Source organism: Vulpes lagopus, chromosome 1, assembly GCF_018345385.1.
Source record: "Vulpes lagopus strain Blue_001 chromosome 1, ASM1834538v1, whole genome shotgun sequence".
Taxonomy (NCBI): Eukaryota; Metazoa; Chordata; class Mammalia; order Carnivora; family Canidae; genus Vulpes; species Vulpes lagopus.
The window spans coordinates 72034081-72102774 of NC_054824.1; the positions used below are offsets into that span (position 1 = coordinate 72034081).

The 68694-nt window shown below is 46.0% G+C and overlaps 5 protein-coding genes, 2 non-coding genes and 3 pseudogenes across 12 annotated transcripts in view; 7 read left to right on the forward strand and 3 right to left on the reverse strand.

Moving 5' to 3' along the window:
- Positions 1–1197: 1197 nt before the first annotated feature.
- NFKBIL1 (NFKB inhibitor like 1) lies at positions 1198–9181 on the reverse strand. The gene is made up of 4 exons (XM_041722719.1): positions 9015–9181; positions 8389–8665; positions 2183–2404; positions 1198–2005 (listed from the first exon to the last, which is right to left on the reverse strand). Exons 1-4 carry the CDS (start codon positions 9069–9071, stop codon positions 1419–1421), a joined length of 1143 nt encoding a protein of 380 aa, XP_041578653.1. The 5' UTR covers positions 9072–9181; the 3' UTR covers positions 1198–1418.
- Positions 9182–9300: 119 nt separating this feature from the next.
- On the forward strand, positions 9301–12132 carry ATP6V1G2 (ATPase H+ transporting V1 subunit G2). 2 transcript variants are annotated; one of them, XM_041722734.1, is made up of 3 exons: positions 9301–9419; positions 10399–10499; positions 11004–12132. In XM_041722734.1, the coding sequence occupies exons 2-3, from the start codon at positions 10440–10442 to the stop codon at positions 11175–11177; spliced, it is 234 nt and encodes a 77-aa protein (XP_041578668.1). In that variant the 5' UTR covers positions 9301–9419; positions 10399–10439; the 3' UTR covers positions 11178–12132. The 2 variants fall into 2 exon arrangements, with proteins under 2 accessions (XP_041578668.1, XP_041578664.1); XM_041722730.1 differs by lacking the exon at positions 9301–9419 and adding an exon at positions 9465–10217.
- Positions 12133–13417: 1285 nt separating this feature from the next.
- Positions 13418–25729, forward strand: DDX39B (DExD-box helicase 39B). 3 transcript variants are annotated; one of them, XM_041762412.1, is made up of 12 exons: positions 13418–13615; positions 13715–13906; positions 15196–15440; positions 16240–16367; positions 16663–16755; positions 20055–20238; positions 21286–21404; positions 23665–23796; positions 24545–24654; positions 24754–24898; positions 25036–25183; positions 25506–25729. In XM_041762412.1, exons 3-12 carry the CDS (start codon positions 15230–15232, stop codon positions 25520–25522), a joined length of 1287 nt encoding a protein of 428 aa, XP_041618346.1. In that variant the 5' UTR covers positions 13418–13615; positions 13715–13906; positions 15196–15229; the 3' UTR covers positions 25523–25729. The 3 variants fall into 3 exon arrangements, with proteins under 3 accessions (XP_041618346.1, XP_041618339.1, XP_041618332.1); XM_041762405.1 differs by having other exon boundaries at positions 13422–13615; positions 15147–15440; XM_041762398.1 differs by having other exon boundaries at positions 13423–13615; positions 15093–15440.
- LOC121475218 lies at positions 14613–14687 on the forward strand. Its single transcript, XR_005983674.1, has one exon. It is a non-coding gene; the product is annotated as a small nucleolar RNA SNORD83 (small nucleolar RNA).
- Positions 20290–20366, forward strand: LOC121475223. Its single transcript, XR_005983676.1, has one exon. It is a non-coding gene; the product is annotated as a small nucleolar RNA SNORD83 (small nucleolar RNA).
- Positions 25730–25739: 10 nt separating the features above from the next.
- MCCD1 (mitochondrial coiled-coil domain 1) lies at positions 25740–27004 on the reverse strand. Its single transcript, XM_041762417.1, has 2 exons — positions 26773–27004; positions 25740–26272 (listed from the first exon to the last, which is right to left on the reverse strand). The coding sequence occupies exons 1-2, from the start codon at positions 26935–26937 to the stop codon at positions 26087–26089; spliced, it is 351 nt and encodes a 116-aa protein (XP_041618351.1). The 5' UTR covers positions 26938–27004; the 3' UTR covers positions 25740–26086.
- A 9890-nt stretch (positions 27005–36894) lies between these two features.
- On the forward strand, positions 36895–38374 carry LOC121486892 (annotated as a pseudogene).
- An 18483-nt stretch (positions 38375–56857) lies between these two features.
- LOC121489395 lies at positions 56858–58380 on the forward strand (annotated as a pseudogene).
- LOC121489403 lies at positions 58380–58974 on the forward strand (annotated as a pseudogene).
- A 6500-nt stretch (positions 58975–65474) lies between these two features.
- The window catches only part of LOC121489381 (DLA class I histocompatibility antigen, A9/A9 alpha chain-like), a 3688-nt gene continuing 468 nt past the window's right edge, over positions 65475–68694 (reverse strand). Inside the window, exons 2-8 of one of the 3 annotated variants that reach the window (XM_041752404.1) lie at positions 68581–68694; positions 68024–68299; positions 67094–67369; positions 66871–66975; positions 66409–66441; positions 66227–66274; positions 65475–66098 (exon numbers count right to left, since the gene is read on the reverse strand). The exon at positions 68581–68694 is cut by the window's right edge and continues 156 nt beyond it. In XM_041752404.1, the coding sequence (XP_041608338.1) occupies positions 66094–66098; positions 66227–66274; positions 66409–66441; positions 66871–66975; positions 67094–67369; positions 68024–68299; positions 68581–68694 (857 nt within the window). In that variant the 3' untranslated portion in view covers positions 65475–66093. The other 2 variants (XM_041752419.1, XM_041752408.1) reach the window with 2 other exon arrangements.

The following is a 68694-nucleotide window of genomic DNA, read 5'->3' on the forward strand; positions in this document are numbered from 1 at the left end:
ATCACAGCAGCTTCCTCTCACAGGATCTTTCTCACCAGCCCTTCCTCCTCCTGACCCTGAATAGCTGCCTGGTCTCGGGAGGCTTTGGGTCTCCTGGCTGTCTTCTCCCAGGTCCCTTGCCCACTCTGCATACCCCTGCTTCCACGGCCTTCCCCTCCGTATCCTCTATTGCCCTCTGCTTCCACTCCTGGGATCCTCCTGAGTAAACCAGGGCTCCAAGCCTGGAAAGTAAGTTCCTGATTCATAAGATGCTCTGATGTAGAGTGGTACAGATTGCACAGGCCGGCGCATACCTGTACTTTCCTTTCTTTTCATGGAGTTCCTTGTTGTGTCCTGGGGGATGGCAGTGGGGTTTGGTACTGTCTACAGGTCTGGGGAGCTGGAGTGGAAATGGAGTGTGAACAGGGAAGGGGATGGCGCCAGACCCCCTCCCTCTGCTCCTCAGGACCTTTCCTTCAACCTCAGGACAAGAGGTCTATCTGGAAGGCTGAGCTGAACTGCCCAGAGATGAATTCCAGGGATGCGATGGGAACAGAAGCTGGAGAGGAGGACCCGCGCCCCGGAGGACACAGAGGACTGAGGAGCTCCAGGGGAGATAGCTTTGGGTGTGGATCTCTAGTTGCCCAAGAACAGACAACCCAGGTTACATAATTTGGCTCTTTCCATCTCCTTCCCCTGCTCCTAATTTTAGCAACCAAAATTCCACTCCCCCTCAGGGCTCTTCCTCTGTCCATTCTGCTTCTATTCCATCCTCCCACAACCTCCTCAGGGCCCCCAGCTCCAGCTGCCCCCAATTCAGAGCATTCAGTGACTCAGCAAAGGGAAAGCCCTGTGTTGGGGGAGGGGGTGTTAAATGGGGAGGAGGATGTGGTTCTGCCTGGGGAACTGAGGAGAGGAGGGAAACTGGCTTTGTTCCCTTTTTTGCCTCAGTTCACATCTATTTTTCCAGTCATTGACTGCACAGTGGAGGAGCCCAGTGCAGGGAATGGAGACTGGTGGGCATACTGGGTCTCCTAAGGGCTGCCTCTGTGGGTGGGCATGCAGGGCCTTCCTGGCTCCAGCTGAGAGCACATCTTAGTGTGTGCGTGTGTGTTGCAGGTGTGTAGGAGCTGCGGGTTTGGGCAGGCGGGGTAGGAAAGAGATGTCATGTATGATGAAAACCACAGCAATGGAAAAAGGCAGAGGAGACACAGGGAGTGAGATGTGGAACCAGGTCTTATTAGGAAATGGAGGTGCCAAGCAGCAGTGGTGGTGGCCCATATCCTCCCCACTCCCACTCAATACAAATTTCGCTCCCACCCCATATCCTTCATCCTGTGGCATTGGCCTTTTCCTCGTCATCCCCATACTTGACTTTCCCCTTCCTATGGCCCTGCCTCTAACACTGTGTTCCCTGCAGTTCTCACTCTTTCCCTAGATCACTTGAGGGCCTCTGCATGGCGATTCAGGGCTTGAGAAAGGGCTGTCACGGCCCCCATCACACGGCCCAGCTCCCAGGTCTCAATCTGGCTTCGGAATCGCTGCAGAAAGCGGTCAGGGTGCCAGCGGACCTGCTGGACCCTTAAGTACCTCCTCAGAGCCCCCTGCTCCTCCAAGGGGGGGCCCCTGGCCACCAGGGCTGCTGCCATGGCCTCTGGGTCCCCTCCCCCAGGGCATGGCCAGGGCACATCACCAAAGCGCCAGAGGCTGCCTCTCCCTGCTCCTCGTGGGTGCTCTGCGCTGGGCCCAGCCCTGGCTGGCTCTGGCCCTCGGTCCCCACGAGCCTCCTGGGCCCTCTGGGCTCGGCTCTCACGCAGTTCTTCCTCCTTGGCCCGGGCTCGTTCTCGGAAGAGCCGCTGCTCCTCCTCCTGCTGTTGCCAGCTGTGATTGGAACCCTCGGCCCGTGGGGGTCGGCAGGCTCCCTGTGTCTCGTGCTGCTGCTGGTGCTTCTGGGCGTGTTCCTGGGCCAGGCGATCTGACCAGGCTGAGAAGGACTCAGGTTCCTGGGTCTCATGGGAAGCGTCATCTGTTTGGGAGGGCAGGATGAGGGTAGCCAGGAAAATGCTGTGAGAAGGTGATAGGCAGGAGGGGCAGGAGAGTACAGAGGAGGGGGTACAGCGGGCCAGCGGGAGCATTCATGCGGTGGTACAGGAAGAGCGGTCAAGGGAAGGAGGGCAGCTATAGATGGGGATGGATTCCTTACCTTCAAACCTCCCAATCACCTCCTGCCACTCTTCCTCCAGCTCTCCCTGCAGCTTCTGCCTCCATTCCTGCTCCTTAGAGGCCTCGTCTTCTTCTTCCTCTTCAGCAGAATCCCAGGGGGGTCCCCAGCCCAGAATTTGCCCAGGGGTCTCCCCATCCTTATTCTTTATTCCCATGGCAGAGGGGCAGCGACTCAGTAGTGGCAGGAAGAAGTCCGTGTAGGCTGTTGGTGGAAGAGCAGTAAGCAGACGTTAGCTGGGACTCCCACTCCTCGGCAGGACTGCCATCTTGAATCCTGCGGGTCACTCACTCCCTTGGTCTTAGAGCCATGGAAAGAGTTGCCCACGTGGTAGCCTCCTGGGTATTAGGAAATCACCATCACCGACAAATATTTACTGATAGTTTACCGCATGTGTGATAAGCATGGTAGTTTAAAATATTCTAGTCTGCGTCCCCACAAACTATTTTAGTGTCCACAAATATAGGAGTCCTACTATGTTAAATGACATTTTGCAGCCTGCTTCCAGCCACCCTGGGCAATGTCAAAAACCTCTATGTATTTCATATGAAAATGTTGTCACTTTACAACTCTTATTGTGTTTCTCACCCAAAACTGTACTTCAGACTGTAAAATAATTGAATATTTTACTCTGCACCATTATAAACATACGAATAAATAACAGAGACCTTTACATATTGCTGCTCAATAAACTGAGTAAAATAAATGTTTTCAGGGGAATTTCTCTCAGCCAACCTCATACAGGGCATACTGGGAGGGGGGTGAGGAGGTATGAGGGTCCAGACTAGCAACGAGTTCAAGCCATAGAAATGTTCCTAGCAGCAAATCAAGTTCTTTCCAAATGACTACTGATGTAGGGCAGGAGAAAGGGGCTGAGATTTAGGGTCTTGCCCAGGGGCTTGCTGACAGGAGGCTGGGGTAAACAGAAGCAGGACTGATATTCCTGAATTCCGCTCTTCCCGAGCCCTGACCTACTGCATCCATTCTACCGTACGCTGAAGGTCAAGCTGTTCACTTTACTGCCACCAGTGCTCTACCCCTGGCCAAGCCCACCCACTATGGCTACCAAGCACCTCTTTCACTGCAGGGACAGAGGAAGGTGAGTGAGGCACCCTCCCTTCCTGTGGACCTACTTTCTCTCCCTAGGGCAGGAGGAAATGGGCCACCAGTCCTTAAATCTTTACTTTGTGGTGCTGCAACATACTGGTCACCTGGCAAAAGGATGGACAAGGGAAGGGTCGTCCTGTCACTGCTGGGGAAGTAGGAAGACAGAATGGGCCCACCTTGGCTGGTCAAGGCCCGTTGCCCCTCACTCATCACGCTTGGTACTTGAGTGCTGCCCAGCTCAAACCACATCAGGATGAGAGGAGGGGCTATGTCTCTTTACTACTGACATGACCTATAACAGGGCTCCCAACTTGTCCCACCCAACATATACCTAGTCCTGTCTTTCAACTGCTTATTCCCTGACAGGGTTCACAGCAGGTATGAAGGTGGGTGGGTGTTCAGGCTTGCATAGGAGGTTTTTAAATTCATAGGATCTAAGGAGTAAGGCTTCCAACTATAAAACATGGTAAGTAAAATATGGTACAGAATATTCAATAGCCACTAAAAATGATGTTTGTGTGTGGAAAAAGCTGGCTACAAACCTATACATAGGATCCAATCACAATTGTGTAAAATAAGAGGCTAATTCCTATGGCTGAAAAAAAAAATAGGCTAGAAGGAAATGTGTAAAAATTCTACTCTCTGGGTGGTAGGACTATGGGTGGCTGTCCTCCAATCTTACCTGGGTAACATTTTAATGTGAAAGGGATTTAACTAATTTGAAAAATATTTTATTTTTATTTTTTAAAAATTATTTATCCATTCATGAGAGACACACAGAGAGAGAAAGGCAGACATAGGCAGAGGGAGAGAAGCAGGCTCCACTGCAGGGACTCGATCCTGGATCCCGGGATCACAACCAGAGCTGAAGGCAGCCGCCCAACCACTGAGCCACCCAGGTGTCCCAAATCTTTTCTTTTTAAAGAACGAAGAATAAATTTAATCTCTGGTAACAGTTTATTGTGGTCCCTTTCAGTCCTGTCTTGGTGTATATAAATGCATACACAGAAAAAAACAAACAAAATGCATACACAGGATGACTTTTTTTTCAGAGATGTGTAACCAGGCTATATGTTTTTGTTTGGCAACTTGCTTTTTTCACCTGATGTCTCATTTGTATTTTTCCACAGGAGCATAAACAAGTCTACCTCATTCTTTTTTATGACTGTGTAGTGTTCCGCTATGTGTATGAAATAAACATCTCACCACGCCTGGTCAAGAGACTTTGTTTCCAAAAATGTTTGGCCTCCTACATGTCTTTGTAGACTCCTTACAGTATTTCTGTGGGGTAGATTCTCAGAATGGAATTTCTGAGTCAAAGAACATGTGCGATCTTACCGATTTGCTCTCAAATTTGTGCCAACATACACTCCTACAAAGAATATGAGTGCATGTGTCATCCTTTACCAAGATTATCACCAATTAACCCTGTAATTTTGCTCATCAGATAGATTAAAAAGATGACTTTATTAATGAAATTTTCTTTTTTTAATACGTTTTTTGGCTTTTTCCTTTTTTAAAATATTTTATTTTTAAAGATTTTATTTATTTATTCATGAGAGATACAGAGAGAGGGACAGAGATACAGGCAGAGGGAGAAGGAGGCTCTATGCAGGGAGCCCGATGTGAGACTTGATCCCCGAATCATGACCTGAGCTGAAGGCAGATGCTCATCCACTGAGCCACCCTGGTGCCCCCCTTCTTTCCATTTTTTAAAGATTTTAAGTAATCTGTATACCCAATGTGGGACTTGAACTCATGATCCTGAAGATCAAGAGTAACAAAACAGAGCTACGTAGCTGAAACTGCAGTTTTGTGGTTGTGCTGTGGTACGAAAGGCTGGAAAGGCAAACGGAACATACGCCAGAAAATGGCTCAGTTATCTGCCAAATAGGGCCACAGCTTACTCCTACTGTGCAGGTCCAAGTGAGTAATGGATGGCAGTTGTCTAGTACTGTGCTGGTGCAGAGCAGAAGTGCAGTGAATGTTACATCAAAAGAAAAAAAAAGCTGTCTGGCTTTGGACTTCATTCTTTTTGCAAAGTCTGTGAGAAAATGACCCACTGTTTCTTAATGTTCACCAATACTCGTGTGTAGAGGATGGTTATTGTCTGACTAAGGTATGTTTATATGGGGGCCTTTGACAGTTAAGACCACTTCCCCTTGAGGTGATGGGTCCCAAAAGGAAGTTACCAAAAGCCATTCACTAGCATCTCATTGGTTGTGATCACAGAGCCCAGTCAATCCAGCATCAACTGCCTCATCCCTCGAACCTAACAGCTAACATAGCTAATGTGGGAATGGGGGAAAACCTCCCCTTCCTTAGGGGATCCTAGGTCATTTCATTTGTTCAAAGAAAATATTTGCATTTTAAGACCTAATGGTCTCTAAAGCAGTTTGAAGCTGACTATGATGAGCCATTTACCAAAGAGCCAGAAGGCCATCTGGTGGCATGGCTGTCAGAGGAACAGGAGGAAGTAAGGCCTGAGAGGATCCCAAGGCTTGGGAGTGACCCAAGTACGGGGAAGACAACAACCTGTTGGCTATTAGATTGCAGTAAGTTCCTGAACCTTCTAGACACTGTTTCGTCTTCTGTAATAGGATAACAGTATTGATCTCATATGCTTCTTAGATTTCAATATAATGAAAGAATATCCTACCATACTATGAGAGATCTTTTTATTACCCCCAAAGCCATAATTGGATAATATAAGAATACAAATAACAATACTTCTCACTCGGTGACTGCCAAACCTGTACCAAGTGCTTGCCTCATTTAATTGTCACAGCTTCCATTTTAGAGAGACAAGTTACAAAATAAAAAACTCCAAGATGCCTGGGTGGCTCAGTGGTTGAGTGTCTGCCTTTGGCTCAGGGTGTGATCCTGGAGTCCCAAGATCAAGTCCCACATCGGGCTCCCTGGATGGAGCCTGCTTCTTCCTCTGCCTGCGTCTCTGCCTCTGTCTCTCTGTGTCTCTCATGAATGAATAAATAAAATCTTAAAAACAAACAAAAAAAACCCAACTTAATAATAATGAAAAGAGGCAAATTAGGGTCATAGAAGTTAAGTTGCATGTCCCTGGTACATAGCCTGTGTTAGAGGCTGAATGAACAGGACTGAGATTTGTCACAGGGTTCTCTGCTCTCTTGCCATGTAAAATGTCAGCTGTCAAATTAGATGCTTACATTTTGCAAACCTCCTCTGTTTAAGTTTTTTTTTTTTTTTTTTCCTGTTTAAGTTTAAAAAAAGAATTGAGGGATACCTGGGTGGCTTAGTGGTTGAGCATCTGCCTTCGGCTCACGGTGTGATCCCCAGGTCCTAGGATTGAGTCCCACATCGGGCTCCTTGCAGGGAGCCTGCTTCTCCCTCTGCCTGTGTGTCTCTGCCTCTCTCTCTGTATCGCTCATGAATAAGTAAATAAAATCTTTAAAAACAAATCTGAATATGCCAGCCTATCTCACTATGTTAAAGGGAATTATTATTATATACTTTTTAAAAGACTTATTTATTTATTTATTCAGAGAGAGAGATATATATAGAGAGAGGCAGAGACACAGGCAGAGGGAGAAACAGGCTCCGTGCAGGAAGCCTGATGCGGGACTCGATCCTGAGTCCCCAGGATCACACCCCGGGCCGCAGGCAGCGCTAAACCGCTGTGCCACCGGGGCTGCCCTGTTAAGGGGAATTAAAGAAAAGAGGATTTTTTTTTACTCTATGAGGGAAGTTTTTGGGGTGAGAGGGGTTTCTGTTGGGGAGCTGGAAGATGGCAATAGGAGCAATCATACTGAGGTAAGGTTGTTCATCCCAACCCAGGGATCTTCCTCTAATGTTCTTATTCTAGAAGAAAAGTCTCTATGAGGCTTTATTTTCCTAAAGGCTATTATCTCTACAGAGCTGCTTCCACAGTCAATAGGTCCCCATCTGAAACCCTCAGTGTCAAAGGTTTTTCAGAACTCAGATTTGGTAGAGCTGATCTAAAGTACATACACTGTGTATTAAGTAGCCTGGAGGGCCTGGGCAGCTCCAGTAACCAAACACATGAAAGATACTGCAGAGAAATGTATAAATATCGACATTAGTAGGATAAAAATGAATCACAGTCTCATTTTAGTTCAGGTTGGGTTTTCTCACCACACGGGTCTGCTAGCAGACTGATGAGAAAAATGTTTGGCTCTTAGTGTTGTTTTTTAGTTGTTGTAGAACTGAGGGTAAAGGGTATGGATCTGTTGATAACAGGAACAACACTGGCCAGCATCTACTGAGTGCTAATAACATGTAATGCTCTAATTACACGTTGTGTCAGGTGATTCTCTAAACATATGTGATGGCATGGGCGCTTTGAACATGGGCACTATGACTGAATAATCCAATAATGTATACAATAGTCCTCAAGAGTACAGATGGTCTAGCCAGGTTGCCTGGGTTCTAATCCCTGCTCTACCACTTTGTGACTGGGTGACTTTGGCCAATTACTTAACTTCTCTGTGCTGTTTTCTCATCTGAGAAACCAGGGATAATATTAGTACTTATTGTGACGATTAAATGAGCTGTTTTGTGAGAAGTACCGGCACATGCACAGCAAGAGCTGCCGTTAATAGTATTCGAGGGCAAACTAAGCCTCAGAAGTTTTAGTAAGTCGCTCAAGAATACACAGCTGTTAAGTGTGGGGATCCGAACCCAGGCAACCTAACTGCAGAACCTACCCTCTATTTCACTTTTTGCACTGTAGGGGAACACCAGTCCAGTGACAAATTTGCGACTCATCTAGAAAGATGGGAAATTTGAAGTTGCTGTTTTGAGAATGCTGGGCTCTTGGGACAATGGTAGCTCAGTGATGTAAAGTCAGAAACGACTGCCACATGCCAATGTGGTCAACTACCTTCCTAGATAGAAGTAGCCGATTTTTCAACGATTGGCCTTCATCTCCTCCCCGTCAGTTAGGGGCTCATGGCCTTGTTCCCCAGCAGGCAAACTCACCGTCCGGGCCCTGGCGCGTCCCCAGTCACGACCTTGTTCCCCAGCAGGCCGACTCCCCGTCATGTCCCCGGGTCACGACCTTGTTCCCCAGCAGGCAAACTCACCGTCCGGGCCCTGGCGCGCAGCGGCGTGCAGCGCCGTGTCCCCGTGGCGGTCCTGGTGGGCAGGGTCCGCCCCCAGCCGGAGCAGCAAGCACAGGGCCGGGGCGTCGTGGCGGGCACAGGCCCGGTGCAGGGGTGGGGGCTGCCCGGCGTCGACATCGAGGCCTGGGTGTCGCTGGAGGAGGGCCTGGGCCCGGACCAGCCGCCCCGCGGACAAGTAACGACGGAAGCGACGCTCTCGGCGTTGGCGGCGGGACCCGGAGGCCATGGACGTCTTGGGCTGAGCACGGAGGACGAAAGGCAGTGGTCAGGGTCCCGCGGTCTCTGACATCCCCGCCCCTCCTCGCGCCCCTCCCCAGCGGCAGGAATCAGGCCTCTCCCACTCTCACCCCTTTACCACACCGTGGGTCTGAAGAAAATCCTGAGGGGGGCTCGGGGCACAGATTTTTTAACGTAAAACTTGAGAAAAGGACAGATAATTGCTTTGAGGCGCACGAGCCCAGGTAATATTTAATAAGACTTTGAAAAAGGCGAATGAAAAACGATGGGGAAAATTGTTATCAACAAAACCCTGAATTTAAAGTCACAGATAATTTCAAATAACGATCTAGAAATGGAACATGATGTACCCGGCAGACAGATGTGGAGGCTTCTCCCGCTGGGGCCTGGGGGGAGGGGTTATTCATCAGACCTGCCCCCCGCCCCCCTCAGTACCCCCGGAGCTGCAGGCCCGAGGCCTGTGTTTAAGATGCTCGGAGGAAGGAGGCGGGAAGGGCGGGACGCTCTAGGCGGCCGGAAATGGCGCAAGCCGAGACGCAGGTAAGGCCAGAAGGGAACGCGCTACCGGATGTCCTCTCTCTCCGAGGGGGCGGGCGTGTGTGTGTGTTTCCTCAGTCTGGCCTCGGGGGGAAACTTGGGAACTTAAGATAAAGGGTCCGCCTGAACCCGGAAGACTGGACGATAGACAAGGAAGAGGAGCCGAGCACGGGAGGGGGGGACACAGCGACTTAATTTATCCTCCCCTCCCCCAACCGGGAAGAGAGGAGACGATAGACGAAAAGAGAGAAAACGGAGGAGATAAAGAGAAAAGATTAAAAATTACAGTGAAAACGCAACACTAAAACTCAAGCCACAGCGAAGCCAAAAACAGGGACAGATCAAAAAAAGGCATGTGTGAAAGACATTAAGAAACAACCGTACGAGAAGGCATTGAAATGGATGCATAAATTAAACTTGGGAAATATGTAGAAAAAAAGAGAGACGGAAACGGGAGGGGGAGCGAAAAAAGGAAGACAACTAGGAAGAATTCAGAGAAAGCCAGCATCCTCTTCCCCCAAGACACACTTTCTTACTTCTCACCCCATCTTCAACCCCTCTATGCCCCCTTCTCACTCTTCGCTGCCCCTGCCCCCCCCCATTCCTGGATGTTCGACTGCGAAAACGCGGCACCTGCTGTGCCCGCGGCGGGCAGCGTTGGGCCTGGCCTCTGCTGCCCCCAGGTGGTCCTCCTAGGTACTGCCGGTGCGGGAGGGAGAAGACACCAGCCATCCGTGGGAGGATCAATTTGGGGGAGACACCTGGTGCAGGAGGCTGAGCAGAACAGGGGAGCACTAAGACCCAGGGGTAGTGGAGGACTGCAGCAAGGAGCTGGTGGAAGGGGAGGACTTCGGAGGTGCTTGTGTAGTGGTGGTGGGGGGAGCCATCTGGTACCTCGGTAGCATCCAAAACAGCATCAGCCATAACCACAGAAATGGCCAGTCAGTCCCAGGGTATCCAGCAGCTCCTGCAAGCTGAGAAACGGGCGGCTGAGAAGGTGGCAGATGCCAGAAAGAGTAAGTCTCCTCTCCCTTTGGAGTCTGGAAAGAAAATTGGGGTGGGGGGGGACAGCAAACATATGAGTCTCTGGGAAAATCTAAGGCTGGTGGGAGAAAGCTGGGACTGGGATGGCTGATTGGGAGGGAAGAAATGGGTGGTGTTAGGGGGTCTATCCCCCCCCCTTTCTTCTGCTTCCAGGGAAGGCCCGGCGTCTGAAGCAGGCAAAGGAGGAGGCGCAGATGGAGGTGGAGCTGTACCGCAGAGAACGAGAGCAGGAGTTCCAGAGCAAGCAACAGGCGGTGAGTTGTGGGAAAGTTGAGATGGGACCCCAAGGTGCAAGGCGGTGGGTGTATATGATAAGGTGTGTACAGGGTGGCTCTACAAGAAAACAACATGATAAAGGGCTGAAAGGGACCCACCCTTAGCAAGGACCACATTATTGATAAAGATGTGTGATAAGAGAATCTGAGAGTTTTGAAAGGATTGAACAACTTGGGGGAGGATTGCCACTGTCTACATGGAATATGATGTCATTTGGGGTGGAAGGCAGAGTTTTACGGTTATGTGTGGTAAGGTAGTGGGGATTTTACTGTTTTTGGATGCAGTTGCATGTCAAGTCTCAAAGGAAAGGGAGTTGTGTTGCTTTCTTTGGTGTCTGGATATTTTGATGGGATGGGGATGGTTTTGGCAAGGGCTTTTCTTCCTGGTTGCTCCAGAATCTTTCCCTCCACATGCCTGGACCCTTCTTTCTCTGTTTTCTGCTTTTGCCTTTCTCTCTTCCATCTCTTTCCCAATCCCCCCAGGCCATGGGCTCCCAGGGGAACCTGTCGGCTGAGGTGGAACAGGCTACCAGACGCCAGGTGCAGGGCATGCAGAGCTCCCAGCAGAGAAACCGTGAACGCGTCCTGGCCCAGCTTCTTGGCATGGTCTGCGACGTCAGGCCCCAGGTCCATCCCAACTACCGGATTGCTGTCTAGGATCCACCGCAGGGCCTGACTCTTCCCTTCCAGGTCCCTTCCTCAAAGAAATCCCCCAATCAAAATTACCTCCCACCATCTTCACTGGTTCTTTCTCATTTTCTCTCCATTCCCTGGAAATTCTAGGGGCAAGATCCAATAATTCTGTGAAATTTAGAAGTTATCTTGCTTAGATCTGAATCTTATTGTTCTTTAACCTTCACTGGGAACTTGTAAACTCCCAAGTCACCCTCACCCGACCCCTCTTTGAAATTTGCAGCATGGAGAAGTAGGGATATGTAAAGCACTTTGGCTTCAGAGCCTGGCAGGCTTTGGTCCTTTTCCCAACCCTGCCACTTGCTGGGACAGGATAAGCTTCTTAACCTGTAGTCCAGTGTCCTCCTCTACAAGATTGGAATGCTAATGATGATGATAACAATAATGATGATACCTACCTCATGGGGTTGCTGCAATGCTTAAGAATCACTCTGTAAAGGGTGTAGCGTGGTCTCTGGCATGTAATAGTTGTGATTCATTAAATGGCAGCCCTATGATATTATTACCACTCCCTGCCCACCTGCCAAAACCTAAACACAGCTATTTCCTCACGTTTGTCAATGGCGCTCTAGTTCTACTCGTTCATTCTGTGAACTAGTAATTCTCTGAAGAATTAGTTTTTCCCACCTCTCTTTTCCCATATGGTCCATGAAAAAGAATGAAGACCTAGTTTAGCCTCTCTATTATGGTTCCAGGAAGATGTTACATTTCTTAGTCTTTCTTTTGTCTCTAAGTTGGTCTTTCTCTTTATTGGATTTCCTCTTTCCCAATTTCCCCAAAGACCCACCAGATACTCACTTTCCTGAGATCTAAAGTGCTGCTGCATTCCCTTGTATGCATGGCTTTCCTTTCTACATCCTCAATACCTTTACCTATGTAACACTGAAAAAGTGTCAATAAAGAACTATGGACAAATCAATTTGTATGTGGAAGCAGCTTCCTTTTACTTCATCATTTCTCATTTTCAGACACCATCTCTCGTGTCTTATTTATATATTCCCCAAATACCCAAAAGGGTTGTTCTTTAAAACTTGCTGGAAAAACAAAAGGAACTGGTGTGTTACTATTTTTCCAAAGTGAGAAACATGTGGTTACTCATTGGGAACCTGAGAACTATAGATGGCAACTGTAGTGAAAAGCTACAGTGTCCGAACAAGCGCTCTTTGCCCCTTATCTTTATTTTTCTTTCTTTTTAAAATTTTTTTATTTATTTATGATAGTCACACCCAGAGAGAGAGAGAGAGGCAGAGACACAGGCAGAGGGAGAAGCAGGCTTCATGCACCGGGAGCCCGACGTGGGTCTCCAGGATCGCTCCCTCGGCCAAAGACAGGTGCCAAACCGCTGCGCCACCCAGGGATCCCCTCTTTATTTTTCTTAATGACATTTATTACTACTTGACATTTGCTTATTTGTTGTCTTCCCTGGAGTGGAAACTCTGTGATGACAGGGCTGTTCACTGAGTCTCCAGATCCTAGGTTAGCGCTCGGCATAAGGTAGGCAGTGGATAAATACTGTTGAATCGACGGATACTTAGGGTTGGAAAAACTGCCCTTCTACCACACGATTCTTGGGTCACTGTTCTCTTGGACACAGAAAACAATGCCTGCTTCACCAGACCGAAGACTTGAACCAATGAGGTAATCCACAGTGTAAATATTAACCAGACTCCTTAAGCAGAGAGGCAGGATACAATGGAGAACAAAAGGTACTTGTATCCTGGCTCTGTCAGCTTACTAGCTGTTACTTTGGACATGCTGCTTCGTTTGCTTGTTACAGGATGGGACTAATGGTACCAATTCCTTAGTGTTAGATGACTAACTGTGGTCAAGGGCCAAACGTTTGCTGTCATTTTTGTGGACATCACATCTGACTTACCTAGCATATCAAAGACTGGGGTATCGAAGGTTTCTTTCAGGATAAAATTCAAGGTGAATAATGGGGCTGGCCTGCTGGAGGCGGGGTTGGCGACATTCTGATTGAAATAATATTTATGGGATACTGTGTAACCCTCGAGTCCTACCATTTATTTTTAACACCTGGAGACGATCCAACCCGTTGGTTGCAGAACACCTTCTTGACTCGAATTTCCTGCCCATCAGTCAATTACACGGGCCAACATTTTGGGAAGACACCGCCCACTGTCTCCACCGCTGGGGAAGGGGTAGGGGAGCACCCGCGGGCGCAGCGCAGGCTCACCCCTCAGCTGGGGTCAGACTAGCTCCAGCGAGGACGCGCCGGGTCACCTTGACTACCGGGCGGAGGACCCCGTGGGAACTCTCAGCCCCCGCCAGCCTGTTCCCGAGCGGGGCGCCCACGGAGGGGTGACCAGAGAGAAGACCTGCCGGCAAGAACCCGAGGGAAGAGGTGAGGGACGCGGAGTGGACGAGGACAGAGAAAAGAGGTAACAGTGGGAGACGATGCTAGTTTCCTTCAAGGCTTTTGTTACTTGCAGTAGCGAAGGAGTTAGAAGTGCCTTTAAAAAAAAAAAAAATTCACACAGGCGTTTTCTAAAGGCAACCCCGGAGCGCGCGGAACTATTGCATCTGAAAGGGTCTTCTTCCGGTCTCTCGCGCCTGCGTGCTGGCAGGCGAGAAGGCGAGACGCCTGGGTGAGAGAAGGCGAAAACCGGAAGTGAAGGCAGAGTCCCTCTTTCGTCGCTGTTGCCGCCGCCATATGCGCTCGCCTTGCTCAGGTAAGCTTTGGCCCTCGGTATCATCCGCCTCCATCTGCGTTTCTTTGCGGCCATCCTGTTCCCTGGACTCCTGATACCCCTTCCGCAGGCTATAGTCTGGTCCTTGGGGCCTAGTTGGGTCATTATTTCTATTGCTTGCATCCCTTTTCAGAGCTCTAAGAGTTTCTGGAGGGGGGGTAGCGATGCTAGGGGGCCCAATCCAAGATGGTGGCCCCAGCGCCATTGTGTTCCCTTCGCTCACTGCTTCTTCGCTTGGGCTTCTTGTTTATCCGCGGCCCTAGCTGTGGTGAGAGGCGGCGTAGATGTCCTCTAGTCCGGGGCATTTGCGGAGGGCGGGGCTCCTTTCACTTTTCCTCTCTTCTGTGGGTCCTCTTAATGGCCCAAGGTGGGAACTGGAGGAGGAGCCGACTACTGGGCCTGGTTGGACCTTTCTGTGAGCTCACCAACCATCAATTGGAACATTTTCCACTTGTTCATGCGTGGTGTCATTTCGGTTATCGGAGAGGAGTCTGATCTGAGGAGCAACAGAAGACCCTTTGCAATATAGTTCCTGGTAGAGCTGGAGCGAATGCTGTCTCTCTCTCGTTCTATGGAGAAGAGAGGAGTACTTTCCCATCCCAGCCACGTCTTCTGTACCCCCTCCCCCGCGTTACACGGGGACCCCTTAGACACCGGGAGGTTCCTGGGGAGTGGGAGGTGGATGGCAGCCACATGATGTTATTTCGAGGAGTGAGCGCTTTGCGCAAGGATGACCTTAATCTATCACCAGTAACTGATGGCTGCTTTGTTAGGGAGATTACTAGGAAAGCAGAGAGGTCCTTTAAGGATTTTTCAGCACTTACCTTGTCATCTCCATTCTTCACTCCGTTGTCCTACTTTGCTTTTCGTTACCCGTTTTCTTCATTATTGTTGCTTACAGATGAGGAATTCATAGGCTGGTTGTCCCCTTCCTACTTCCTGTTTAATGCTATTCTGATCCTAATCTTGTTGAAAAGTTGTGTCTCAACCACCTCACTTGGGACCACGGTGTTATGTTTGTTGTTGCTTTTATGTTTTGTGTTCCTGTTAGTTTTATCCCCAGGTAAAGGGATCACAGTTTAGGGAAAGTGGGAAGAGTGTGGGGATGGAAAAGAGGGGCGAAGGCTCTGCTCCTGACTAATAAGTCTTCCATCTATTTTTTTCCTAGCTCTTCTATCACAAACTAGGGTTTTTTTGTTTTTTTTTTTAACTTTTGCTCCAGCCCCCACTCTCCTCCTCTGTTTTTACTTATTCTGCGTGAACCCATCCAGAGACCCATCTCCTTCTCGCCCTGCCGGCTCAGTTATGGCAGAAAATGATGTGGACAATGAACTCTTGGACTATGAAGAAGATGAAGTAGAGACAGCAGCTGGGGGAGACGGGTCTGAGGCCCCTGCCAAGAAGGATGTCAAGGGTTCCTACGTCTCCATCCACAGCTCTGGCTTTCGTGACTTCCTGCTGAAGCCAGAGTTGCTCCGGGCCATTGTTGACTGTGGCTTTGAACATCCATCAGAAGGTAAATTTTCTGCAGGTCATAGTGTTCATTAGGCTTTCTAAGGATACAAGAAAAAGGTGTGCTAAAGAGTCACTTAATGTAATAACGTTCTTATTTAGGCTACTTTAGGAAATAAAGGTCAAAAACTATTTCAGCAGTAGGAAAGATTTATATAGATTGGTTTTTTTTGTTCATGATAACATGAAAAGGCTAGTGACCTAAAAGCAACTTAGAGGTTTGTGCTTGTGACCAGCACTTATTCTTGTCTACTTGTTATTAATTTTGTTGTTTAGGTTTCTAAATTTGAATTTCCTGAGAGGACTGGTTGGACCTTTAGTCTCTCCCTGTTGGGCCAGGCCACCTCTGGTCTCTGGAAATCTTAATAGCTGGTCTAAAATGGGTGGCTTCTGGATCAGCTACCAACCCCTTCAGAGTTGCAAGGTTTTGTAGCCTTAAAGCAAGGGAAGCTAAGTAGGAGAAATGGCTTGGGGCAGGCAGTCACATGTCCTGGATTGTTACAGATTAAGGAAAGTAGGGACAGAGTCAGAAGCACCAAAGGTGAACTGTTGGTAGGTGCAAGAGGGTTGTTTGCAGTTTGGGGGGGAGGGGGCACTGGAGTTGGAGGAGGCTAAAGCTAGAAGGATCTAGGAAGGTCTATCTGGTTTTGAGATAAATCTGAGGGAGCAGAGAGGTAGAAGGGGTCTGGAAATTGATAACCATTTAAGAAGGGGTGAGAAATGGGTTTGGCATGGTGAAAAAAGGTTGTGGAGTTATCTGGATACTGAAGTCTAATTTATCTTTTTTCTCCCCCTGCTTCTAGTCCAGCATGAGTGCATCCCTCAGGCCATTCTGGGAATGGATGTCCTATGCCAGGCCAAGTCAGGGATGGGAAAGACAGCAGTGTTTGTGCTGGCCACACTACAACAGTTGGAGCCAGTTACTGGACAGGTACACCTGGGGAGAGTGCTATGGAAGACATTTTTGGTTAGGAATATTGGAGAAGGGTGTTTTGTCTCAGCTGTGTGATGCTTTTAGAGCCATGAGTGTTTGTGGCTAAGATGAACTCTGTCACCTTTGACTGATGGCCCTGGGGGATATTACATAGTAATCATGGGGTTAATGGTTTAGATCTCAGAATTGAAGTAATTTATGATCTGTCAGATGTGCTTTTGTGACAGTTGGTTCCCCAGGGGGGATAGTAAGGATATACTGTTTATCTCCATGTACTCCCCCTCCACCCAAGGTGTCTGTGCTGGTGATGTGTCACACCCGGGAGTTGGCATTTCAGATCAGCAAGGAGTATGAGCGCTTCTCTAAATACATGCCCAATGTCAAGGTAAGCCAAGATAAACCTGGGAGAGTGTGGGGAGTTGGAGACATTGAAGACTTGTAGACCAACAGTCTTCATTTTCTCAGATGATTAACTTTATATGAAGGTCATTTACCTTTAATAGCTGGTCAGTTTCTGCAAACTTTGGTGTGCAAGAGATTTACATTCTATGGTTTACTTGAATACACATATCGTTCACTATATTCCAATTTTGGAGAAGCTTTAGTTTGTTCTTAACACATCATGTTAATATAGCTAGCAGCAGGAGACTGCATGGAATGGGTTCTGGAGGATGTTTACCACAGTACTATACTTGGGTTTACTACTTTTTTATACTGACTTTGAATGATTTCACTGTGCTTTGGTTGACAGTTTGAGAATTCTAGGGTGTGTGCAAGAGAAGGCTGGAAGCTTCAAAATATCTCTTAAGTGTGTGGTGTGTGAATTTTGAGGATTCTTTAAAATGGCAGAAAATTGAAAGATATTTAGGGGCCACAACAGACTAGGTTTGGGCGGTTTTCCATATATAATCTTGATTTTCATAGTATGGTTCCCAGACCTCTGGTTAGAGCATCATTTGGAAGCCTGATGGAAATGCTGAATATATGGGTACCATCCCAGACCTAACTGAGTATAAACATGCATTTTATTTTATTTTATTTATTTATTTTATTTTATTTTATTTATTTATTTAATTATATTATATTATATTATTTTATTTTATTTTTTTAAACATGCATCTTAATACAATCTTCAGGTAATTGGAGTTTGAGAAGCACTGATGTGTATAACCTCCTACTCTCCTGACTAGGATGTGGTGAAAAACAGTACTTTTGTTTGGATTGTTGTGATATTCTCCTGTTACTCATGTGTTGAGTCCTAGCCCTAAACTAAAAATAGTAATTCTTAAAAAAGATTTTATTTAAGAGAGCAAACATACACGAACGGGATGGGGTCGGGTGGGGAGGGAGGTCTAGGGAGAGGGAGAAGCAGACTCCCCCTCTAAGCAGGGAGTCCCACATGGGGCTATATCCCAGGACTCCTAAGATTGGGACCTGAGCTGACACTTAGTGGACTCTGCCACCCTGGCACCCCTAAATTAAAAGTAGTCTTAAGAACCAAAGTAGTAATAACAATGTGGGGGTAAACATGCAGTAAACATGCTGAAGTAATAGAAGGTCTCATGATGAAAAGATTTGTGTTGTCTTACCTCTAATCGGACTTCATAGAAGGTAATCATTCGTTAACCTTTTTTTTTCCTTATGGTTCTGTGACACCAAGTATTAGGTACTATTCTCTCGTTTTATCACCTTATGAGTGTTTTTTATTTCTTTTCACGAGAGATTGGTTACGATTTTTTTTGATATTTGAAGATTAATTCTTTAACAATAATTTAAGTGTCGTGTGCATGTGTGTTATGCGTATCTCCTTATGTTGTAGCTATCCTTAGCATTTCTTTTATGTCCTTTCATTGAGCAGGCTCGATGGCCTATTGATTCTACAAAGTGGAAAACCAGAAAATGGTTTCCACTGTTATGACCGTTGAAACATTTATTGTTGGGCTCATTAGTGAGTGAGGATTGTATTTTGACCTCTGTAGGTCCAATTTAGCAGATTATGCTGCTCAAAAGAGAATTTTTTTTAAATTTTTATTTATTTATGATAGTCACACACAGAGAGAGAGAGGCAGAGATACAGGCAGAGGGAGAAGCAGGCTCCATGCACCGGGAGCCTGACGTGGGATTCGATCCCGGGTCTCCAGGATCGCGCCCTGGGCCAAAGGCAGGCGCCAAACCGCTGCGCCACCCAGGGATCCCAATTTTTTTAAAGTTTATTAGTTTTTTTAATCTCTACATCCAGGATGGGGCTTAAACTCAAAACCTTGAGATCGAGAGTCACATGCTCTTCCAACTGAGCCAACTGGGCACCCCAAAACAGAATATTTTTGGTGTTAAGATCAAATGTCGTGACATTTTCTTACTTTTTTTTTTTTTTTTCCTTACTTTTGTTTAAAATTGTGCTAAAGTGACTTGTCTGAGGTTGGGCTAGTTTTTTTTTTTTTTTTTTTAACATTTTATTTATTTATTCATAGAGACACAGAGAGAGAGAGAGAGGCAGAGACACAGGCAGAGGGAGAAGCAGGCTTCATGCAGGGAGCCTGATGTGGGACTCGATCCCAGGTCTCTGGGATCACGCCCTGGGCTGGAGGCGGCGCTAAACCCGCTGAGCCACGAGGGCTGCCCAAGCTTGGGCTAGTTTTACAGAATATCCTACCTCTGGATTTGTCTGGTTACTCCCTTATGGTATTAACTTGTTCCTTTTTTTTTTTTTTTTTTTTTTTTTTTCAGTATTTCCTTTAACTCAAATATGTATTTGAAAACTCAACTAATTGAAGTTAAACATTTTTGACAAGAATTGTTCAGAGTTGATACACTGTATATTTCCTGTTCTTCAGCAGACTTGGTTGTCCCATAATTAGTGCTTTTAGTTTTATCAAAACAGTCTGATCTTGTAATTGATTTTTCATTCTTTGAAGCTGGAAAGCAGTTTCTGGTGTTATTCGATACTATAATAATAAGGCTCAGATTCTCAACAAATACTACCATAATGTTTTTAATACGGAGTAGTATGTGTAGCTTAAATCAATAATTTGGTAGGGTTTGTGCAAAAAGGCATTTGGAAATCTGAGTTCAGAAGCACTTGGATGGCTTAGGTGGTTGAGCATCCGACTCTTGATCTTGGCTCAGGTCTTGATTTCTGGGTTGTGAGTTCACACCCTGATTGGGTTCCACACTGAGCATGGAGCCTACTAAAAAAAGAAAAATCAGAGTTTAGGAAAATTTGATGTTCTATGAGGCATTTTGTGGTACTTTGCACTCTGGTGATTTCTTGCTGTCCTCTTTTTTTTTTTTCTTTAAGTTTTTTATGTATAATCTACACCCAACGAGGGGCTCAAACTCATGATCAAGAGTCACATGCTCTACTGACTAAGCCAGCCAGGCACCCCTTGCATTCCTCATTCTTGGAAGTCTGGCCATAGCACTGTGGGAAGGAAGATTATTAGATTAAGTCTGAAGAATGCTAGTCCTAACTACCTTGATTAGCCACATAACTACGCAAGACACTTTTGTTTCTTAGCTTCAGTGTTTGGGAAACGTAACAAGAATTTTAGATTTGCTGACCATTGATGTTCCTTTTAGCTTTGAAATGTTCTAAGAATTCATGTAGATTAAATTTAAAGGGTGGGAACTGGGGAGATTGGACTCTTTCCTTGTGAGACCATATTTTCTCCTGGGTTAATACAGGTCGCGGTGTTTTTTGGTGGTCTGTCTATCAAGAAGGATGAAGAGGTGCTGAAGAAGAATTGCCCGCATATTGTTGTGGGGACCCCTGGCCGCATCCTCGCCCTGGCTCGAAATAAGAGCCTCAATCTCAAACACATTAAACACTTTATCTTGGATGAATGTGATAAGATGCTTGAACAGCTCGGTGAGTGACAGTGCTGGGGTGAAGCTAGTGATCTGGGAGTTGCCCTTTAGAGCCAAATGATGTTTATTTGATAGAGGAGCACTTTAGTGCCAGGACGACTCTTAATCTATCACCCATGACTGATGGCTCTGGCTCTCCTGTTGGTTTTTGTTAGGCTTTTTAAGCAACCTTGGTGATCAAGGGGAAGGGTGTTTTATCCTTTCTTTCTGTGATGGAGAGTTCTTTTTTCTTTGAGGGGATTAACTTTGCTGATTTTTTAGACATCAGTCACACCACTGTTCTTTGCCTTTATAGATTCTTATGCTGGGTGTCTGGGGAGATAAACTGCAGGAGGAAGACCATTTACTTTCTGGCATCCCCTGCACATATATCAGAATTTGTAACTGAATAGACCTAAGTGCTAGGATTAATGTGGAGAGTTTATGGGATTTTCTGTAATTCAGTGTTCCACAAGAAAAGAAAATTGTAACTCACATTTAATAAATGAGTGGAAAATTGGAGCTCACATTTAATAAATGAGGGAGTGGGGATGGACATAGCCCCAGGGATAAGTAGTTCCAAGTGATCTTCGGTTATTTTAGATGGTGAACTATAAGATGGGTTCTGGGTAGAGAGGTCTTATTTGCCTGGCTGGATAGGACAGTGATCCAGAGGAAGCATGGACTGGACTTTGACAACTAGAATATAATTATGTGTGCAGTATTTGTAGACAGTTGGGGTGTGGGGAGAAAGTAGGGAGAAGGGCCTTGTAAAGCATCTCTCAAGGGTCTTAGGTTTGTGAGCCTCTGCAGTGGACTTCTTGCCTGGCTAAAACACATAGTGCTGGAATTTGGTCCTAGGTCTTTATTTCAAATTTTCCATGTGTTACTGCAGTGGATGTGATTTTATGGTGGTTCGTGTAAATAGAGTACCTGAGACAAATCTTGGTGGGAAATGGCTCTTGCTTACCCATTTCCAGCAGTTTCACCTCATTGGGGAGGCTGTCTCCGGTCTTTGTCTATGACATTTCCTTCTTTCCTTCTAGGATTTTTTTCCTTTTTCTTGTAGACATGCGTCGGGATGTCCAGGAAATTTTTCGCATGACCCCCCATGAGAAGCAGGTCATGATGTTCAGTGCTACCTTGAGCAAAGAGATCCGTCCTGTCTGCCGCAAGTTCATGCAAGACGTAAATACCCTTCTACCTTCTCTCCCTCCACTCCCCGCCCACTGCCTCCTCCCCTTCTGCGCCCTCTTCCTCCAGACTCCCTTGTCCTTCAAATGCCAAGAAGGGGGCACGTGCCCATCTGGGAGTGATGACTCCTTGAAGAGACACACAGAGGCAGAGACAGCTAGTGTTAGGGTCTGCGCGGGCGCCAGGGAAACTCCGGAAGACTTGGTCGGGTTAACTTGAGAGCGGGTAGTGTTCGACCTTTTTTTTTTTTTTCTCATCACAGCATTTTTGAACCTCTTCCTTTTTGGGGGAGGGCAGGATTTTCTGCCCTACTACCCACCCATCGTCTCCTACATACCCCTTTACAGCCACGCACCCTCAAGGTGGCATCGAGCAGACAGTTGGAGCCTTCTGCTCCCCAAAACTCAACCCCCCGGTGGCAGGAGAGCAAGAGAGGGACAGACAGATGGCAGGGCATGTCCAAAAGAAGAGCAAACAGCACAAATGAATCCGCTCCCTCCCCACCTCCAGGGGTGGGGGCCTTTGGCACCTCAGTCCCCGATCCCTTACTCCTTCCGTCCATACCTCCTCGCACCCATCCGGAATATCGGCTGATGTGAGCCGGCAGCGGAGAAGCACCATGGAACGGCGGGGGAAATGCAGACGGCACCCAGCGGTGGATGGCGGCAGCGGAGGCCGCGGGGAAACCTGACCAGGAAGCTGAGGACCAAACCAGCCTCTTTTTCTGTTCCCGGTTTTTTTCCTGAATCCAAGGCGTGCCGTGCTCCCTGTTTTTCCCCATATGTGTTGGGGGGAGGGGTGTCCTGAAACGGGGGGTAGTTTTTTTTCCTTTTTAAAACAATTTTTTAATACTCCAAGGAGAGGGATATGGGAAAAGTAATGTGAGGAGCTCCACTTGGATGTAACCAGGTGGGTGTTAGGGTTTGGCGCTAGATGGGCCCTATTGTATAAACAGTGCAGTGTATTCTTTCTCATCCTGTACTGCTCCTTCCCATGGGATGTCAGTTACCTTTAGTTATACTTGGGGCTCGATTTGAAGGAGACCATGAAGCTTCATTTTGAAAAGCCTGCTTTTGCAAGCCTGCTTTCTGGGATTGGGCTTCTGGTTCTCTCCCGTGCCACACTCATCCTTTCCTGAAACCTTGGGCCCTGGGTGTTCATGTTAATTATGTCCCCAGGTTAGTGAAGAGTGCTAGGAAACTTGGACTCAGGAGTTGAGTCTTGTGTCAGTTTGTTTTTTTATGCTATCTTCCTCCCCTTAACGGGTTTTATGTGTGCGTGCGTGTGTGTGTGTGTGTGTATATACATACATATATATATTACAAGATGGTTGTATATCTGCTGCTCTGAATTTGTTTCTTAACACCATTTATTGGTACTGTCCATGTAACACTATAGTTGATTTGACTCCTAGTTCAGAGACCAGTGCCATCTGAACTATTCCCTTGTGGTCTGAGGGCGAGTTGTTACTCATCCTGAGTAACTTGTCATGGTATTTTTGACTATGTTCATTTTAGCATTCTGATCTTAACAGATAATCCACCCTCCTGATGTGGATCTGATTCTCTTAGTTGTTTGTTTTTTTCCTTAATATTTTATGTATTGATTTGAGAGAGAGCAAGCACAAGCAGGTGGAGGAGCAGAGGGAGAGGGAGAAGCAGACCCCCCACTGAGGAGGGAGCCTGACTCGGAGCTTGATCCTAGGACCCTGAGATCATGACCTGAGCCGAAGGCAGACGCTTAACCGATTGAGCCACCCAGGTGCCCCCTGATTCTCTTAGTTGGGAGAATACTCAAATGGAGCAATCCCTGTCTTCCCCTCTATTTTTATAACCAATTGTGGTGGAATTCCTGACCTCGAGTCCCCATGTCCCACCAATTCCCAGGTGTTTGGATTACATTTTCCCTTTGGGGATCCTCTCCCATTGTTTTCTTTCCTCTGCTACCTCCTTTTGAGGTCATGGCATCTTGCCATTGGGTGGTCTCACTGCTCCTTTTCAAACTCCTTGCCAGGTTACCTTCCCGTGATACTTGGGCAATCTTAAAACAACTGATAGGAAGGAAATTAGAGCTAACGTGGAAGAGACCACATTAAAATGAGGGTATTTTTGGGGGTGTGGTGGGGTTTTCAGTCTTCTCTTTTCCCATCCCCCAATGGGGTGTATTGGAGATCAAGTTCCTCCACCCCCCCAGGTTTAACCCCCCCACTCTGCCCTCCTCCCGTTCCCCCCCTACTCCCCCCTCCCTCCCCCAGCCAATGGAGATCTTCGTGGATGATGAGACGAAGCTGACGCTGCATGGGTTGCAGCAGTACTACGTGAAACTGAAGGACAACGAGAAGAACCGGAAGCTCTTTGACCTTCTCGATGTCCTTGAGTTCAATCAGGTCAGTTGTTCAAAGTCCAGTAGGGGGATGAGCACGTCTCCAACTGTAGCAGAAACCTGGTTAAGTACCTTTTTATTGAGGATATGACATAGGTGATGTGAGCGAGAACAGTGGGGAAATTACCTTCAAATGAAATTCTTTTAAATGAGAATTTAAATGCCTTTGGTGCTTAGTGTGAACAAGATGGGAGCTGCTGTTCTGTTCTTTGGCTGTCACAACCAGGTATTGAGTAAAGAAAAATCTCAAAGAAAATCTTTGAGAGGATTTCATAAACTTGTAAAAGTTCCAAAGTATCTTGGGTTTCTTAGGTTTTTAAAATTTGTTTTTTCTTGTACTGTTTACTGAGAGGAAATATTCCACTACTTTACCTGCTGTGGTTCGTTTGCACCAAAAACTTTCTAAAATTAAGGTAAATTGCATATGTTTGATGTTTTTGATGAGCAGAAACTACTCTCCACACTTTAAATTTTTACCACTTTCATTTTTAACATTAGCTTCATTTTTGTCTCCCTAACATATCTGGTAGTTTTAGTTATTTTTCTCTGTACCTTCTCTTCAGCATGTCTGCTCAGGAAAAATCAGAACTGAGTGAGAAAGGCTAAGTTGTATTTAGAACAGAAGAGGAATATGTAATGGGGATTGGAGAAGTTTCAGGAAGAGTAAAAGAGTAGTTACTGAAAACTCTTCTCACACTTAATCTCTCACTTATCCCACATGGACCCATGTCCCCCAACTGTCACACACCCAGGTGGTGATCTTTGTGAAGTCTGTGCAGCGTTGCATTGCCCTTGCCCAGCTGCTGGTAGAGCAGAACTTCCCAGCCATTGCCATCCACCGAGGGATGCCCCAGGAGGAGAGGTAAGTCAGAAATGGAAAGATGTTTTGTGTCCTTGGGAAGGAAAAGAGACCGTTGAAGCGAAGGGACTCAGTATTTTTCTAATTTCCTTTCTCACGAAGGCTTTCTCGGTATCAGCAGTTTAAAGATTTTCAACGACGAATTCTTGTGGCTACCAACCTATTTGGCCGAGGCATGGACATTGAGCGGGTGAACATTGCCTTCAACTATGACATGCCTGAGGATTCTGACACTTACCTGCATCGGGTAAGCTCCACACCCACACGGGCATTCCAGTGTCCCTTCCCCCTGATTTTGTATCTTCATACCTGATAGCCTCTCCCTTCTTTTTGGATGTCTTCCTACTTCGGGATCTCCCAGGACTATCCTCTGTCTCCTTCCAGGTGGCCCGAGCAGGCCGGTTTGGCACCAAGGGCTTGGCCATCACATTTGTATCAGATGAAAATGATGCCAAGATCCTCAATGATGTGCAGGATCGCTTTGAAGTCAATATTAGTGAGCTGCCAGATGAGATAGACATTTCCTCTTACAGTGAGTATGGATCTTAAGAAACTGGCTCAACTCCAGTCTCCTTGTTCCTTAGTGTGTTTGTCTTAAATCCCATCATGTACATAAAGAGCCTTTAGTGTGTAACAGGCACTTATTATGTCCCTTGGATCTTGATGCCCCTGCTGGGATGTTTAGTTGACCTGTATGTCTCTTTTCTTAACAAGCTAGTTTATTTTTTCCTACCCCCAGTCTATCCTTTGCACCCACAAACTACAGACATCTGCATGTAGCGGGGGGTGGGGGCATGTTTTCTGCCAGCCTTGCCTTTTCCATGTCTTGTAATTGTGCCATGTTTTCTCTCCAGTTGAACAGACGCGGTAGAGGACTTACCCACCCATTTTGGAATGTGACAGTCTGTCCCTCTTCAGGAGACGACAGTAGGCATGGGGTGAAGGAGACACTACTGCCACCTACCCGTGACAACCCCCACCCCCCACCCCATGGCTTCCCCCTTTTGCATCACCACCACTCCTGAATCCCTGTTTCCTGAATTGTCGGAATTTTTTTTTTTAACAAAACTAAAAAACACATGCGTCTGTGCTGTCTGTAAGTGCTCCATGCCTTTATTGGGTTTGGGGTGAGATTAGGTCATGATTCAGTGTATATTCATTCTTATAAGGACTGTGTGCCCTGCTGTGGGGCTCAGGTCAGTTGGGAGGGATCAGAGAGGGGGAGGGGGATGTGACTAAGACTGCAGAAGGCATTGCTCCTTGCTACTTCAATTTCTGAAGTGTCTTCCTTTGTGAAAAGTGTCTTCCTTTTTTTTTTTTTTTTTTTTTTTTAGTGGCCTAGGAGGGGCTGGGATGTTTCTGACCCAAAGGCCCCAGTGTGGGTGGTGTGTAGTGTTTCCAGTGTTGGAAGGTAAAATGGGAACTGATGGAAAGCTTAGGCGTCTCCTAGGCTCTCCCGGTGTCTCCTCATCTGTTCCTTCAGCTTCTGGATCTTGAGCACCAGGGCCTGGGCTTCCCAAGCCCCTTCTTGCCCTTCCAGAAGAGCCTGGTACAGCTCCAGCTGCTGCTCCAGCAACTCCTCAGCTTGGGCCAGCTCAGCTGTGGGGCGGGGCCTGGGACCCTGAATGAGGGGGGCAGAGGGGAGGGAGCATCAGCCAGGGCAGGGAGCTGAGGCTTGCTGGAAGTCCGGTGTTGTGCCTCTCACATTTCAACCCCCTTTTATTAATAAGGTTCTCTGTACTGTGAAGCCAGGGTAGCTTCTGGTCTTAGGCATAGGCCTGTGGGGGGCAGTTTGCGGCTCAGGGGTTAAACTGGACTCCTTGTGCAAGGAAGGATATGGAGAGGAGAGGACTGGCTGTCCCTCCCCCCACCAAGAAATAATTAACTGTTAGAGGAGGGGAAATTCCTGGTCAAGGACTTCTTGGACTCTGCAGGGAGGGAGGGCTGTGGGGAGAGAGTCCTCGAGGTGTAGGGGGTGTGGGGAAACTGCTGGGGATCTGGGAGTTGGGACTAGTCCAAGGACTCTGGGTTGGGGGTGGTATCTATTTGGAACAGGCCTGTGAATATAAGATTAAAGGGATTCCTCCACCCCTCTGCCTCCCTATTCTTGGTGCCACTTACCCTTGGGGGTGACCTCTTCCCACTGCTTGTGGAGCTGGTCTGCTCTTTTGTGCTCGCCTTGGGGCTCTGGGAGCAGCACCTCCAGGAGCTCTGGGGGGCCAGGGGCCAGGAAGGCAGGAGCAGGCGACGGCAGCAACAGGAGAGCCAGGGCAGAGGGAGTACCATGGCTGGTGTAACAGGGAGCTGTCTGAACTGCCCAACAGCCACCAGGAACTGGCTCCTTCCCTCCAGGCCTTGGCCTCGCTTCAGTGACTGGCCCTGCCCAGGGCCCTGCCCCTAACTTAACCTCCCTCCCAACCTGGCCCTAGACAAGACTGATGTGAAAAAGTTCCTGCCAGTTGAGGCAGAACTTGCTTTATAACACTCTAAAACTAAAACTATGTTCTCCTTTCTCAGTTCTGCAAGGTAAAAGTTAGATTGCTGGTGTGCTGGAAACTGGCTCAGAAGGGTTTTTGGTGTTTTGGTTTTTTTTTTTTTTTCGTATATTTTTTTAGTTAGAGTAATTTGCCAACATAACACTGTAACACTCAGTGCGTCATCCGGTCAAGTGCCCCTCAGTGCCCATAACCCAGTCACCCCAATCCCCCTGCCCGCCTCCCCTTCCACTATCCCTTGTTCGTTTCAGAGTTAGGAGTCTTTCATGTTCTGTCCCCCTCACTGATATTTCCCACTCATTTTCCCTCCTTTCCCCTATATTCCTTTCACTATTTTTTATATTCCCTGAATGAATGAAACCATATGATTGTCCTCCAATTGACTTAACTTCACTCAGCATGATACCCTCCAGTTCCATCCACATTGAGGCAAATGGTGGGTATTTGTCCTTTCTGATGGCTGAGTAATATTCCATTGTATATAGAGACCACATCTCTATCCGTTCATCTTTCGATGGACACGGAGGCTCCTTCCACAGTTTAGCTATTGTGGACATTGCTGCTCTAAACATTGGGGTGTAGGTATCCTGCCATTTCACTGCATCTGTATCTTTGGGGTAAATCCCCAGCAGTGCAACTGCTGGGTCGTCGGGCAGTTCTATTTTTAGCTCTGATGAGCCTCCACACAGTTTTCCAGAGTGGCTGTACCAGTTCACATTCCCACCAACAGTGCAAGAGGGTTCCCCTTTCTCCACATCCTCTCCAACATTTGTTATTTCCTGTCTTGTTAATTTTCACTGTTCTCACAGGTGTGAGGTGGTTATCTCGTGGTTTTGATTTGTATTTCCCTGATGGCCAGTGATGTGGAGCATTTTCTCATGTGCTTGTTGGCCATGTGTATGTCTTTGGTGAAATTTATGTTCATGTCTTTGCCCATTTCATGATTGGATTGTTTCTTTGCTGTTGAGTTTTACTAAGTTCTTTACAGATCTTGGATACTAGCCCTTTATCTAATATGTCATTTGCGGCATCCCTGGGTGGCGCAGCGGTTTGGCGCCTGCCTTTGGCCCAGGGCACGATCCTGGAGACCCGGGATCGAATCCCACGTCGGGCTCCCGGTGCATGGAGCCTGCTTCTCCCTCTGCCTATGACTCTGCCTCTCTCTCTCTCTCTGTGACTATCATAAATAAATAAAAAAAAAAATTAAAAAAAAAATAATATGTCATTTGCAATCAGAAGGGCTCATTCAGCAAGTATCTCTTAGTCCCTCTCTGGGCCAGATATGCTCAAGGTCTGCAGCTGGTTGGTTGGAAAGCCTGGAGAATTCATTCCCAGGTAGGTGTACCTGAAAAGCTCAGATCTATTGACTTGGCTGAAGTAATGATTACCCCTTTATTTCCTGTTTCTCTTTTTGCTGGCCCAGAATGACATTTCTTGTCTGTTGTGCATTGCATGTTGTAGGGATTTGCATTCTTTAGTAGTTTTGAGCACTGTTGTGTCATTGTACCCTTGGCTTCTGAAAAGAATGTGACCACTAGTAATCGATTTTGAGCTTTGTTGAACTTGTGAGCCCTCACTATAAATCTGTAGTAAAACAGATGTGTGATGTGAGCCTTGTGTATACATGTTAACCTTTTTGCAGTATATTCTGAAATGTCCTGTGGCTGGAGTGTATAGTTCCGTCCTTATGTGTAGAGGTGGCTCAGAAGGGAGTGGATGGTCCCAGTTTCGATCATCTGGGAGAAAGTAGGCCCTCAGAAAAATGTACCTCAGGAAACAAGATGGCTGGAGAGTGGACAGTTGCTAACCAGCTCACTGTTTTTGTGACATCATGCTGAATCTGATGGGAAGATGGCCTCTGCCATAGCATGGAGATCCAGGAACTGGGAAGGGTGACCTTCCTGGAGGTCAGTGGCTCTCAAACTTGGGGCGGGGGGAGCTGAAGCACCAAGACCTCACATTCTCCATTAGCTGACATGTTCTCACTTTTTAAAGATTTTTATTTATTTATTCACGAGAGATGGAGAGGCAGAGATATAGGCAGAGGGAGAAGCAGGCTCCATGCAGGGAGCCCGATGTGGGACTTGATCCTGGACCCCAGGATCATGCCCTGAGTCAAAGGCAGACACTCAACCACTGAGCCTTCCAGGCATCCCATGTTCTCACTTTTCAGTGGAAAAAGAACCAAGAACTTTGGTAGGATTTTGGGGGATGAGAAGCTTCATGTTTCTTAGCGATAAGGTTATGTATGATTCATATTTGATTTGTATACGTATGGCTTAAAGTATTAGTTATTGGAACATAAGAAGCCCAAACTAATGTGGGAAACTATCCAGTATAAGGTTAAAGAGACTATAAGCAACTAATATTGAAGCTAAACTAACCACCATCTATAAATTAAAAGCAAGATTTGTAGCCATTAAGAAAATACAGGAGATGAGACTATTGTAGGACAATCTAAATGATGCACTAATAATAAAGTATCCTTCCTGAAAAGTAGGGATTTCTACCATCTGAGTTTTTCTATTTTAGGTTATGAGCTCTAAAATGGATTAACCTCCAATAATTTACAGTAGATAGTCCTGAACTCTAAAATAGAGTCTGAAAAAAAAAATAAAATAAAATAGAGTCTGAATTTGGATGTTCATCTATGAGAATTGGTATAAGGGAAAGACTATTTGAGTCAGTTCAATTCTATTGAATGAGTTTTGGGTCTCATAATCATGGAAATGAAGGAATGAAGGTAAATATCTGTAAGCCAGATTACCTAATTTTGTGTTAGTGTATATATATATATTTTTTACTCCTGGGTATCTCACAGTGTCTCCTTAGAAAAGAATAATCATTTAAGAGAGAATGAGCATGGGGGTGGGGAGGGACAGAGGGAGAAGCAGACTCCCCGCTGCTGAGCAGGGAACCTGTCATAGTGTTTTTTTTTTTTTTTTTAATATTTTTTTTCTTTATTTATTTATGAAAGTTACACACAGAGAGAGAGAGAGTCAGAGACACAGGCAGAGGGAGAAGCAGGCTCCATGCACCGGGAGCCCGACGTGGGATTCGATCCCGGGTCTCCAGGATCACGCCCTGGGCCAAAGGCAGGCGCCAAACCACTGCGCCACCCAGGGATCCCTGTCATAGTGTTTTGATACTCTTTTTTTCCCCCCTTTATATGAAAAGGCTTTATGTTTAATACATTCAAATGAGAGTTGGGTCTGGCTTCTGCAGGAGGATCCTGATTTCAGCCAGAGAGAAGCACAGGATTATGGTAAATATCATCCACAAGGTTGAAGGGGCTGCAGAGCTCTCTGAGGCCAATGTGCTGATACTGCATCCTACCCAGTAAATTGGCAGGACTGAAGTGACTGACATGAATTACTGTACCCTCTATATGAAACTTGTGGAGGTGGGTCCTTAAGAATATTGAAATCCATTGAATCTGCTGGACAGGTTTTGTTTTTGTCATAGGTGACCTTCACAGTAACCTTTCAAGAGAGCTTTCTCATTTCACTTTTTTTTTTTTTTTTTTTTTTTGCATGTGGTTGTCCAGCAATTGTTCTAGCACTGTTTATTAACAGATTACATTTTCTCCATTTTATGGCCCTTGCTTTCATATAAAAAAATCAGTTGACTATATTTATGTGGGTCTGTTTCTGGATTTTCTGTTCTCTTCCTTTGATATACTTTTTTCACCAGTACTGTATACACTGTCTTGATTACTATAGCTTTATAGTGAGTCTTGAAGTCAGGTAGTATCAGTTCTCGTAATTCTGTGTTCTTATGGTAGACTGGCTATTCTGGCTCTTTTGCCTCTCCACATAAACTTAAGAGTCACCTTGTTATCCACAAAATAACTTGCTGAGGGGCGCCTGGGTGGCTTGGTTGAATGTCTGCTTTTGGCTCAGGTCTTGGGTTCCTGGGATTGAGTCCTGTGTCAGGCTCCCTGTAGGGAGCTCTGCTTCTCCCTCTGCTATGTCTCTGATTATTCTATGTCTCTCATGAATAAATAAGATCTTAAAAAAAAAAAAAACTTGAGATTTTGAATGGGATCGAGTTGAATTTAAAGACCAAGTCGGGGGCAGCCCTGGTGGCGCAGCGGTTTAGCGCCGCCTGCAGCCCAGGACGTGATCCTGGAGACCCTGCATCGAGTCCCACGTCAGGCTCTCAGCATGGAGCCTGCTTCTCCCTCTGCCTGTGTCTCTGCCTCTCTCTCTCTCTCTCTCTCTCTGCATCTCTATGAATAAATAAATAAAATCTTAAAAAAAAAAAATAAAGACCAAGTTGGGAAGAACTGACATTTTGGCAATATCAAGTCTTCCTACCCATGAATATGGAATATCTTTCATTATTTAGTTCTTTGATTTCTTTTATCAGGGTTTTGTCAACTTCCACTTGTGCATTGCTAGTATACAGATGGTCCCCAATTTACAACGGTTTGACTTGCAATTTTTTTTGGCTTTAACACATTCAATAGAAAGTGTAATTCAGATTTTGAATTTTGATCTTTTCCCAGGCTAGTGATGTAGTATAGTACTCTTGTGATTCTGGGCAGCAGCAGTGAGTCACAGCTCCCAGTCAGACATGTAACTGTGAGGGTAAACAACAGCAATTCTGTACCCATACAATTATCTTGTTTTTCACTTTCAATACAGTATTCAAGAAGTTGCATATTTTTAAAGTTTTTTTTTTTTAATTTTTTTATTTATTTATGATAGTCACACACAGAGACAGAGAGAGAGAGAGAGGCAGAGACACAGGCAGAGGGAGAAGCAGGCTCCATGCACCGGGAGCCTGACATGGGACTCGATCCCTGGTCTCCAGGATCGCGCCCTGGGCCAAAGGCAGGCGCCACACCGCTGCACCACCCAGGGATCCCGAAGTTGCATATTTTATTCAACACTTTTTTAAACTTTTTTTTTTTTTTTAAGATTTTATTTATTTATGAGAGACACAGAGAGCAGAGACATAGGCAGAGGGAGAAGCAGGCTCCCCACAGGGACCTGATATGGGACTCAATCCCAAGACCCTAGGATCATGCCCTGAGCCAAAGGCAGATACTCAACTGCTGAGCCACCCAGCAGTCCCTAAAAAGCTTTTATTTATATAAGTAATCTCTACACCCAACATGGGGCTCAAATTCACAACCCCGAGAATAAGAGTCCCGTGTTCTGGTTGAGCCAGCCAAATGCCCCTCAACACTTTATTATAAAATTGGCTTTGTGTGAGATAATTTTGCCCAACTCTAAGCTAACGTAAGTGTTCTGAGTGTGTGTTTAAGGTAGGCTAGACTTAGCTACTGTGTTTGGTAGGTTAGGTGTATTTAATGAATTTTTTAATCAAAACCACAATGAGGGATCCCTGGGTGGCGCAGTGGTTTGGCGCCTGCCTTTGGCCCAGGGCATGATCCTGGAGACCGGGGATCGAATCCCACATCGGGCTCCCGGTGCATGGAGCCTGCTTCTCCCTCTGTCTGTGTCTCTGCCTCTCTCTCTCTTTCTGTGACTATCATAAATAAATTTAAAAAATTAAAAACAAATTAAAAAACAAAACCACAATGAGATATACCTCACACTGGTCAGAATGACTAAAATTAACAAGTCAAGAAACAATAAGTGTTGGTGCTGATGTGGAGAAAGAGAGTACTGTTGGTGGGAGTACAGCCGGTACAGCCACTCTAGAAAACAGTAGGAGGTTCCTCAGAAAGTTGAAAATAGACCTACCTTACAACCCAACAATTGCATAACTAGGTATCTACCCCAAAGATACAAATGTGATCTGAAGGGGCACCAGCACTCCAATGTTTATAGCAGCAATGTCCACAATAGCTAAACTATGGAAAGAGCCCAGATGTCCAACAGATGAATGGTTACAGAAAATGTGGTATGGGATCCCTGGGTGGCTCCGTGCCAGTAGCCCTAGAAGGCTCCCAGCTGTTGACAGCACTGACTGCGGCCTTATGAGGGAACCCTCTTGAATGAGGGTGAGCCTCCAGATGACAACAGCCACAGACCATGTCAGATGGAGCAGAAGAGCTGCCTGCTGAGCCCAGTCTGCATAGAATGACCGCTAATAAAAAGGTAGTTTTATTTTGGGATTGTTACCCAGCCAGCAATAGGTAACAGGAATGCATACTATATAATACCATAATAATGCTACTATTTTTATTGTCCGTCTTTCCTATCAGACTGTAGGCATCAGGAGAGTAGGCACTTTTTCTCTTGATTAAGTGATAACCAGGCCTAAAATCATGCCCTGCACAGAGACACTCACTAAATATTTGTGAATAAATGAATACATGCTGTGGCCACTTTCCTTAACGTGGGTCTGAAACTGAAAGAGCTTCGCGGTGTTTGGTTTTGGAGATTGTCTTAGTCTGCTTGGGTATTCACAAAATATCACAGATCGAGTGGCTTAAACAACATACTCTCTGGAGTCTCTTTTATAAGGACTCTAAACCCATTGATGAGGGCTCTACTCTCATCATATAATCACCCCCAAAAGCCTCAACTTCTAATACCATCATACTGAGGATTATATTTCAACATGTGTATCTGGGTGGGGCACATTCAGTCTATAGCACCGCCATAGTGTTGGGTCAGTGGTTAGGGTAGAAAGGAGATTTGGGACTGGGGATGTAGCATGAGTTTCTAAGTTCAGGGGTTGAGAGTAGCAGAGAACAGGGCCTGAGGGGTCCAATCTCAGGGTGCTTGGGTTACCAGAGAGGAAGCATGCAGACTCCTCGGCAGTGAGTTATGGAGGGTGTAGGGACTGCTGGGAAATCGGTGGTCAGTACCCTGGGTCCTGTTACTGAGGTCCTTGTAGTCCACATCAGTGTCCAGCCCACACTACATGTTCAGTTGAGGGGCTCCTCAGCTTGGTGGGGAGGCTCTGCTTGCCATAGAGGAGGAAGGAACAACTGAAGGCTGACGACTGAAGTGTGCTCAGCCATAACACGGAGTGGGACCTTGAAAACCCAGGGTTGGTGGTCCCTACAGGGCTGGTACCGCATCTGCCCTTCACTCTGGTCCAGGACCCAGAGAGTCCTCTCCATGTAAACAGGTGTCCCTTAGACCAGCCCTTCCCATGCCCCTCTTCTCCCTGACTCCTTCCCTCCTTGGAAGCTCTTCCCCTCTCATGTTCTTATTTACACCCTAGCCTCACTCCCCAGGAGCATCCTCCCTTTTCTAGACCCAATGCACTGTGGGCTTCTGCCCCTCATCCTTCATGCTATGTTCTCAGACTTACTGAACTGAGTCCAGCCCCAGAGGCAGCAGCAGAAAGAAGTGCCAGGAACTTAGGAGTCCTAGGTCCTATCTTTGGAGACAGGGCACTCAATTTCTTTGTGCGGTCCATACCAGATCTGGGAACCAGCTGTGATTGCCTGGAGACCTTGCCCCTGAGGGCAGAATCAGTGATCATGCAAAGGAAACATCTATGTTATTGTGGATTTGGGGGAACATTTTGCAACCCAGCCTGACATGGAGAGGGGCAACCTTTTGTGTTCAAAGCCCTGATCTGGTGTTGGGAGCAGAGGGAGACCTGGGAGGTCCTTGCTGTGCAAGAGAAAGGAGAACTTGGTCTTCCAACGTCATCCCTGTGACCACACGGGGGCGCCACTGCGCTGCTCCTGAATTCTGACTGAGCAGCCTGGGAGGGTCTGGACTGTAAGTTGCTCAGGGGAGGCTGACCTGGAGCTTGGGCATCATCAATACTGCCACAAAGAAGCTTCTGAACAGCCCTGGACTCCACAGGTGTCAAGATCAGGAATGCGGCAAGGATTGAAGGAGAGGAGAGGTAGGAGCCTTGAGTCATCCATCAGGTTTCTGCTTCTCCACTGTGACCCCTCTCTCCAGCTCCTTGATGACAGCGCCCAGAAAAACCGAAAAGAAACATTTTATTTTCCTATTTCTTTTCAGGACTTTTTTATTTTTTAAAAAGTATGTTTCATGCCCAGCATGGAGGTTGAACTCATGACCAAGATCCAAGCCGAGATCAAGAGTTGAATGCCTAACTGACTGAGCCGCCCAGGAGCCCTTCCAGTACTTCTTTTTTCTTTCTTTTAAAGATTTTATTTATGAGAGACACACAGAGAGAGGCAGAGAGACACAGGCAGAGGGAGAAGCAGGCTCCCTTGGGGAGCCCACTGTGGAACTTGATCCCAGGACCCCAGGATCAGGACCTGAGCCACTGGCAGACGCTCAACCTCTGAACCACCCAGGTGTCCCTCTAGAGGCTTCCTAAGTGAGATGGAGGAGCATTTGAGTGGCTCAGTTGGTTAAGTGTCTGCTTTTGGCTCAAGTGATCTCAGGGTCCTGGGATGGAGCCCCAAGTTGGGCTCCCTGCTCAGCAGGGAGCCTGCTTCTCCCTCTGCTCTTTACCCTACCTGTGTGTGTGTTCTAGCTCAAATAAACAAATAAAATCTTTAAAAATAATAGAGCCCCTGAAGCATTTTCAGTGATGAAATGACACAACCTGACTCATATCAGCAGGATCGCTGTCTGTCCCAGGTGGCGAGAGTGGCCCTAGGGTAGCAAGTGTTGGAGTGGCAGCAGGGCCCCAATCAGGAGTGAGAGGGGGTGGAGACTCGGGATGAGAGGCCCTAATTGATGAGAGATGGAGAGAAGGGCTGCAGACCCAGGCGGAGGGAGAGAAGCAGAGGTGACCAGTTTTATAGCAGTGGAATCCTCACATTTAAATATGTTGTTATACAGCCTTTTTAAAAATGGAATCTCTATTTCCAGGTCTTAGCAAGATATTTTTTTGCATCTAGAATTTACTATATCTGTGGGGCTGCCTGAAAATCAGTTGCCTTCTTATGCAAATCAGTTCAAAAAATGTCTAGACGAAATATGTGCCCTGCTTAGATGTGAATAATGCATAAAAATAGGCAATGCAGGAGCACTGGCGAAGGGCATTTTGACTGCATGGAACGTTGCAAATTTGAGGTGCTTCAAGTTTGTACATGCTCCTGATCGAAATGTATAGTATCAAACCATGCTTCCATGTATTGAGGATATGAGGGGAACTCACACAGAAATTTGGGGCTATGGAATGAAGATTGTTTTGTTTATTTTTAAAGATTTTATTTATTTATTCATGAGAGAGACACAGAGGCAGAGACACAGGCTCCCTATTCGGGCCTTGATCCCAAGACTCCAGGGATCACGACCTGAGCCACCCGCAGAAGCTCAAGCACTGAGCCTCCCAGGTGGCCACAACTTCAGGTTTAAAGAGAAAATCCCTGTCTCTCCATCTCCATTCCCAGGCGAGCTCACTATCTGGCATCCAGTTTCCTGGCCGTGATTTTTCTTTCAGAAGAGCACGGAGAAGTAAGGAGTAGTTCAGCTCAAGTCGAGGATTTCCACAAACGTAAGGGACAGAAAGGGGCTGATCCCTGCCTGGTGTCTGTCCCTGGTTTCCTCAGAAGGACCGCCGGCCGGCCTCAGGGAGACAGCGAGAGAAGGAGCGCTCCGTGCAGGTGGGGGGGAATCAGGGCAAAGTCCTGGGTCTCCGGGAAGACCTAGAGCGGTGTCTGGGGGCGGGAAGCCCGGTTCCGCCCCCCGCGCGCCTCTCGTCCCTCTCCCAACCTGCCTCAGGGCCCCCGCCTGGATACTCGGGGCTTGGCCCCAGTCGCACTCCCACTGGGTGGCGGGGCTCCAGAGGAGCCAGTCGGCGTCGCCGCGGCTTCCGGCCCGTGGGGCCACCCCTGCCGGCCCTTAGAGTCCCTGGAACCTCAAGGAAGCGAGTCGTGATGCGCGGGCCCCCCTGCTGCCTTCGGGGGGCCCTGGCCGTGACCCCGACCGGGCGGGTGAGTGCGGGCGGGAGCGAGGGGACCGGCGGGCGGGGACGCGGGACCCCGGGAAGCCGCCTCTCCGCCCCCCCCCCCCCGGGCATCTCCCCCTGGGCCCCGGGCCCCGCGGCGGGAGGGGGTCGGGCGGGGTCTCAGCCCCTCGGCTCCGCAGGCTCCCACTCCCTGAGCTATGTCTACACCTCCGTGTCCCGGCCCGGCCGCGGGGACCCCCGCTTCATCGCCGTCGGCTACGTGGACGACACGCAGTTCGTGCGGTTCGACAGCGACTCGGCCACGGGGAGGATGGAGCCGCGGGCGCCGTGGGTGGAGCAGGAGGGGCCGGAGTATTGGGACCGGGAGACGCGGATCGCCAGGGACACCGCACAGAGGTACCGAGTGCACCTGGACACCCTGCGCGGCTACTACAACCAGAGCGAGGCCGGTGAGCGACGCGGGCCCGGGGCCAGGGCACGACCCCCATCCCCACCGACCGGCCGGGGTCGCCCGAGTGTCCGGGTCCGGGCGTCACCCCGAGTCCGAGGTCCCCGCCCCTCCCCCTCGTCCCCGTCCCGAACCCGCGGGAACTCCCGGGAGGTTTTACTTTCTCTTTGGACTGAGTGGCGGCCTGTCGGGGCGGGGCCAGGGTCTCACACCATCCAGGTCTTGTTCGGCTGTGACCTGGGGCCCGGCGGGCGCCTCCTCCGCGGGTACTGGCAGGTCGCCTACGACGGCGCCGATTACCTGGCCCTGAACGAGGACCTGCGCTCCTGGACCGCGGCGGACACGGCGGCGCAGATCACCCGGCGCAAGAGGGAGGCGGCAGGTGCTGCAGAGCTCGAGAGGAACTACCTGGAGACGACGTGCGTGGAGTGGCTGGGGAAGTACCTGGAGATGGGGAAGGAGACGCTGCTGCGCGCAGGTACCGGAGCGCGGCCTCCGGAATCTCGCCTCAGGCTGAGGCCGCGGGAGAGGATAGGAAGAAATAGAATCCACACCAGGATATGGCCCTCCCACGGGTCATGGATGGAGAGACTAACTCTGCCTGGGTTCTCAGATCCGGTGCCAGAGAGTGGCCCTAAGGGTCTGCCTTTCTCCTAGGGACCATTAAGGTCACATTCCCTCCAGGGATGGAGGAGGAGACCATTTCTGAAATAACTGAGGAGCAGTTCCTTTTGACTCACTCCCTCTGGGAGCCTTGGGGGATTTTCTCACGCTTTGTTCTCAGCCCTGTACCTCAAGTGTTTGGAATCAGGCTTCACCTGTTTCAGTCACTTGGCCTCCAGCCAGGCCAGGACCAGAAATTCCTTTTTTCCTCTCAAAAACCTGCCATCTCATCCTAATTCTAGAACTTTCCAAACAAGAAGAGATTATGTGTTCAGGCTGGTGTCTGGGTTATTGCTCCTTTCCCCCATCCCAGTTGTCCTATTCATTCTCAGGATGACCACATGAGAGCTGCTTCAGTGGACCAAGACAGATACAGAGTTCCTGAGTTTAAATTTTTCTTTCTTTCTTTCTTTCTTTCTTTCTTTCTTTCTTTCTTTCTTTCTTTCTTTCTTTCTTTCTTTCTTTCTCTTTCTTTCTTTCTTTCTTTCTCTCTTTCTTTCTTCTTCCTTCCTTCCTTCCTTCCTTCCTTTCTTTCTTCTTTCTTTTCTTTCTTTCTTTTTCTCTTTTTTCTTTCTTTTCTCCTTTCCTTTCCTTTCCTTTCCTTTCCTTTCCTTTCTTCCTTTTTAAAAATAAATTTTATTTTCTTTATTTTATTTTTTTTAAAGATTTTATCCATTTATTCATGAGAGACACAGAGAGAGAGAGAGAGAGGGAGAGAGAGGGAGAGAGAGAGAGAGAGAGAGAGAGAGAGAGATGCTGAGACAGAGGCAGAGGGAGAAGCAGGCTCCACACAGGGAGCCCAATGCAGGACTCCATCCCGGGACTCCAGGATCATGCCCTGGGCCAAGGGCAGGTCCTAAACCGCTGAGCCACCCAGGGATCCCTAAAATACATTTTATTTTATTTTTTTATTTTATTTTATTTTATTTTATTTTATTTTATTTTATTTTATATTTTATATTTTATTTTATTTATTTTATTTTATTTTATTTTATTTTATTTATTTTTACAATTTATGATAGTCACACAGAGAGAGAGAGAGAGAGAGAGGCAGAGACATAGGCAGAGGGAGAAGCAGGCTCCATGCACCGGGAGCCCGACGTGGGATTCGATCCCGGGTCTCCAGGATCGCGCCCTGGGCCAAAGGCAGGCGCTAAACCGCTGCGCCACCCAGGGATCCCTAAAATAAATTTTATTTATTTTTTATTTTTTTAATTTTTATTTACTTATGATAGTCACAGAGAGAGAGAGAGAGAGGCAGAGACATAGGCAGAGGGAGAAGCAGGCTCCATTCACCGGGAGCCCGACGTGGGATTCGATCCCTGGTCTCCAGGATCGCGCCCTGGGCCAAAGGCAGGCGCTAAACCACTGCGCCACCCAGGGATCCCTAAAATAAATTTTAAACTTAAATTCAGTTTAGTTAACATATGCTGTATTATTAGTTTCAGAGATAGAATTTACATGATTCATCAATTGTGTATAACACCCAGTACTCATTACAGTACCTGCTCTCCATAATGCCCATCACCCAGTTATCCTTTCCCCCCACCAACCTCTGCTTTAGCAACTCGTAGTTTGTTTCCCAGAGTTAAGAGACTCTTATGGTTTGTCTCCCTCTCTGATTTCATCTTATTTCATTTTTCCTTCCATTCACCTGTGTTTATGTTTTGTTTCTTAAATTCCACATATGAGTGAAATCATATGATATTTGTCTCTGACAGACTTATTTCACTTAGCATAATACTCTCTAGTTCATCCACATAATTGCAAATGGCAAGATTTCATTCTTTTTGATGGGTAAGTAATATTCCATTGTATATATGCACCACATTTTCTTTATCCATTCATCTGTTATGGTCCTCTGGGCTCTTTAAATAGTTTGGCTGTTGTGGACATTGCTGCTATAAATATTGGGGTGCATGTACCCCTTGGAATCATTATGTGTGTATTCTTTGGATAAATACCTAGTAGTGCAATTGCTGGGTAGTAGGGTAGTTCTAGTTCTACCTTTTTGATTAACCTCCATACTGTTTTCTGGAGTGGCTACTCCAACTTGCATTCCCACCAACAGTAGGAGACATCTTTTCTCTGCATCCATGACAACATCTATTATTTCCTGAGTTGTTAATTTTAGCCATTCTGACTGATGTGAGGTGGTATCTCATTGTGGTTTTGATTTGTATTTCCCTGATGCTGAGTGATGTGGAGCATTTTTTCATGTGTCTGTTGGCCATTTGTATGTCTTCTTTGGAGAAATGTCTGTTCATGTCTTTGGCCCATTTCTTAACTGGATTTTTGTTTTATGAGTTTGATAAGTTTCTTTAACTCTTGGATACTAACCCTTTGTCTGATATGTCATTTGCAAATATCTTCTCCCATTCTGTAGGTTGCCTTTTAGTTTTGTTGATTGTTTTCTTTGCTGTGCAAAAGCTTTTTATCTTGGTGAAGTCCCAATTGTTCATTTGGTTTTGTTTGCCTTTGGAGACAGTCTAGCAAGAAGTTGCTGTGGCTGGGGTCAAAGAGTTGCTGTCTGTGTTCTCTAGGATTTTGAGGAGTTCCTGTCTCACATTTAGGTCTTTGATCCATTTTATTTTTGTGTATAGTGTAAGAGAGTGGTTCAGTTTCATTCTTCTGCACGTGGCTATCCAATTTTCCCAATGCCATTTGTGGAAGAGACTGTTTTTTTCCTTGGGGATTCTTTCTTGCTTTGTCAAAGATGAGTTGACCATAGAATTGAGGGTCCGTTTCTGGGTTCTCTATTCTGTTCCAATGATCTATGTGTCTGTTTTTGTGCCAGTACCATACTTTCTTGATGATTACAGCTTTGTAATATAACTTGAAGTCTGGAATTATGACGACTCCAGCTTTGATTTTCTTTTTCAACATTGATTTGGCTATTCAGAGTCTTCTCTGGTTCCATACAAATTTTAGGATTATTTACTCTGGCTCTGTGAAAAATGCTGATGGTATTTTGATAGGGATTGCATTAAATGAGTGGATTGTCCTGGGTAGCATAGACATTTTAACTGTATTTGTTCTTCTAATCCATGAGCATGGAACATTTTTCCATCTCTTTATCTCTTTTCAATTTCTTTCATAAGTGTTCTACAGTTTTCAGAGTGCAGATCTTTTACCACTTTGGTTAGATTTATTCCTAGGTATCTTATGGTTTTTGGTGCAACTGTAAATGGGATCGATTCTTTGATTTCTCTTTCTTCTACCTCTTTGTTAGTGTATAGAAATGCAATTGACTTCTATGCATCAATTTTATATCATGTGACTTTGCTGAATTCCTGTATCAGATCCAGCTATTTTTTGTAGAGTCTCTTGGGTTTTCTACATAGAGTATCATGTCATCTGTGAAGAGTTAAAGTTTGACTTCCTGGCCAATTTGGATGCCTTTTATTTCTTTTTGTTGTCTCATCGCTGAGGCTAGGATTTCTGGTACTGTGTTGAACAGCAGTGGTGAGAGTGGATATCCCTGTTTTGTTCCTTACCTTAGGGGAAAAGCTCTCAGTTTTTCCCCCTTGAGGATGATAATCATTGTGGGTCTTTCATATGGCTTTTATGATATTGAGATATGTTCCCTTGATACCTACATGGTGGAGAGTTTTTAATCAAGAAAGGATGCTGGGACAGCCTGGGTGGCTCAGCGGTTTAGCGCTGCCTTTGGCCCAGGATGTGCTCCTGGAGACCCAGGATTGAGTCCCATGTCAGGCTCCTTGCAGGGAGCCTGCTTCTCCCTCTGCCTGTGTCTCTGCCTCTCTTCTCTGTCTTCCAAAATAATAAAATATTTTTTTTAAAAAAAAGGATTCTGTATTTTGTCAAACGCTTTTTCTCCATATATTGACAGGATCATATGATTCTTTTCCTTTCTTTTATTAATTTGTGGAAGTTGAACCACCTATGCAGTCCAGTGATAAATCCCCCTTGGTTGTGGTGAATAATCCTTTTAATGTACAGTTGGATCCTATCAGCTAGTATCTTGGTGAGAATTTTTGCATCCATGTTCATCAGGGATATTGACCTGTAATTCTCCTATTTAGTGAGGCCGTTGTTTGGTTATGGGATCAAAGTAATGCTGGCCTCATAGAATGAGTTCGCAAGTTTTCCTTCCATTTCTATTTTTTGAAACAGCTTTAGAAGAATAGATATTAATTCTTTAAATGTTTGGTAGAATTCCCCTGGGAAGTCATCCGGCCCTGGACTCTTGTTTGTTGGGAATTTTTGATTACTTCTTCAATTTCTTTCCTGGTTATGGGTCTGTTCAGGTTTTCTATTTATTCCTGTTTCAGTTTGGTAGTTTATATGTTTCTAGGAATGCATCAATTTCTTCCAGATTGCCTAATTTGTTGGCATGTAGTTGCTCATAATATGTTCTTTTTTTTTTTAATTTTTATTTATTTATGATAGTCACACACAGAGAGAGAGAGGCAGAGACACAGGCAGAGGGAGAAGCAGGCTCCATGCACCGGGAGCCCGATGTGGGATTCGATCCCGGGTCTCCAGGATCGCGCCCTGGGCCAAAGGCAGGCGCCAAACCGCTGCGCCACCCAGGGATCCCTCATAATATGTCCTTATAATTGTTTGTATTTCTTTGGTATTTTAAAAAAGATTTTATTTATTTATTCATGAGAGACACAGAGAGAGAGAGGCAGAGACACAGGCAGAGGAAGAAGAAGGCTCCATGCAGGGAGCCCAATGCGAGACTCAATCCCAGGACTTCAGGATCACGCCCTGAGCCAAAGGCAGATGCTTAACCGCGGAGCTACCCTCAGGCATCCCTCCACCTCCTCACTTTCAATCTAGAGGTGTCTTTGGGTCTAAATGAGTCTAAAATGAGTCTCTTGTAAGCAGCATATTGATGGGTCTTGTTTTTTTTTTTTTTTTTAAATCCATTATGATACCCTGTGTCTTTTGATTGGAGCATTTAGTCCATTTACATTCAGAGTAATTTTGAAAGATATGAATTTAGTGCCATTCTCTTACCTGTAGAGTCGCTATTCCTATAAATTATCTCTTTTCTTTCTGATCTTTGTTACTTTTGGGCTCTCCCTTCACTCAAAGGATCCCCTTTAATATTCCTTGCAGGGCTGATTTAGTATTCACAAATTCCTCTTTTTTTTTTTTTTTTTAGATTTTATTTATTTATTCATGAGAGACACACAGAGAGAGGCAGAGGCACAGGCAGAGGGGGGAGAAATAGGCTCCATGCAGGGAGCCCAATGTGGTACTCAATCTCGGGATTCCAGGATCATGCCCTGAGCCAAAGGCAGACACTTGACCACTGAGCAACCCAGGAATCCCAAATTCCTCTAGTTTTTATTTTTCCTGGACACTCTTTATCTCTCCTTCTATTTTGAATTACAGCCTTGGTGGATAAAATATTCTTGGCTGCATATTTTTCCCATTTAGCACATTGAATATATCATGCCAGCCCTTTCTGGCTTGTCCAGTTTCTGTGGACAGGACTGCTGTCAGCCTTATGTGTCTACCCTTGTAGGTTAAGGAACTCTTATCCCTGAGGCATCCCCTGGGTGTGTTTTGGTCTGCTTATCAAAGAAACTAGATCTCGGTGATGGCTGGGTGGTTCAGTGGTTGAGCATCTGCCTTTGGCTCAGGGCATGATCTTGGGGTCTAGGGATCAAGTTCTGCACTGGCCTCCTTTCAGGGAGCCTGCTTCTCCCTCTGCGTGGAGGGTGGCGTGGCGGGTGGCGGCGTGGCGGATGGGGGGTCGCGGGTACCCGGCGTGCGCCCCGCGCGCGTCCCAGTCCTTCCCCGGCTGCGGGCAGCTCCCAGCCGCCGCGGGCCTCGACGGCTACCAGCGGGCGCAGCTCGTGCTCACGCCATGTCTCTGCCTCTCTGTGTCTCTCATGAATAAATAAATAAAATCTTACAAAAAATTAAATAAATAAAAGAAACTAGATCCCAAAATAAGAAAGAAACATTTATATATATATATGTGTATATATATATATACACACACACAAAAATAAAATTCAACAAAAGGAAACAAAATAAAAATATATAATGCATATATGAAAATAAAAATTAAAGAATAAAAAAGAATTGAAAAAATAGGAAAATAACTGAAAAATAATACTGAAAGACTAGAGAATAAAAAAAAAAAACATAAATGGTATATACTGTTTTCCTTGAGAGCTGAAGCTTTGCTGTCTGCTCTGATCAGTAAACCTGGTGCCCGCTGGTTGTGCTGGTCTTCTGTGGGAGGGTCCTGCTGCGCTGATCCTCAGGGGGACTTTGCCTCCGTGGAAGTGCACTTCTCTTGCACAGAGGCCCAGCTCAGTGTAAGTGGCTCTGGATTCCACTAAGTGGCCCTGTTTTGCTTCCTGAAGGCTTTTGGCTCTCATGAGCAGGATGAATAGGGCTGCATCCCGCTCTCTAGTCTTGGAGCTGAAAATTCACACCCGCACTCTTCAGTGGAAAGCAGTTGATCACCTTGTCTCCCAGGTGTTCACCTAGTCTGTGACTGAGCATTTTTTTAAAAAAAGATTTTATTTATCTATTCATGAGAATACACAGAGAGGAGAGAGAAAGAGGCAGAGACACAGGCAGAGGGAGAAGCAGGCTTCATGCAGGGAGCCGGATGTGGGACTCGATCCCGGGTCTCCAGGATCACACCCTGGGCTGCAGGCGGCGCTAAACTGCTGAGCCACCGGGGCTGCCCAACTGAGCATTTTTATCTCAGGCAGGCGACTGAGTTTTAAGACGCCAAACCTGACACACTCCCACTGTGTGGACCCATGCAGTTCCTCCCCAGGAAGGAAGAGGGGTATAGCTGTGCTTCTCCCACCTGCTGGGCCCCTGCTCGGAGAGCAGTTTGCCTGACTGTGTAGCGGTTTGTGGTTCATGGCCACACTGAGCAGAAACCCGGCACCTAAACTCGCTGATCGCAGCTGGCTTCCCCAGTGGGTGCCTGGGACCTGCTGTGCTCAGACACTCCCATTCTTCATCCTGAGACCCCGCAGTCCCACCTGGGATTTTGCCTCCATCGCCACCTGAGTCCCTTTAAGCCAGGGACTCCCCACTGTAGGAGACTTCTTGAAGTTCTGATTTTGTGCTCCCGCTGCATACCATGCTTTGGAGTAGCCCCCGTAGGCGGCGCCCTCCCTGCCGTATCCTCTGATATTTCGCCCTGGATTTGGGTCCTTGCACCTCCTACCTCCCACAAAGTGGTTGCTTTTCTACTTGTACAATTGCAGCATTTCTTTTCTCAGATTTCCGATCTATTTCTCAGGTTTTCAGAATGATTTGATAAATATCTAGCTGTATTCCAGGGACCAGATGAAGTTAAGGTCTCTTATTCCTCTGACATCTTAACTCCTCCCTAAGTTCCTGAATTTTCTGACCCTTCGGTGATGGAGGTCAGCCTCCAGTGCCTCTCCCCAGAGGTTGGTGAGTGAGGCCGATGTCTCTAACTCTGTAATCGTGGTTTGGTCCTCCTGGTCACCAGTCCCAACGTGAAGCTATCTAGGACCCTCACCCAAGTCACCTCATTAACATATCAGAGACACTCTTACCACTCAGGAGATCCTAATGGCTTGGGGACCAAATATTTTTATTATCCCATAGGCTACCTCTGGTCTTTGACCATAGATCCCTTGTAGTAAAAGGACCGAAATCTAGGATAACAAGAAGAAAATTGTCAAAGAGATAAAAAAGGAGACCAGTGTACCAAATAAGGAATTTAGAAATAATTCCACATATATGTGGATACAGGATTGTTGATAGAGGTAAGACTTGAGGAGAGAGGGGAAAGGATGGAGTTCAATAAAGGTGAATCAACTACTGGCCATTCATGAAGGAAAAAAGATAGATATGAACCTTTTCTTCACACCATACACATGCAAAAACAAATCAATTACAATCTATAAAATTTCAGAAAATATTACGGAAAAATATCACTATGACTCTGATTTAAGAAAGAACTTAGCAGAACAACGGAAGACATTTGCAATAGAGAAAGAATCCTTTATGTTATTAGTTATAACTAATAGTGCTGTTCATCTAAAGACGTCATCAAGAAAGTGAAAAGACAGGCCACGTATTGGGAGGAATCTTTGCCATGCATGTTAGCAACCAAGACTAGCCCACAGAACATGTCAGTGCTGCTCAGATCAGTGAGCATCGGACACACTACTTACTGGAGCTTCCCATTTGCCAAACTGAAGTGGCAGCCAGGAGCATCTGGAGATACAGGAGTCCACTCCCTGAGTGGTGGGTAGAGGATGGTCTCCCAGGGCACAGACGTGGTGAGCAGTGGGAAGGGGGATAAATGGGAAAGTGACAAAGAAATCAAGGTGACATTTTAAGAAATGTCCATAAAAGGCAAATCTACAGACAATAGTTTAGTGGTTGCGCAGGATGGGGGAGAGGTGACGGGAGAAGAGAGGGGCGACTGCTAATGAGCACAAGGTTTCTTTAGGGCTGATGAAAATAATCTAAAATTGGTTGTAACAGGAAGCCTGGGTGGCTCAGCAGTTGGCCATCTGCCTTTGGCTCAGGTCGTGATTCCGGGGTCCCGGGATTGAGTCCCACACGCACAGGTCCAAATCCATTCCATAATCTTTGAACATTATCTCTTTTCACCTCAACATAAGTGAAGGGACTTCTGGATAAATGTACATGTGAAAAAAGACAACCCATAGTCTCACACATGTATGCGTGCACACACATACACATACACACACACACACACACATTCTTTAAGAACTAGAATACTTGGGTATTTGAGTCCCACATCTGCCTTTGGCTCAGGTCCTGATTCCGGGGTCCCGGGATTGAGCTCCCCTGCAGGGAGCCTGCTTCTCCCTCTGCTTATGTCTCTGCCTCTCTCTCCGTGTCTCTCATAAATAAATTAATAAAATCTTTAAAAAAATAAAATTCGTTGTAGCGATAGTTGCACAACTCTGTGAACATCCTAAACCGTTGAATTGTACACTTAAATCAGTGAATGGAGAGTGAATAAGATCTCAGTAAAGCTGTAATAACAAACCCACAATGAGATGATGTGCTAAATCCACTAGAACCTCTCATCATGCTGGCTGGCTGTGAAGAGGTGCTGTCGGGGTGGCTGGAGGGGCAGGAAGCACCTGGGACCACATGTCCTCCTGGACGACAGGTGCACTGAGGGTTTAGAGCTGTCGGGGAAAGCTGGGGTCTACTGAAGGCTTGCTCTTGCAGGGGGAAGGCTGGGAGGGTAGAGGGCGGGTCACTTCAGGCACTTCCAGCCTGTGCCATAGATGAGGCAACCGTCCCCTGGCCTCTAGGCCTGTGGCCAACAGCCAGCAGGAGTCCCCACAGCAGTTGGCACAGGTAGTGTAAGCTAAGGTGAGCAATTAGGGCGCTGTTTGTGAACATCAGGAATAAATGTTCTGATCGCTGCTGGCTGCTTTTGGTCACGGGGATGCAGCAAAGATGCATGTGTTTGCAACGCCCACCGCCCACGGGACAAACCTTGCTCCTGTGGTTGAAGAAACTTCACGGGTATTTGAAACGCCTGGGGACTTCCCCCTCATTTCCTCCTTTTTTCCATTTTGGGAGGCAAGATATAAGGACTACAACATGGAAAAGCAGCTGCAAATACAGGGACTTTTTATTTATTTATTTATTTATTTATTTATTTATTTATTTATTTATGATAGTCACAGAGAGAGAGAGAGAGAGAGAGAGAGAGAGAGGCAGAGACACAGGCGGAGGAAGAAGCAGGCTCCATGCACCGGGAGCCCGATGTGGGATTCGATCCCGGGTCTCCAGGATCGCGCCCTGGGCCAAAGGCAGGCGCCAAACTGCTGCGCCACCCAGGGATCCCGCAAATACAGGGACTTTATGGCCTTACATGTGCCCAGGGAAAGGCACAGGCTCCTAAATGATCTGAGAGGTTCTCAAGTTGACACCTTAGGTGGATTCCTCCCACAGGACACTACGCAACAGAACGACCAAGAAACAGAAGTGACAAATAGCAACCAAGAAAGCTGTGCAAACTCTGGGGAAGGGGAGAGTCTGATTTCCAGAGTTATCATAGAGGATTTAAATATGCAGTCTTCAAAACAAAAAATCACGAGCCTATGAAGAATCAAGAAAGTTTGACTGTTGAAAGGAAAAAATCAATGAGTAGAACTGTCTGAGAAAGAACAGATGGCAAACCTGCTAGAGAAAGATGTTAAAGCAACAGCCTTACAAAAAAAAAAAAAAAAAAAAAAAGCAACAGCCTTACAGATGTTCCCACTGAAGTCAGGTGACAGCAGACTAGGAGCTCCCACTGCTGATCTCTCCATAGAAACAACAAACACAAAAATCAAGTGTTAAAAATGTAAAAATAAATAAATAAGAGTATACCAACTTTGATTCTGTAAAACCATCAACATAAATGATAAATAAATAACACAAATTGAGGGCAGCGCCTCTGGGAAAGCTCTGGACTATCACGAGGAGACAGCAGAACCCACAAAGAAATGGACATCTGTGAGTTCTCTGAAAAGGAATTCCAAATGATTATTTTAAAGAAGCTCAACAAGATTGAAGAGATTAATACAGATACCTTATAGGCCATGTGTATGGGTTTGATATATTTAAAATGCTCAAGGCAAAAGCTATTAACCAAGAATATTTATCCAGCAAAATTGTCTTTTGGAAATGAAGGAGAGATCAAGACTTTCCCAGACAAACAAAATCTGAAGGAGTTCATCTCTACTAGACCTGCCTTAGAAGAAATGCCAAATGGATTTCTTGAAATAGAAATGAAACAAGGGCACCTGGGTGGCTCAGTCAGTTGAGCATCTGCCCTCAGGTCAGGTCATGACCCCAGAGTTCTGAGATCGAGTCCTAGGATGGAGCCCCAGGATCAAGCTACTTGCTCAGCAGGGAACATGCTTCTCCCTCTGCTCCTCACCTAATACGTGCTTCTCTTCCTCTCAAATAATAAATAAAATCTTATTAAAAAGAAAGAAATGAAAAACACTAAGTATTGACATGAAAACATAGGAAGATATGAATTCAATGATAAAGGTAAATATATACTCAGAAGTCTCTAGCACTGTATGGTGGAGTATAAATCATTTTAACTCTAGTATAAAACTTAAAAGACAAAAGTGTTAACTAGAGCTTCAATATTTGGTTAATGAATACACACAAAAAACATGTAAATTGTGACATCAACAACATAAATGTGGGCGGAGGAGTAGATGTGTAGAGCTTTTCTGTGCAGTTGAAGTTAAGTTGATATCAGCTTAAAATAGGCTGTGATGACTGCAAGGATGGATATGATAGCCTCCTGGGAACCACAGAGCACCCACCTACAGTAGATACACAAGGGATAAAGAGAAAAGAGCCAAAGCATTCTACTACAAAACATCACCAACTCACAATGAAGGCAGAAAGGGAGGAAGACAGGAACAAAGGAACAAAACAGAAGCAGAAAAACAGTTAACAAAATAGTAGGTTCTTATCTATCAACAGTGATTCTAAGGGTGAATGGATTCAATTCCCCAGTCAAAAGAGAGCTCCTGAGTGGATTAAGAAAAGGCTCTGCTGTCTTTAAAAGGACACTCTTGTTAGCTTTAAGGCCACTCAGAGGCTCAGAGTGAAGGGATAGATAAAGTATTGCAGCAAGTGGAGAGCAAAAGGGAGCAGGAGTTACTATAGTTGGATCAGACAAAAAGTGTAAACAACGAAGGTCATTATATGATGTCAAAGGGGTCAATTCAGCAGGAGGAGATAACAGCTGTAAATATGGATGCAACCACCACTGGAGCACCTACATATATTAAGCAATTATGAACAGATCTGAAGGCGAAAATAGACAGCAATGCAATAATAGAAGAACTTCATTGCCCCACTTTCAACAATGGATAGGTCATTCAGATATAAAACCATAAGGAAATCTTGGACTTGAACTAGAGATCTAACAGACACATCCAGAATACTACATTCAACAGAGGGGGATACACATTCTTCCCAAGTGCACACAGAATACTATCTGGGATAGCGTAGGTCCCAAACAAGCCTTAACATAATTCAGAACTTGAAATCGTGTAAGTATCTTTTCCAGCCAGGATGGTATGAATCCAGAAATCAGTAACAGTAGCAAAAGTGGAAAAGTGATAAATAAGTGGAAATGAAACAAGACACACCTGAACAATCACGAGTCAAAGATGAAATAAATAAGGAGATCAGAAAAATATCCCCCCCTTTTTTTTTCGAGTAGGAAAGATCCTTTTATTGGGGTGGACACGGAGCACGCACTAGTCTGTGATAAAATGACTTAAGAGAAAGATCCGGAAATGCCAACTTCTCCCCCTGGCACACATTCAGAGCAAAGCCTGGGCACAGAATAGGTCCCAGCCAAGTCTTTAAGGCCCGGACTGGAGAGTAGGAGCAGGGAGAAAGGCTCCCACCCATGCTGCTGGGCCAGATGGCCCTGGCTCTAGACCCTTGCAGACATACTCTGGTTTTTCCGGAGGAGAACTGGAGGGGGGTGGGGGAATGAAAGGAGGTTCTGGGTAGTGGAGTTTGTGAATAACAATGTTTTTTAGAAAGCATCTACCAACATCACACTACTGGGTCTGACGTCCCCTTTAACCGTTGCTTGGTACATTTTACAGTATAAATAAAAACTCAAGGAAAATAAATACTTCTGCTCCTATGAGGTTGGAAGTGGTATGGATAGTCAGGTGTGGGTGGGCCAGTAGGGGCAGGACAGGGGGCGCTTACACAAGGAGGGCGGGCCGGGAGCAGACAAGACAGGAGGCGCCTGTGGGGGAGTGAGAGTCTTAAGTGTCCTCATGCATGTCCAGCTGTTGGTCTGAGCGACCTTGTGGGGGTGTGGGTGTGGGGGGGTACAGAGTTCTCACCCTCAAGGTCCACTTGCTTCTGGTCTCTCTTCTTGGCGGCGTTCTTTTTGTCCTATTGCTGATGTAGGTAGCGCAAAAGGATGTTTGTCTTTTCTGTCACAATGATCTGTTCAGATGGGTACTCCCAGGTGGGCAGGTAGACTGAAGGACGCCGGTTCGAAGCTTTGCACACAGAGTCAGCATGAAATCGACTAAAATTGCTTTTGTTGTAGACAGGCAGTCCTTTCACAAAAATCTGCCATCTTCTGTTTCCTTCCTTGCTGCCTCAGCCACCGCCTCAGCCGCTGGCACAGCTGCTACAGCCGCCTTCTTAAACGTGGCCACACAGTCAGAAAAATATCTTGAGATAATAAAAATGGATACAGACATATCAAGTCTTATGAGATGTAGCAAAATCATTTCTTAAGAGGGACGTTTATGACAATAAATGCCTATGTAAGAAAGATCGCAAATAAACAACCTCATGTGACACCTCAAGAAACTAGAAAAAAGAAGAACAAACAAGCCCAAAGTTATTAGAAGGATGAAAATAAATATCTGAATGGAAAGAAATGAAATTGTGATGAAAAACACATTAGAAAAGATCAATGAAATGAAGAGTTGACTTTATGATAAGAAAAACAAAATTGACAATTGGTTAGCTACACTAAGAAAAAAATGTATTATTTTCAGTAAATAAAATAAATAAAATACATACATTTATATTTACATAAAATATTTATATTTACATAAATATAATTTAATATAGTTATAATATAAATAATTATTATATGATAATAATAATCACTCAAATACATACAATTATTAACAAAACAGGGAGACATCACCACTGATCCCACAAAGGTATGTATGAGCATAAGACTCTATTATGACAGTAAATGCCAACAAATTAAATAGAAATATTGGATAAATTCCTAAAAACATAAAAGTTCCCAAGACTGAATCATGAAAATTTAGCGAATCTGAGCAGATCAATAACTAGTAGAAGATTGAATGGAGAATAGAAAGTCTCCCTACAAAAGAAAGCACCCATGCAACTTCACTGGTGAATTCTATCAAGCATGAGGAAGAATCAATACCAATCTTTCTCAGACTCTTCTAAAATATTAAAGAGAAAGACAGACTTCCAAACTCATTTAATGTGGCCAACTTCATGCTGATAGCAAAGCCAGACAAGGACATTATGAGAAAAGAAAATGACGGGCTAATATCATGGATGAATGAAGATGCAACCATCCTTAACAAAATACCAGCAAAATGAATTCAAAAGCTGTTTAAAAGGAACATATACCATGATCAAGTGAGATTTATGCCTGGGATCCGGCGATGCTTTAAAATACATTTGACAAAAGTCAATATCCTTTCATGATCAAAACTCTCAAGAAACTGGGTATAGAAGAAATGTTTGTCAACATATTAAAGGCCATATATGCCAAGCGCCCGCTAACATCATCCTCAATGGTGAAAAGCAAAGGCCTTTACTCCAAGATGGGGAACAAGACAAGGATGCTCACTCTCACCATGTCTATTCATCATAGTACTGGAAATCCTAGCCAGAGCACTGAGGCAAGGAAAAGAAATAAAAAGTGTCCAAATTGGAAAGGAAGAGGTGAAACTGTCTCTGTTTGCAGATGACATGAATTTTTTTCTTTCAAGATTTCCTCTCCTAGCAACGTTCAAATACACAAAGCAGTATTGTTAACTAGTCATCATGCTATACGACAGCCTTGTAGCTTCCTTTACAATTGGAAATCTATAACTGTTGGCCCCCTTCACCTGTTTCACTCATCGTCCCACTGCTACCTCTGGTGATCACAAATCTGTTCACTGTTTTTATGAGCACAATCTTTTACTCTTTTTGAGGGGGAGTTGTTTGTTGGTTGCTGTTGTTGTTTTAGATTCCACACACAAGTGAGATCATGTGGTATTTCTCTCTTTCTGACTTATTTTCCTAAGTACAATATCCACAGAGTCCATCCCTATCATCACAAATGGCAAGATTTCATTCTTTAATATAGCTGACTACTGTGGGCGACCACGGACTAGCTGGAGTAACTAAACCAAACCAGGCCCGGACTTGCGTCCCTCATTCACTCAAAAGGCTCGGGAGCCTAAAGGGTGAAGAGTTGGTTGACACTTGAGAAAGGGCTAGAGCAATGGTTTTCAGAGCTCTCTGGTAGGTGATCGCCCACATAACACATTAGATACAATGTATTCTGGCCTGGCCATAAAGTTGAATAGGGGTCTGTGCTGTTCTTGCTGGTCTGTTAATCATATCTAATGTTCCTTTGAGGTATGTACATCTGGAGCAACAAGCTTATCTATTTACCAAGGTCTTCTGGCACCAGTGGGTCTGTCTTGCATGCTGATAAAGGGGAACCTTGGAGGGTTTCACAAACATGGTAAGAACAGATACTTCTTTGTCTTTGTTTTGCTTATGCTATATAATGTTGTTGAACCTTGAATAAAGCTGGCACTGCTTGGACATCATCCACTGTGTCCCTCCTGTCCCCATCTCTTTACTTTTATTTTCCTCATCCCCTTACCCTCGGGACCCTGATCGTGTTGCCACAGAGCGTGCAACAGACTACAATCCCATTGTACATATATATATACACACAATTATATATATTGTGTATATATGCAATATGATATATACAATTATTTTTATACATAATATTTTACATAATGTATATATAATATGTATAATGTGTATATACACAATATTATATATATATACAATTATCTTTATCCATTCATTCATTCATTCATGAGCACTCAAGTTGTTTCCATATCTTAGCTATGACTTAATCTTATAAGGAGAAAACCCTAAAGACTTCAACAAAGAAACTTTAGGACTAATAACAAATTCAGTAATGTTATGGGATATGAAATCGGTATATATATAAAAGTTTGACTATACCCTAACAACAAAATATCTGAAAGAGGAATTCAGAAAGCAATACATTTATAGTTGCATCAAAAATAATACAAGACTTAGGAACAAATTTAATCAGGGAAAAATACACGCACAAAAAAATTTGATGAAAAACTTTCAGATGAGGCAATAAATGAAATGATATCCTGGGACACCTGGGTGGCTCAGCAGTTGAGTGTTTGCCTTCAGCTCAGGGCATGATCCTGGAGTTCTGGGATCAAGTCCCACATTGGGCTCCCTCCATGGAGCCTACTTCTCCCTCTGCCTATGTCTCTGCCTCTCTTTCTGTGTCTCTCATGAATAAATAAATAAATAAATAAATAAAATGAAGAAATAAGAAAAGATATCCCATATTCTTGGGTTGGAAGAATTAATATTGTTTTTTTTTAAATTTTTTATTTATTTATGATAGTCACACACACAGAGAGAGAGAGAGAGAGGCAGAGACACAGGCAGAGGGAGAAGCAGGCTCCATGCACTGGGAGCCCGACGTGGGATTCGATCCCGGGTCTCCAGGATCGCGCCCTGGGCCAAAGGCAGGTGCCAAACCGCTGCGCCACCCAGGGATCCCCAAGAATTAATATTGTTAAATTATCCACAGTGTCAAAGTGACATATGGAGTCAATGCAATCTGTATCAGAATTGCAATGATAGCTTTCAAGGAAACAGTAAAAACTATACCCACATTCATATGGGATTAAAAGAGACCCAAATAGCCAAAACAATGTTGAGAAAGAACAACAAATCCAAGGCCCTACAATTCCTTTTTTTTTTTTTAAAGATATTATTTATTCATTCATGAAAGACACACAGAGAGAGGCAGAGATATATTGAGCCACCCAGGAGTCTCTGAGGCACTCCAATTCCTGATTTCCAACTACATCACAAAGCTGTACTGATCAGAATAGTATGGTACTGGCATAAAAGCAGGCAGAGAGAACAATGGACCAGAACTGAGAGCCCACAAATAAACCTCACATATATGGCGAACTAATCTTTGACGAGGGAACCAACCACATGGTTGGTACCATTCTGGAGATCCACATGCAGAAGAACAACACTGCATTTTTGTCTCCTGTCACTCACAAAAATTTACTTGAATGGATTTAAGACTTAAATGTAAGAAGTGAAACCATAAAACTCCTAGGGAAAAAAACATGGGGAACTTTTCTCATCAGTGGTCCTAGCAATGACTTGGGAGTATCACGAAAAGCACAGGACACAAAAGCTAAAATCAAGTGGGACTACATCAATGAAAAAGCTTCTACACAGCAAAGGAAACCATCTAATGAAACATGTAAAGGCAACCTATGGAGTGGGAGAAAATATTTGACACTCATTATCTGGTAAGAGTTTAATATCCAAAATATATAAGTAGCACAGAGAAATCAAGAGGGAAAAACAAATGATGCAATTTAAAAATAGGCAACAAATCTGAATAGACATTTTTTCAAAGGAGACATACACATTGTCAACAGGTACCCGAAAAGGTGCTCGATATCACTGGTTATTATGAGAAGGCAAATCTAAACCTCAGTGAAACATCATGTCACACCTGTTAGAATGGCTATTATAAGAGGACCAGGGAACAGATGGGGGAGGGTGTGGAGACAAGGAAATCCTTGTCATCACTACTGGTGGTATGGAAGAGTGTGGAGCCCCCCGGAAAAAATTTTTTTTAAGATTTTATTTATTTATTAATGAGAGACACACACACAGAAAGAGAGGCAGAGACACAGACAGAGGGAGAAGCAGGCTCCATGCAGGGAACCCGATGTGGGATGTGATCACAGGTCTCCAGGATCAGGCTCTGGGCTGAAGGTGGTGCCAAACCCCTGAGCCACCGGGGTTGCCCTGGAAAAAAATTTTAAATAGAACTACCACATGACCCAGCAATCAAAACCCAGGGTATGTATCACAGGAAATGAAATAGGAACCAAAGCAGGCTTTCAATTAAAAAACTTACAAAAGAAAAAAAAACTTACAAAAGACAACATTGCACTTTGAGAGAATATTCAGTTAAAGAAAATATAATCATTTTAAACATTTACACACCTAATAAAAGGTCCTCAAAACACATGAAGGAAAAACTGACAGACCAAAGGGAGGAATGCACAGTTCTATAATCATAGTTGGAGGCTTCAATACCCTATTCTTAATGATGGTTAGAACCACCAGACAGAAGAGAAATAAAGGACATAGAGGACTTGAACAACACAGTAATCCAACTAGAGGTAATACACATACACACAACACTCTAACCAAAACAACAGACTATATGGTCTCTCAAATCACCTGGATGGATGTTCTCCAGTATTGATCCTGTGCTAGGCTACAAATTAAGTTTCATAGATTTGAAAGGTATCATACAAACTATCTTCTCCAACTAAAATGGGTTGAAAGTGGAAATCAATAGAATATGGAAAACTGGGGGCAGCCTGGGTGGTTCAGCAGTTTAGCACCGCCTTCAGCCCAGGGTGTGATCCTGGAGACCAGGGATTGAGTCCCACATCGGGCTCCCTGTATGGGGCCTGCTTCTCCCTCTGCCTGTGTCTTTGTCTCTCTCTCTCTCTCTCTGTGTCTCTCACAAATAAATAAATTAAATCTTTAAAAAAATATGGAAAACTGGAAATTCTGCAAATTTGTGAAATGTTAACAACACCCCTTAAATAACCAATGGGTCTAAAGGAAACTACGAGGAAATTAGGAAATATTTAGAGACAAATACAAATGAAGCACAACATACCGACACTTACAGGATGCAGTGAAAGCAGTACTAAGAGGGAGATTCAGAGCTGCAAATACTTACATAAAAAAGAAGGGGCATCTGATGGCTCCATCAGTTAAGCCTCTGACTCTTGGCTTCAGCTCAGTTCATGATCTCATGATCTCAGGGTTGTGAGATGGAGCCTGCACTCAGCACAGAGTCTGCTTGAGAATCCTTCCCCCTCTACATCCTTCCCCTTCTGCTTCTCCCTCTGCTTGAGTTGACATGCTCTCTCTAAAATAAATGAATAATTAAACATATGGATTTCTTAATAAAATTAAAAAAGAAGATGAAAAGATGAAGGAAGAGGAGAAAGTGAAAGAATTCAGAAATAAACCAACACTTCCGTGGTCAAATGATCTACAGCAAAGGAGTCAACAATATACAGTGGGGAAAAAGACAGTATCTTCAACCAATGGTGCTGAAAAGCAACACCTACTTCACGAGAATGAAACTGGACTATTTCTCACACCATACCCCAAAATAAACTCAAAATGGGGAGAAGAACTAAACGTGAGACCTAAAAATGTAAGATTTCTAGAGGAGAACATAGGCAGTTATATCCCTGACATCAGCCATAGAAACAATTTTCTAGGAATGTTTCCCGTGGCTTAGGAAACCAAGAAAAATCAAACAGTTGTAACTACATCAAAATACAAAGCTTTAGCATAGTGAAAGAAAACCTCAATAAAACACAGGCAACCTACTGAATGGGAGAAGATATTGGCAAAAATATATTCAATAAGGGTGCATACCCAAAATACATGAAGAATGTATATAACTCAACAAGAACAAAACACCCACCTCAACAAAATAAACCAATTTAAAGCGGGCAGTGGACACGAAGAGCCTTTTTTTCCAAAGAAGACAAACAAGTACTTGAAAAGATGCTCAACACCACTTATCATCTGGCAAACACAAATCAAACACACAATGAGAGGCAGCAGCCTCCTTCCACACGGTCACGCTGAGCTAGTACCGGCACCTGGAATCAGGCTGCGACCTCAGCCATGCCTGCCCCCTGCCACCACCTCTGGACCAGGGACCCCTGCAGTGAGCGAGCTTCGGGCCTTCATGAAAATGTGTAAGCAGGATCTGAGCATTCTGCCTACCAAGGAAATGCGCTTCCTGCGGGAGTGGGTGGAGACCATGGGGGGTAAAATACCACCTGCTACTTATAAAACTAAATCGGAAGACAATATCAAGGAATTAAAAACAGAAGGCAGAGGAAAACATAAAGACAGAGGAACCATCAAGTGAGCAAAGTGATCTAGAAATTGACAACAACGGTGTGACTGAACCAGATACTGATGCCCCTCAGGAAATAGGAGATGAAAATGTAGAGATAACTGAGGAAATGATGGATCAGGCAAACGATAAAAAAGGGGCTGCCATTGATGCCCTACATGATGGTGACCTACAGAAAGCCATTGACTTGTTCACAGATGCCATCAAACTGAATTCTCGTTTGGCCATTTTGTATGCCGAGAGCCCGTCTTTGTCAAATTACAGAAGCCAAATGCTGCCATTCGAGGCTGTGACAGGGCTACTGAAATAAATCCCGATTCAGCTCAGCCTTGCAAGTGGTGAGGGAAGGGACGCCTGGGTGGCTCAAAGGTTGAGTGTCTATCTTTGGCTCAGGCCATGATCCCAGAGTCCCGGGATCGAGTCCCAAATCGGGATCCTTGCATGGAGCCTGCTTCTCTCTCTCTGCCTGTGTCTCTGCCTTTCTCTCTGTGTCTCTCATGAATAAATAAATGAAATCTTAAAAACAACAACAACAACAACAACAAAAAAAACAAGTGGCGAGGGGAAAGTACACAGACTTCTGGGTCATTGGGAAGAAGCAGCACATGATCTTGCCCTTGCTTGTAAACTGGATTATGATGAAGATGCTAGTGCAATGCTGAAAGAAGCTCAACCAAGGGCCCAGAAAATTGTTGAACATCAGAGGAAGTATGAGCGAAAACATGAAGAGTGAGAGATCAAAGAAAGAATAGAAAAGGGTTAAGAGGCTCGGAAGAACATGAGAGAGCCCAGGGGGAGGAAGAAGCCAGAAAACAATCAGGAGCTCAGTGTATGGCTCTTTCCCAGGTGGCTCTCCTGGGGGAATGCCTAGTAATTTTCCTGGAGAAATGCCTGGAAAGGCAGGGGGGAGGATGCCTGGAATGGCAGGAATATCTGGGCTCAACTGAGAGTCTTAGTGACCCAGAGGTTCTTGCAGCCATGCAGGATCCAGAAGTTAGGGTGGCCTTCCAGGATGGAGTCCAGAACCCAGCAAATATGTCAAAATATTAGAGCAACCCAAAGGTTATTAATCTCATCAGAAATTGTCAGCCAAATTTGGAGGTCAAGCATAAAGCCCTTCTGACAAATAAAGCCCTTGCTGAAGACAAAGTAACTTCCATCACCTAATGGATGTCGCTGTAATACAAACTAGTGTACCTCTGACCTTCTCATGAAGAAAGCTGGGTGCTGTGAAGAGAATCCTTACCCCTCTGCCCCACATGCAACTGAAACATTCTATAGTGGTTTGCCACTAGGGTATTCATTCAGATGATGTTTTCCAACTAGGAATTACAAACTATAACCACTTTTTAAACCTTAAAAATATTTAAACACATTTAAAAAACCCACAATGAGATATCACCTTACATCCATCAGAATAGCTAAAATCAAAACCCCAAGAAAGAACAAGTGCTGGCAAGGATGTGTAGAACAAAGAACTCTCATGCACTGTTGTGAATGCAAACTGGTGCAACCATTGTGGAAAACAGTACGGAGGTTCCTCAGAAGATTGAAAATATGATTACTATATGATCCATTAATTCCACAACTGAGTACTCGCCCAAGGAAAATGAAAACACTAATTTGAAAAGATATATGCATCCCTATGTTTATTGCATCATTGTTTACAGTAGCCCAGATATGGAAGCAGCCCAGGTGTCCATACACAGAGGGAAGGGATAAAGAAGTTGTGATATTATGTAATGAGTATTATGGAGCCATGAATAAGAATGAAATCTTGCCATTTGCAACAACATGGATGGATGTAGAAGGTATAATGTTAAGTGAAATAAGTCCAAGAAGGACAAACACCATATGATGTCTTTCCTGTGTGGAATTTAAGAAACAAAACAAAGAAAAAAAGAGACAAAGTAAAACAGAGATTCTTGAATGTGGAGAACAAACCGGATGCTGCCAGAGGGGCGGTCATTGGGGAGGGATGAAAGGTGAAGGGGACTAAGAGAACAATTATAGTGATGAGATGAGCAATGCATATAGATGTATAGAATTGTTGAATCATTACATTCTACATCTGACTAATATAACACTCTGAGTTAATTATAATTCAATTAAAATATAATAAGTTTTTAAAAAAAGATCTCAAGTCAACAGCCAAACTCTAAACTTAATGAAGTAGAAAAGACAAACAAAACACAAAGTTAGTAGAAGAAAGGCAATAATAAGTATTAGAGTAGAGATCAATTAAGCAGGGCATAGAAAAACAATCGGGAAAATCAATGAACCCAAAGTTGGTTCTTAGAAAGATCTACAGAATTGACCAACATTTAGCTGGATTGACAAGACAAAGAGACAAGACTAAAATTGCTAAATATCAGAAATGTCAGTGGGGATATTACTGCCTATTCTACAGAATTAAAGATGATTAGCAGGGCAATGAACAGGTATGTAGCATCAAACTGGATGACCTAGATGAGATGAACAGATGCTTAGAAACAAAAAAAACCTATCAAAACCGCATCACAAAGAAATAGAATAACTGAATAGAACCATAACCAGTAGGATTTTGAATCAATCATCAAATATCTCCTACAAAAGGAAGCCCCGGATCTGATGGATTCACTGTGAATCCTACCATTAAAGAAGACCAATCCTTCTAAAACTTGACCACAGGATGCCTGAGTGGCTCAGCGGTTGAGCATCTGCCTTTTGGTTGAATCGTGATCTCAGGGTCCTGAGATGGAGTCCTGCCTCAGGCTGCCCGGAGGGAGCCTGCTTCTCCCTCTGCCTATGTCTCTGCCTCTCTCTCTTTCTCTCTCTGTGTCTCCATGAATAAGTAAATGAATCTTTAAAAAAGTAATGAAACTCTACCACAAAACTGCAGAGGAGAGAACACTTCCAATTTATCGCATGAGGCCAGCATTGGCCTAACACCAAAGCCAGACAGAGACAATACAAGGAAACTACAGGCCAGTATCTCTTAGGAATATCCACATAGGTATCACCAGCAAAATACCAGCAAACGGAACTCAGCAGCAGCACCACGATACACTGACTATTCTTGGAAAGCAAATACATGTCAACGTGTGAGCATCAAGCAATCTAATACAGTGCATTAGGAGAATGAAGGGGAAAACACATGATTATTTCAATTGACGCAGAAAAGAAGCATTTGACAAAACTCAACACTCTTTAATCATAAAAACATTCAACAAATAGGAATGGAAGGAAACTACCTCAACATAATAAAAGCCAGAGATGAATATGCTCCAGGTGTCTTTATATGAAACGAACAAGGATGGAAGTTTTTCCTTTAAGATCAGGAACAAGGAGGATCCCTGGCTGGCTCAGCAGTTTAGCTCCTGCCTTCGGCCCAGGGCATGATCCTGGAGTCCTGGGATTGAGTTCCATATCGGCTCTCTGCAGGGAGCCTGCTTCTCCCTCTACCTGTGTCTCTACCTCTCTCTCTCTCTGTCTCTCATGGATAAATAAATAAAATCTTAAAAAAAATCATGGTGCGTGTACCCTTTTAATCTGCATTTTTGTATCCTTTGGGTAAATACCTACTAGTGCAATTGCTGAATCATAGGGTAGCTCTCTCTATTCTTACCTTTCTGTTGTTCTTCCATATTGTTTAACAGACTGGCTGAACCAGTTTTCATTCTTCCAACAGTGCAGGATTGTTCCTTTCTCTGCATCCTCGCCAACATCTGTTGTTTCCTGCGTTGTGAATGTTCTCCATTCTGACAGGTGTGAGGTGGTATCTCATCATGGTTCTGATTTGTGTTTCCCTGATGGTGAGTGATGTTGAGCATCTTTCATGTGTCTGCAAGCCATCCGGATGCCTTTGGGAAAATGTCTATTCCTGTCTTCTGCCCATTTCTTAATTTGATTATTTGGTTTTGGGGTGTTGAGTTTGAGAAGTTCTTCCTAAGTTTTAGATACTAACCTTTATCAGATATAACAGTACACTTATCCTGACAATCATGATGTCATGTATAGAACTGTTGAATCTGTACATCAGAAACTAATATAACACTATATCCTAACTATACTGGAATTGATAGGAAAAGAAAACAAAGATTAGTGAGTGGATCTCCCTCACTTGTGTCCTAGGAACTTTTCAAACTGGTGTTTGAACTGAGTTAGAGGTGAGTGAGACTGCACACAAACTTTAAGAGTGAGTTCTTCATTCCCTAGAGTTGTGTGGTTTTCCTGAATATGATCCCTTTGGTTTTCAAAGCCAGGCACATGAGGGGCTCGTCTCTCCTGTGCAGGACCCAGGGTTTAGTGTCTGGTGCAGAGCACAGACCCCTTGCTTCTCAGCAAGGTTGTGTATTTTTTTTTTTTAATTTATTTATGATAGTCACAGAGAGATAGAGAGAGAGGCAGAGACACAGGCAGAGGGAGAAGCAGGCTCCATGCACCGGGAGCCCGACGTGGGATTCGATCCCGGGTCTCCAGGATCGCGCCCTGGGCCAAAGGCAGGCGCCAAACCGCTGCGCCACCCAGGGATCCTAAGGTTGTGTATTTTTGTGATGCCACCATATTTTGGATTCTCAGGCCTGGGGTAGATTTTCTAGTTTTTTGGTTTTGGCAAGAATGACTCTGCCTCTCTTACCTGTGTTGATGCTGCCCTTTTATCCTTTGCTGTGGAGGCTTAGATCTTCCTTAGAGGAGATTGTTCCACAAGTAGTTGAAAATCTATTGGGTCCATGGAAGAAGATGGGTTCAGGATGTTTGTAAGCTGCCATCTTGAACCAATCCCCCGATACCCCCTTGATTACCATTGCTTTGCCAGAAGTCTTCAAATTGGGACTCGGGGGACCCTGCTTCATGTGCTTGCTACTCAATGTGTGATCTGAAGACCAACAGCAGCAGCAGCAACCTTGTAGAAACCCCGAATCTCACACTGCGCTCCAGCCTCTCTAGATCTGCACAGTCCAGGAAATCCCTGTGCTCACTGAAGGCTGCGCCTCTCTGTTCTATGCACCTACTAGATGCAGAACCAGACAGAGCAGTACGCTCTGTGGGGGTGCGCCCTGATCAGCTTGCTTAGCAGTCCAGGGATTGGGCCTGTTCCTTTCTCTTCTATGGCCATCACACCCTGGGTGTCCTCATCTCTGCTGAAGGCTCTGAAACTGATTGATGTGGAGCCACCTCCCAAGTATAATTCTCCAATCTTGATATCTCTGTATCCAACTGACATCAGCTGCATTTCTTATAGATCCCAGATTCCACATTCCTAAGTGGATATCTGTGATGCTGCTTCCCAATGTCCCGATTCCAGTGTCTCCTTCATCTCCATGGAAGGCACTACACACTTCTCCTTGCAGTCTGAAAAACCGGATGCCCTCCTTGATCCCTCCCTCTCACCCCCCAGAAGGAATGCCTTAGGAAATGCTGCAAAGTTCACCTGTAAACATATCCAGCACCCACTCATTTCCTATTATCTTCCCTCCCCACACTCCAGATGTTCAGCCCCCATCCCTCTCCTGGGACACTGCCCTGGGTCCTACAGGTTCCCTACTAGTTGCTCCCCTTCACCTCTCAATTCTGCACAGCAGCAAACAGGTGCTGGTAAAGAAATTCAATGAATTGATCTGTTCATTCTTATTTTTTTTTTAATTAATTAATTAATTAATTATGACAGTCAGAGAGAGAGAGAGAGGCAGAGACACAGGCAGAGGGAGAAGCAGGGTCCATGCACCGGGAGCCCGACGTGGGATTCGATCCCGGGTCTCCAGGATCACGTCCTGGGCCAAAGGCAGGCGCCAAACCGCTGCACCACCCACGGATCCCCTGTTCATTCTTATAACTCCACATCTCACTCAGAGAAAACTCAAAACCCTTCTACTGTCCTCAGGCCTCCATGACGTGACGTCATGTCACCCCCCTTGCTCTCTGCTCCAGCCCCAGGGGCCTCCTCACCCTCCCTCAAACATGGGACAGGCTCCTGCCCTGGAGCTTGAGCATGGAGGTTCCCTGCCTGGAAAGAACTTCCCCCAGACATCCTCCTACACAATTCATGTCCTCCAATCTCTCCCAGGTCGCCTTCTCAGGGAGGCTCCCCCAATCCTTGCAGTAAGGTGGCCACCGTCCCTGTCCTAGAGCAGGTTCTCTCTGGGTCACCTTCCTCAAGGCTCCTACCTACTTCCAATGTCTACACCTCCCTTACTTACTGTGCTTACACACACACACACACACACACACACACACACACACACACAGTTCATGTCTGAATTACACGGGTTGGGACTGTGTGTGTGCACCTGTATGAGGACTTTTTACTGTAAGTACTATCCACGATGTTTCCCTTCCTTATGATTTACTAATTTATTGCAGCTTCGCTCATCGTAAGAGCACAGTACACACTACCCGTAACACGCAGAGTAAGCAACTGCTCATGTTCTCCGTGAGGCTTCCAGTCACGAGCACGCTATTAGCTGGCATGTTTTGGGGGAGACATGAGCTACACTCAGATTTCCTACGACAGAAGGGGGTCACTGCCCCAATCACCCACCAGCCTGGGTCTGGTGTAGTCTCCCCCGACCACTAGAACATACTCTCCAGGAGACCAGCAGGTTTGCCTCACCTGAGTCTCACTGAGCTGCCCAGATGTAAACAGTGTGTCCTGCATGTGACACAGGACAGTTACAGCTGAATGAATGCGCAGGAAGAGGGTCTCCCTCTTCTAGAAGCGCCTGGGGCACAGCTGTTCCATTGCAGCCCCCCCCCACCCCCCGCAGCCACTGGTCATCATTGCCACCTCTCCCTCCTCACAGGGCTGCCCTCACCTCCCTCCCTCAGCTCAGCCCCCACCCCCACACCGTTTCTCCTGCACACACCACGCACAGAGTTCACTCCTCAGGCACCCTGCACTTGGGCTTCCTGGGTCCTCTTCTCCAGCCACAGAGAAATCTACGTTACACTCTGCTTTATAAATCCCATGGGGATCACGGGGCCCAGGGTGGGGAGGGAGGGCAGAGCAGCAGGGGAGGCAGAAACTCCTGGACGCTTATGAGGAGGAGAACCTCTGACTTCTCCCCTCTCTACCTCAGGATGTGAACAATAATCCAGAAAGCAGCTGGGGAGGGAGGGGGAGAGTGGATGGATCTGGAAGTTCATCTCTCCAAACCTCGGGGACTCCTGTGTGCAGGGGACGACCTACGCCTGTGGGGACGGGAGCCCAAAGGACACCTGCTGCTGTAACCAATGGGGTCACCAGGGGACAATGGGACAGGAACTTGGACACAAGAGCAAGAGCAGGCATGAGGCTCTAGAGGACAACTCAAAAAAAAAAAAGAAAAAAAGGAAGAAACGAAATGGGGGCAATGCTGTGACCCAGACCTGAGTCTAGCAGGCTGACCCAGTCTCAGGAAGCTCTGGCTACAGAAGATCCTGGTGACAGGTGACGTCCAAGTCCCTGTGATCACAGGTCCTGGTGAGACAAGCTTCTACAGAAGGGGCAAGGACACGGAGAAGAGAGGACCCCGCTGAGGCCTGAACACGACTCACCCAGTATGTACTGAGCACCTACTGGGCACTGGCACCGTCCCCCTGGGCTCCTGACAGCTTTCAGCCCCCAACTGCAACTGATTCAGCACAGCAAACATGAGGATTCTGGAAGGTTCTCAGGGCTTCCATTTATTTGCTCTCTCAACTTCAGAAATCTTTTATTACCTTAAGCAGTCCCACATCCCAAGACTTAGGAAACACAAACCCCTATCTGGATCCTTATTTTTTTAAAAAAGATTTTATATATTTATTCATGAGAGATAAGAGAGAGAGGGAGAGAATGGCAGAGACACATGCAAAGGGAGAAGCAGGCTCCATGAAAGGAGCCCAATGTGGGACTCGATCTGGGACTCCAGGATCATGCCCTGGGCTGAAGGCAGGTGTTAAACTGCTGAGCCACCCAGGGATCCCCATGGATCCTTATTTTCAATAGGGTAGTAAGTCATTAGTACTCAACATGAAACAAAGACAGGGATGGAGATGGTCCAGCACTGCCTCTCCTGGACAGGAAAGCACATCAGAGAAGAGAGTGCACATCAGATTAGGGACAGGTCATGGTGGGCAGGGTGGGCCAATCTCCCCACCTCCTCACATTATGCTCCTAGGGACACAGGCACATCCTGACACTGTTTGCAGAGACAAGTCAGGGTTGTTGATGTCATCACGTGAGATGTGAACACATCTTGCATCGCTCAGTCACCACAGGGCAGCTGTTCTCACACTGTGGAAAACAATCAAGGACAAATTGAGGTCGGTCACATAAGTGCTGACATTCTCAACAGTCCCCCTTGGGCTCATCAGGTCCCCAGTGCCCCAACCCTCCCCACTTCAGGATCTCTGGGGTCTCACCTCTAGGAGCCGTCAGAGATACCTCAGAGCCCTGGGCACTGTCATCACCTAGAGGAGAATAAACAGGACGTGGTCAGAGCTCACAGGAGGTGAGACTAAACGAGGAGCTGTGGGGGTGAGCTCCCCATGGGGTCCTGTCTACACTCCCCCGGGGTCTCAGGGATCACCCTGTCCATACTCACATGCCGCATGAGAGTAGCCTGGTCCTTTTCCTCCTGTGGGAAGAAAACATCATGTGATAGGCCGGGCACAGGGCTGGGCCAGGAGATCCTCGAGGAAGCTCCCAGTCCTGGTGCAGAGTGAGTCTGCAGAATTCTGACTGACCGCCCAGGTCAGGGTCAGGGGACATGACATGAGGTGAGGGGTCACTGGACCACCTGACTTGCTGGAGGTCTGTCCTCAGCAGGGGCCTTCCGCTCTGTCCTGTGACGGCTGGGAATCAGTCCCTGTCACCAGAATCACCAAGGTGAAACTCTGGCCTTCATTTTCCCAAGTGTTTGCTGCACAGTGAGTGTGAGTACACAGCTCCAGTGTGAGAGAGTAACCGCGTATGGATGGCACCTCCTGTTAACAAGGCAGGACAGTGGCTCCCTAGGAAACCCCAACAGGACAGGAAAACACAGAGTATTTAGTCGGTTCCCTACCTGAGCGCTGCTTCCTCCAGATCACAGCTCCAATCACCCCAGCGACCCCGAGGAGAACCACAGCAGCAATGCTGACGACAACAATGGTGGACAGAGGGGAAGGCTCTGGAAAGGGGAGGGAGGATGAGGGCCCAGCCTCTGGCTTGAGTCCTGACTCTGCTGAAATTCTCCAGAAGAGCTCCACTTGCCCTGAGTAGAAGCTCTACCCTGAGGTCCTCCTTACCCCATCTCCGCGTGACAGGCTCCGCCAGCCCCTCATGCTGCACGTGGCACGTGTATCTCTGCTCCTGTCCAGAGGGCACTACCACGGCCGCCCACTTCTGGAAGGTCCCATCTCCTGCAGGCCTGGTGTCCACAAGCTCTGTGTCCTGGGTCTGGTCCTCCCCATCCCGCTGCCAGGTCACGGTGATCTCCGCAGGGTAGAAGCCCAGCACCCAGCACCTCAGGGTGACCTCACGGTCAGAGAAGGGGTGGCGGGTCAGGTAGATTTTTGGAGGATCTAAGGAGAAGGGTCAGAAAATTTACAAATTTGCATTATACCGGGTGGGTCACCTAAGCAGCACTGCTGTGACCATGCTGAGAATGAAGAGGACAAATGGGGGAGAGGGAGTGCAAAATACAGACACCAGCCTGAACTCCAGGATCTGGGATACCTTCCTATCCCTTTGGAAGATCTAGAATCAGGATAAGATAGCCTAAGGTAGGAAGTTCCAGGTCTCTGAGTGTGACAACACATCTTGCATCTTCTGGTCCTGACCTAGGTAGAGGAAGCCTAGTGACTCTTAAAACTTGGAGGCAGACCTCCAATTAAGTTGGGTGTGGGACAGGGAGCAAGGCCTGAGGGAGGAAGTCAGTCAGTGGTGCCCAAGGTGAATGCCAGGGTCAAAGAAATCTGCTATTAAATTATTTCAGAAATATCTCTATCCCTCTCCATAAAGACTGGATCCCTTAAATGTCCTGAGAGAAGGATGGGTTCTCTGAGCGAGTCTCTCTTTAGTACGGAACCGAAAACCAAGAAACTTCACTTTCAGGATCCAAGAAGTGGGGCAGGGGAGGAATTCTGGTGTCAATTCCATTTTCCTTTCTGTAGGGATAGCAGGAGGTACAGCCCCAGCGGCAGGGGAGATCCCGGAGTCCCAGATGCCGCACATACCTGTGCGCTGCAGGGTCTCTTTCCCTCTCTCCAGGTACTTAAGGAGCGACTGCACGCACTCCCCCTGCAGGTATACCCGGTAGTACTGGGCCGCGCCCGCCGCCTCCCACTTGCGCCGGGTGATCTGCGCCGCCGTGTCCGCCGCGGTCCAGGAGCGCAGGTCCTCGTTCAGGGCGATGTAATCGGCGCCGTCGTACGCGAACTGCTCGTACCCGCGGAGGAGGCGCCCGTCCGGCCCCACGTCGCAGCCCGAAGTCCACTGGAAGGTGTGAGACCCTGGGCAAGCCCCGCCCCCGTCTCAGTCAGTCCCGCCCCGGTAGCCCGGTCCCCGCCGTCAGCCCCGTCCACCTAGACTCCCCTGGCATTGGATCTACGGCCGGTGAGTGGTCAGAGGCCTCGGAAACTGTCCGCAAGTCCTTGCAGGCTCGTCCCGCGTGGGGGGCCAGGACGGTCTCCTGGCCTGGGGGTGAATCTCAGACCCCGGAACTCGGGGAGACCCCAGCCTGTCCAAGGGGGGTTCATGGACTGGTGAACTGGACCCGGCCCGGGTCACTCACCGGCCTCGCTCTGGTTGTAGTAGCCGAGGGCCGTCTGCAGGTTGGACCGGGAGGTCTGTGCGTGCACCCTGGCGATCTCCGTCTGCTCCTCCCAAAACTCCGGCGCCTCCTGCT

Coding starts and splice junctions, on each gene's coding strand:
- NFKBIL1 (XM_041722719.1), bottom strand. CDS start 9,071: ATGAATAACCCCTCCCCCCAGGCCCCAGCGGGAGAAGCCTCCACATCT. Junction 2,405..8,388: donor TGCGCGCCAGGGCCCGGACG/GTGAGTTTGCCT, acceptor TTCCACCAACAG/CCTACACGGACTTCTTCCTG. Junction 2,006..2,182: donor GGTGATTGGGAGGTTTGAAG/GTAAGGAATCCA, acceptor CCTCCCAAACAG/ATGACGCTTCCCATGAGACC.
- ATP6V1G2 (XM_041722730.1), top strand. CDS start 10,136: ATGGCCAGTCAGTCCCAGGGTATCCAGCAGCTCCTGCAAGCTGAGAAA. Junction 10,218..10,398: donor GGTGGCAGATGCCAGAAAGA/GTAAGTCTCCTC, acceptor TTCTGCTTCCAG/GGAAGGCCCGGCGTCTGAAG. Junction 10,500..11,003: donor TCCAGAGCAAGCAACAGGCG/GTGAGTTGTGGG, acceptor CAATCCCCCCAG/GCCATGGGCTCCCAGGGGAA.
- DDX39B (XM_041762398.1), top strand. Junction 15,441..16,239: donor CTTTGAACATCCATCAGAAG/GTAAATTTTCTG, acceptor CCCTGCTTCTAG/TCCAGCATGAGTGCATCCCT. Junction 16,756..20,054: donor AATACATGCCCAATGTCAAG/GTAAGCCAAGAT, acceptor GGGTTAATACAG/GTCGCGGTGTTTTTTGGTGG.
- MCCD1 (XM_041762417.1), bottom strand. CDS start 26,937: ATGGTACTCCCTCTGCCCTGGCTCTCCTGTTGCTGCCGTCGCCTGCTC. Junction 26,273..26,772: donor GGAAGAGGTCACCCCCAAGG/GTAAGTGGCACC, acceptor CCCCTCATTCAG/GGTCCCAGGCCCCGCCCCAC.